Below are 72,089 nucleotides of genomic sequence, written 5' to 3'. Positions count from 1 at the left end.
GCATTATGGTAACAATATTTTCTATCAATGACGAGATAGAGAATGCTATTTACTGAATAATGGCGATATCATATATTTTATCAATGGCAAATTAGAAAATGATACTCTACTTGTTCTTATTTGTTTCTCCACAGACATTCATAAATCATGGGAGCGTCAATGAATGTATTCGGGGAAATTTCTAGTACGATCGCATTGTATATTAAATCTACGCTTGCGTAGTCAGTTAGCGACAAGTAATTAATTAATTACTTTCTACTCAAGCAAGATCCGACGCAATAATACTTTACTTGTTCTGGAGTGCTTACTCACCCGTGGAAAATGATATGTTGAAACCACGTCTCACATCGCTTCCGTCAGTGTGAAATACAATCAACAGCGTTTCAGAAGCAATTTCGATTGGCGATGGATCTGGATAGTTGAACTATTTACCAGTGTTTCGTCGCAAAACACTACCCATTCCGATTTTCACATAGTCGAAAAACAATTCGAGATCATAGTAGTTGAATGTTAAGGTAATACTTAGGACCCCCTTTATGCTGATGAAATACAAGCAATCTTCATAGTTGTCGTAATTGTTTGGATAATTCGGTGATGTAATGCGACCTATCAGATCGTCTTCGAACCGATGTCCGCATGTGAAGTGTTCAGGGGGAGGGATATTAAACGATAGGATTTATCGGTCCTAGAGAAGTTATGTAAAAAGACCAGATATGACGTAGGTTGAAGGAGGGCTGAAATGAGAAACGTGAATTGGGACCACAAGGGAAACATTTTGTCATGGTCAATAAGCACATTGGAACAGAGAGCTAAGAGCAAAAGCCATGCAAACTTGCGCATGGGGAGATATAATATGCGTGCAGAAGAAAGATAGAATGACTGATAGACAGAAAGATAAATGAAAAATTCACTAAACGTTTGCAAATCTGCATAATACGAAACGTGTAATCTGTGAACAACCGCAGCAATAGTATACTTTTATAATACGAAAAAATGTACAGGTTAAAATATTATCAAGCTACAGTATAAAAATGTAACAAATTATGAAATGTCCGTTGAATCGCAACCTCAATTCGTTTTTCAATTCAATATTACTTTTTGTTTGTGTTTTTAGGGCGGACAAGAATACAGTAAAATGTATGCAAACTTGAATACTTTTTCACACTATAATTATTTTACATTTTACTTTGCCGAAATTGTATAAGAGCTGTATCATAGCAACCACGAATTCCACAATTGTGTTGTGCAACAAATCTCGACTTGCAAGAGATCAATGGAGACAACAACAAAGTGGACCAACTGGTATCATGTGTTGCAAGTGTGGTGTGGTCACGGAAGAGTGTTGCCACACCTTTGTGCAAAACGTGCCGGCAAATCGGTAAAAAGGCCACAACCAGAAGTGTTGGTGAAACAAAAGAGCTCAAAAATTTGGAAGGCTTATTAGATTTCTAACCGTGATCTGAATTTGTAATGTGCAGAGCGTTATTATTGCTAGCATGTTATTCATGTTACCGATATCAGTATAGCTATATACAAGGGGTGATATCAAATAGAATACTGGTTGTTTCCAAATGTTGTATATTTCATTGAATTGTTCAAGATATATACCCATAACAAAGGAAACAAGCGACCTAACAATCGATATAGCTCCGCTGTGTTTATGTAGAGAATAACTATTTTTAACACATGTTGATGAAGAAGGTGGAAATCTTTGATAGCTCATTTCAGTGGCCAGAAAAAGTGGCTAAAATAGCTGCAAACATACACAATTGAACATTTCATCATAATTTGAATATGTCACATTGGATCATCCCTAAGAACATGTAAACCAAAACTATCTGATGAGTAGTTTTTTAAGAGTGAAACTGTCTGACCAAAATGGCAAAAATTGCCCCTAAAAATAAAAATTGCAGATTTCGCCATAATTTCAATATATCATACATTATATAACTACATGAACTGGCCCGAATCGCTACCTGTGTGACGTAGAACAGGACGGATACGAAATCCAAATTACCCCTGTTGTAAGTCATCAACCGGACCTTTTTTTCCTGCATTGAAAGCTTACCGTTCATACATGCAGGCGTCGCGACACAGACAGATTTGTTGTGATCGATGCCGTGCTAGCTTTCACGACATTTTTACCGAAAGGTGACCCGATAAATCCAGACATGGAAACATAAAAAGCACATTTGTCCAACGAAATTTCGAGAAGCTGAAAGTATAGCTTCTCTCGATAATCGAATGGAGATACTGTCGATCGTTTTATTTTAATGACTCACGAGTCGTGGACGTCGTACCTGACGATCCCGGTTGGCGATAGATAGAACCCTACACCTCAACGTAAGTTCAAAATGAATAAAGAGTACAGTAAAATCTTAGGGAAAGCAACTTAGGAGGCACAAGCGTATAAGTCATTCGACTAACAACGATTAACTTCCTTCATCGCACAAAAATTCCGTTAATTCTCGCTCGGAATCAAACATGCAGCGCGGCGTAAGGCTGTAGCGAATATATAAGCTGTCGAGCTGTGTGCAGCGCTGTCGAGTCTGATGTACATGGGATTATATATAAATACTCACTTGGAACCTGTATAGCAAATATCAAAGCTATCGACTTGCAGTTTTTGAGATTTCAACATAATTCCCATATATCATATCAAGATAGCCCCTTAGAACTTGCATACCAAGTTTGAAAGTTTTCAGACAAGCAGTTTTAGGGGAAGAAATTTTTTGACTACAAATGGCAAGATTGCCCCAAAAATACAAAATTACAGATTTTATCATAATTTCAAAATATCACATTTATTTATCTGCAGGAACCTGAATATCGAATTTCAAAGCTATCAGACCAGTACATTTTAAGAAATACTTTTTTGACCAAAAACGGCAAAAATTGCCCAAAAAATACAAAGTTGCAGATTTCATAATTATGTCAATAAATATCATTAAGATCATCTGTAGGAACCTGTATACCAAATTCCAGAGCTATCCGATGAGTACTTTTGGAAATACACATTTTTTGACCAAAACTGGCAAAAATTGCTCGAAAAATACAAAATTACAGATATCATCAGAAACTCAATATATATTACTAAGTTCATCTGTAGAAACCTGTATACCAAATTTCAAAGCTATCAGACCAGTACTTTTTGAGAAACACATTTTTTGACCAAAAATGGCAAAAATTGCCCGAAAAATTCAAAATTACAGATTTCATCATTATTTCAACAAATATGATTTAGTTTATCTATAGGAACCTGTATACAAAATGTCAAAGCTATCAGATGGCTAGTTTTGGAAATACACATTTTTTGACCAAAAATGGCAAAAAATTGTCCCAAAATTACATAATTACAGATTTCATCAGAAATTCAATATATATTACTTGTTCATCTATAGAAACATTCATAGCAAATTTAAAAGCTATCAGAACAGCACTTTTTGAGAAACAAATTTTTCGACCAAAAAAGGCAAAAATTGCAATAAAAATGCAAATTCGCATATTTCTGCACAATTTGAACAAATCTGAAGTAGATCATCCCTGGGGACCTATGTACCAAATATCAAAGCTATCTGACTGGTAGTTTTGTAGAAGAAGATTTTTAAAGATTTTTTATCAAAAACGACAAAAATAGCCTTAAAAATACAAATATGCAAATTTCACAACGATTTGAATAAATCTAACTGAAGTCACCCTAAATAAACTGCATATAAAATTTAAAAGCATTCGGACAAGTAGTTTCAGAGAAGAAGATTTTTTACCAAAACCAGCAAAAATTGCCCCAAAAAAAGAAATATGCAAATTTCACCACGATATGAACAAACTTAAGTGAGGTCACCCCAAAGTGAACTGAATATAAAATTTCAAAGCAATCGGAAGTGCGATTTTAGAGGAGAAGGCAATTGTTGGCAGACGACGGACGGCGGACGACGGACGACGACGGAAAATCAACCTATTCTATAAGCTCCGCGTCGCTGACTGCGGAGCTGACAAAACAAGTTGTATTTATCATTGGGATGAACGGATCAAGGAAATGGCCGATGAAACCTGGTTGAGAAGTTAAACAAAACTAATGAAAAATATTTGTAAAACTTCTTATCATTTTGTTATCTTTTTATATTGTACAGGAAGCAGAAACCCTAAAGCTTTATAACATTCAGATAAAGTGTAAGTTGGAACATTTCAGCGCTTGAATTTTCAAAACAACATTATTGGCAATCGTAAATAGAAGTAGAAACCTTAAGAGGACACAAATACGCATTAATTAGACTAATGTTGAATTTTTCCTCTTGCCCGAGAAGGCACACTTTTCCAAGATAACAGTTGCGCGATTGCTGCTTTAATAAATTATTGATAGATTGTACATAGTTCGCTGTCACTGTAGTTTTCAGAAGATATGTATTGTCTTTGCCCACTGGGCTTACAAACATTTGGAAGGCTTACCTGCGAAAAAGGTTATGTTGAAACCATGATGAGCTACACTGCCATCAGTATGGAATCGCAGCCAAATAAAGTCAGAAGCTACTTCTAACGGTGATGGAACGGGATCGTATGACGTCTTAAATTTCGCGATAGAGTTGCTTTCCAATACTGGGCCGATGCCGACCTCAACGTAGTCAAATCTATTCTCAAGGTCGTAAGTATTAAATGTTAGCTTGATACTTAGTGCTCCTGGGATGCTGATGAAATAGTGGCAGTTGTGATTGTTGTAGTAGTTGTTTGGAAAATTAGGAGAGACAATGTGACCATGTCGAACATTGAAGAAGTTCATTCCACAGTTTGCACCTGTAATTTGAATTGTAACAGAATAAGTCTAACAGTGATATTCAAATGTATTTCCGGGACATCACTTTCACGATGGTACTATTGATGATATAAACATTTCAGCACGCAAATCTTTGCATTTTTTTGATATTTTTGTTGTTTGTTTGTTTTCCTTTAGTTCTGAATCTGTAGAATAAAGACAGGTTAAGTTTCCTTCTTTGTAAAGTTCCATTCTCCACACCTTTATAAAGCGTTCATTTCTGAGTGGTGACTTTTCTATTTTTTCGGGATTGATTGTGATCAAAGTCAAACAGACAAACAAACAGTCATATGTGACAATAACCTATAATGTTCGAATTATTTTTTTCAGATATACTGCTTTCAGTCTATAGGAGAAAGTATCAAATAGCTAAGTATATAAATGTAAAAATCTATAGAACATCAATTGAGAATGTTAATGTCGCTTTAGAGGAGTTAAATTGTTTTGTTGTCATCGTGACCGGTGATGCTTACGAAGACAATCTTTCAATATGTCTATCGCCATACCTGTTGAGGTTGCACAGACATCATCCATATATCCATGGGCGCAATGACACCTGAAACCCACATCTAGGAGAACACATGTGCCTCCGTTTAAACATCTTGATGAAACACAACCTGAAAATGCAACACGTACATTATCGTGAAACTATAGTTTCTGTGACCAAATTAATGCATGACCTGTTATACATAATAATCAGAGAGAGAGAGAGAGAGAGAGAGAGAGAGAGAGAGAGAGAGAGAGAGAGAGAGAGAGAGAGAGAGAGAGAGAGAGAGAGAGAGAGAGAGAGAGAGAGGGGGAGTGAGGGGAGGGAGAGAGGGAGAGACAGACAGATAGATAGACTGACTGATACACCGACACGGACCTGGAGTCATAGAAGCGACGGTGCTTTTGTACAACACGTGACAGGATCCTTGGAACTCGATTACAGTCATAGCGACCGAATTCTATATTGTAGTCGCTGAATATCGATAAAACGACTCTGTACTGGCGGAGATACTGACGAAGTAACGGCAATCGATGCCATTGATGTATATGCCAGTGTCATTAGGTGAAATGAAATGGTCATGCAAGTCGCCACCGCCATATATTCCCATGTTCGGACGAATATCATGCATGATCTGATTAAATAACCTTTGAAATGTATATTGCATCTGTTATTTTGTCTCAAAAGTACTTTTAACCATTTTTCATAAATAAAGAATAAAATCAACGGTCACCTGGCAATTGTCTTTAATATTCCAACAAAGTGCCATCATCCCGATGTCAAAGGGCAGTGGTTGTCGGAATGGCGCTCAAGGTTCGCTAAGGGCCCCTACGGCCGATTTAAACACTGTATCCAAGTTACTTTGGCGATTGATGAAAGTTAAAACATGTTTGTCTTAATGTACGTCGTAAAATTTAAATGTTGCAGCTATTTTGACATGATGCATCTATACATAGTGCATGAAATACATTGTTTGTAAAGTTGCACAAGTGCAGTTCCGACGACCGCTTCCCTTCCACTCCAACGCGATAAATAAAAAAACTGTCTATTTTATAAACACTAAAGAAGGTAGATTTTTAATATGATCTTTAAAACAAGCTCCAACGAGTGATAGATAACAAAAAACGGTATAACATTGATTTGAGAGGCCGACTAAGTGTCACCATATGGCACATGGGTTAGTCATCCAATATACGTCGTTGGCAGCGTGAATGTGATGATGTATGATGAATCAGCACCTACCTCGTCATGTTAATACCAGCGGTTTTTTTAACTGTATGTAGTATTTTAACTCATGTTTTAAATGAATTCTCATATCTCTATTTTTTAGTAACCATGGCTTAACGTCAGATTAAAGGGACGGACTCTTATTCTAAATTAAGGAATATTTATGATCATTGTCTAATTTTCGGATACTTGTAAAATGTAAGAGTGTTCATCGTTTTGAGGTTGTAAACAGATAACACAGAATCGCGTGGGCCAATTACTTTTTTAATGTTGAACTGGATTGCTTCGAAGCGATTTACTATTAACTTCTTCATTTTTCATCATGAATTCTTTAACGATGTAACGTAGGTAGTAACGTATTACATCAAGCATTGATGCACATCCGATAACATGATATAGGTAACGGATGCCTTATTTAATTGAATGACACGTGTCGGCGTACGCCTTGTGTGGGTATTCACTCTACTCCCATGGCTTGGCGGCCACAACCTACACATCGCAACAATCGGCAAACAATCAACTAAATTTGCTGATTCGACTAGCCACTGAGTTCTGCGAAACGTATGTGGAAATTGTTCTCACGTTTCATCAATCTCGCCATCCTGTTTTACAAAAACACAAAAGCATGCCTCAATACGACATTCTGAATCCCAATCTACTGCCAGCCCTTACAACTATTGTCAGTGTGATTAAACAAAACAAAAAACTCAACACTTCTCAAAGGTTATCTTATAAAATGAAGTCAATCCGATAAATGGTACCTCGCTATCACACTACCTTGGAGTTGAGAAAAAGAAAAGCAAACGTTTCCTTATCTCCGGGCTTCGTTTAACAATACAAACATTGTCTTCATTTCAACTTTGATTATAAAGCCATAGATGATATTAAAACTTAATTTTAAATTCATAAATTTGGGACTATAACCCTGCACTGTGAATTAAATATGGGTGCAAAATACTCGTACTAGTCATTTTCCCTGCAACGCTTACGATGTATGATAATATCCCCCAACTAAATGCCTTTGAATGGACACTGAAGTAAAACGCTGGCATAAAACATGATTTGATGTCTTATACTTACTTGTCAGTAGCGACGACGCAGTGGTTCCTAAACCTATCACGAAAAGGGTAAAAAGAATGATAGTCATTTCAGAAGAATACTGTGCGAACTCTGTACATGTCATTGTGATGCACTGTTGATTTGTACGATATTTGCGAGGGATCATGGGTAATGTATAGTGCCCCCAAATCAGTCAGGCCACGCGAAGAGTTAATCTTGATATCGCTCTTTTATGCACTGTTAAATTTCGGAAGCTTTTGAATAAAAAGTGCAATCTGGCAAAGTGATATCACTCAGCTTGAATTGTTGCATTATGACTCAAAATGTGTGAAAAGGAACACCGATCCTGTAATAATAATATTCCAAAGGTATGTCTATGGGGTCATTTGTGTATGGAGATACAGTTTCATTAATTAGAATCACTGCTCATGCTGTGGAAAGTTGGAGACAAAGGTTAAGTCACCTGGCTACCTACACCTAAATTTTGATTTGGGAAATTGTAATAAGGTATGAAATATGAATGTTAAACACTGTGTTTTATGGACTGAATGAGTGCGGCGTACTTTGACGTCGATTTTTTTTCATATTTGTCATCTGATTACTTCACAAGGAAATCAAACCATTTCACATCTCTGAACAACATTTCTTATCTCACTTTCACACTTGTTATGAAAGATATAACCCCTGGCAGTTTGCCTAGCAAGCGACTCGAATTATCAGTTACTTGCATGCTATGTATCTAAATATACAAATTTTCACATACGCCATTGGCACATAACGGAAAGTCAGGTAAATGATTTCCATGTGATAATTTGGTCATGGAACATACGGAAATAGCCAATGCGAGAGGAGGAAATACTACCTAGGTGTGGCCAGAGTGAGTTCTGAGGAAAACAATTATAACAGCAAGACTTGTTCGATGAACAAGACTTGCATACCGCGCTTAGAACATGACCAGTGAATGGAGTAACGAGTAGCTTGACAGACTGCCATTTCGATCGAAGTGAGTTTCTTGCACTAGTAAAGTGCAAAAGGGATGAAGCTTGGTAACGACTGACTAAAAGTGCGACAACTTACTAAATATAAAGAAACCAAAGAATAAGGAAATTCACTTTCATATCTCAGGAAACAGAAATGGATTAATTTACAAGAGTGGTTATATTGAAATTCCCGGTGAGCAACTTCTTTATCGTATCGGTGTAGGGTTGTACTCTGACAAGGAAATTACGTTTACTTTATAATTAGACAGATCCTTTCCGGGAAGTAGCAGTGTCAATTTAATGTGATACTGTTGAATTGGCAGCTTATTATTTGCCAGTAGAGTGATATTATTGTATTGGGACCTGTAGAATCTCCACTAAACGTTGAAAAAACAAAAAAGCAAATCTGGGAATGAGTTGACCATGGCCGCCTATAAATATTTCCATCGAAACTTATTTTGATCGAAGGCGTAAAGAGTTATTAGATTATTAAAGCATATCAAGAGCGTCCCGTAAAGTTCAGATTTCATAACATTGTGAGGGTATTTCTTTGAATTTATATTGCCGTTTCATATTGCGTTAAAGTAACCCGTTATGGTGCACTGGACTGAAGAACAAGTGACTTTGAGAACCGCAGAGTCGCTGCGGTAAAGTGCATCCATGATGTTGGCCTACATCAAAACTAAATGACTTCAAGGTGCGTGAAGTATCAATTCAAATAGGAATGAATCACTATGAAGTTAAACCTGTGTGTTGATACAAAACAAACAAATAAACAAACTCTAGAGCATCCGGAAACGACTGACGCATAATTTAATTTCATACATCGAACAATACAGCAAAATATGTGAGCCTCCCTTGTGCTTCTCGGATTATGTAATAATAAAGTAATGTGAGTTGAGCTTGTAGCTTTGTTGAAATTAGATTCTACAAATACTCTCAGATGGAACAGTGTCTGTGTGTAAGTTAGGCTAAAAAGTGAACATTCGTACTTTGAAACACTTAACACAGCTCTCTCTCTCTCTCTCTCTCTCTCTCTCTCTCTCTCTCTCTCTCTCTCTCTCTCTCTCATCTAAATGAGCTTGGAATAATCTAGTCGATGAAACTCAATGTTTAAATGTTTTTGGGGTTTTTTTTTTGCAAATCGTTTTCATAAGTTTGAGTTAAAAACAAGACAGGTAAACTTTTATGTCTTCCGAAAACTTAATGCGGGAATATGTCACCACTAAACAGCGACTGATTACATTTCGAATAAGCGACTAGCTCTCAAAAAGTAGAATGCGGGAAATAAATCGTACCAGTTTGATCACAGTATTTTGTTCTCGTTGGGAAATGTACTATTCCATGAGAACGTACGTCTACCAATGCGTACACTGATTAAAACTTGAATAGGCTGTAGACATATTCTTGTGACAAGAGACTAACTGACAAGTTGACGTCGTTGAGCAACGAAATTGAAGATAAAGTCGAAGATGAAAACAAAAAATGCAGACACTGATATGCAATCATGTAAAAAGTATCTTGATGACTTTAACCACACTGCGTAGTATATGTATTATAATAAAAAGTAGGAATATTTCTGTATGCTGAAAAGTATAACATCCAAAAGTTTAACAGTGTACTCTACATTATATTGCTAAATGGAACGTATGAACACAGACTATATACATCTTACAGATTCTTTTAAGTACAGTTTTGGCAAGAAAGGCTAAAATGAAATCGACGCTAATACATGGCATGTTTTTGCTTTAGCGGAAATCATCTTGATACAGGTCATTTAAACTTCAACGAAAAGTCCCTGTGATAAATACAACTTTGTCCACTTTGAAATAAAGAAATCGTGAGGTCATCTGTGTGAATGAGAGATACTGCGCAGGTAAGTGATTTTTGCTTCTTGCATTGCACTACATGGTAGATTTGTCATCACAAATAGGGACTTGAACACCAACACTTCTTCAGACGTTTTCTGAGAGGCTCACGACCGATCTTCTGTCAAGCGTTCGTCTCTCGCGTTTTGCTTCTCTGTGGTCTTGTTGCACTTCTGCCTCGAAATCTTCCAGTGAGATGAAATCCTGGCAAAATTTGGACACGCACGTTAGTGGATACCTTTCAGGTTTTACTGCCCGGGGTCGCAACATTATCGAGCAATTAGGGAGCCCTGTCTACTAAAATGTCAATAAAAAGTTATCTCTAGTATAAACTATGACTCAGAAATTTCAAAATGTTCGTCGTGCAATTGCGGTGTTGCATTGAAATTTACAGTAGTACGCGCCTCGAAAGTGAAATACTTAAACTTTTGCTCTAATTGTCCTGAATGAAACTTTCAAAGATAATCATACCAAATCAAGGATGAAAAATCGGGGGGTCACCGTGCAAATTGAGGCATTAGAGAAACAAATTACTTGACATTTACGGAATGGGGTATTTCAAGCTCAAAATGATCACCATCCTCACTTTTACTCAAGGGGGAAAATTTAAAAAATCGATTTTTGATAAAATGAGAAGGTCAAAGTTTTTCTTTTAATCAGATGGCTTTTCGATGAACCCTGACAAATTTGTAGATAAGAAAATAATTGTGAAAATTTGGAAGTCCGAATGTCTTTGCTCGAGGCGCATTCTACATTAAAATCACTCTCGGGAATTCCACGCCCCTCTCCGGCCGTCAAAACTGAACTGTCCCGTACAAGGATATTTTCGATGACATATCGCTAGTGTGAATACGGCATTTGCGCCCTCACATGCGCATGAAAACATCACTTTAAGTTATCGCCACCAGAACACCGGCGTGTCTCTTTTACTTGTATTGTTTGCCTTCTTACACATTTTAAAACACATTTTCTGCATTGACGTGATCATTTGGCTCCGAGGCAAGTTTCTGTGCGACAAAACTTCGTTACAAATAGAATGTTATCTTACCTTTTCCGCTGTTGCCATTTCTTCAAGCTCTTCACTGATATCTTCGAACGTTGGTCTTTGCGTCGGTGAATCTTTCCAACAATTTGTCATGATGTCATAACTGAAAGATTAAACATTTCGGGAAACTTGACGTACGTTTTTTTTCAAGTATATTCTACAGGCTACATTCAGAAATATATTCAGGAAAAATATGTTCAAATTTGCTTTCCAAGTGCATTGTTTTCGGTCGTCCCGACTTCGTTTTCTTGTAACGTTGCATGCCCATTTTCTTGCACATTTCAAGCAATATTGTAATTAATTACAAAGGCCAGTGTTGCAAGTTTCATTTTGTGAATTGCAAATTCTTGTTCTACACACAGAAGCTTTTTGAAACCTCGAATATGTAGCACGTCGACTCGGCGCCTGTACGTGTAACATGCACTGTCATTGCTTCTATTTGAACTCTGGTCTGCACTAGATATTTGCTGTCAATAATACCAATGCAGTCTACACTTGCATAGGTTGTACTGACAAGCTGAATATTGTGTCTCAACATACCTAGGGGTGTAGACGAAGAAGAGGCTATTTTTGACATTAGAAAACGAATACTAATAATCATTCAAAATTACAGCGTTTTTAATAGATAATAAAAAATCATAATGGTATCGTATTTTCACTATACAGTCATATAAAAACAACTTAACTTTGCTTCTGTATTTCATGGAATGCACGACTTACATTTGCTGTTCGCAGTGTGTAGGCTTAGGCATTCTGTAACCTACAGGTACCTTGTCGACGATATCAAGGGATGACATTCTCTGATACGGTGTTGACCCTAGGTAAATGACAAACAGGTTGATATGAGAATTTATTCAATTAGAGATAGCGAAATCAGATTAGAACGCCATTATAGAAATGGCAATAAAATAGTAAAGTGAATATTGAACGTCACATGATTGTTTTAAATTACATGTTTGGTTTGGTTTTGTTTTGTTATTGATTTTTTCGTACTTTAAACAGGACTCTTTTTCTTCAAAGCTGTAATTCAAGCCAGGCGAAACGTCGATACACAAGTACATAAATAATCTCCACCTGCGTGATATGTATTTAGGTGCGCCCTCAACGTTGTCCAAGGAGAATTCTTTTTAGTTGATGTACTTTGACCCGAACCTACCTAATGTTACTATCTCCCACAGTAAGATGCCATATGACCAAACATCACTTTCAGTGGAATACACGTCGTACAGAAGGCTTTCAGGAGCCATCCACCGGATTGGAAGTAAACCCTATGAAAGCAGAAGCGAAAAAAGGAAGGAAGGACTTTTGATAAATGCAAAATGCACAAACAACTTTGATAACCTCGGCGATATTTTACATGTCCGCGTACAACGGATCTAAATATTATTGATGCAAACATAACTCAAATAGTATTATATCTATTTGTAGCATTTAAATGTCGTATTGCGATGCCGAACATTTCATTTTAACATAATGTTGAATGTTTTGGTAGCATAATGCGAAATCTTTCTGAGGCTTGTTTTTCTTCAAAAGTTTGATATTCAAGGCCGACGCGTACGGAATATTACATGGCAGATGTCAAACATATGTCAATGTTGGTCCTACAAATCTCGAAAGTACTTCTGTATTCTTCAACCGGTGAGTGCTTTGCATGGCACCAGAGAGTAGCAACGCTTTATGGCGTTTGTCATACTGATGTGAACTCCTGACAAAATAACAAAATCTGATATCACATGTCAACTTTTTTATATTATTTAAACTGACATTATCTTTGAGTAACAATTTTAAACGTTGTACTGTCATGCTAGGGGTTGATCGCGGAGAAATTACTGGAAAACGATGGTTTCAGTAGTTGACCTTTCGGACTTTGTCGTTTCCTGAGAGTTTTCGACTACAAGAGTGTACTGTCTTTCAGAAATACACAGTCGTTTCTAGGGTGTCACAAAATCTTGGGAACTAATCATAGGATCGATTCGGCGATAAGCTTATTACGGGGAAAAGAGTAAGTTGTTATATCGGGCTTACTTAAGTCTACTGCTTGATGGTGCAAACTGTAATATTGTATGAGTGCTGAACGCATTTCCTAAATCGGGTAATATAAAACTACCCACACCTGAAGCCGCACTTGGAATTCATTACGCAAAGTGATACTTGCCTCTGTTTTCTTTTCGAGTTCGTCTGTATCTAACACTCCCCTTGAGAAGCCAAAATCAGAAATCTTGCACGTCTTATGTTCCCCGATCAGAATGTTCCTAGCTGCAAGATCCCTGTGTACACACTATGCAAAGTGACAAACAAAAGCAGAACGGATTAAGTGTTGGGACAAGTACAACTAAGTAAAAAACAATAATGACAGCAATTTCCTGTACACAAAGAGGCTGAATGTGTTTTAATTGTGTTAATTGTGTAGATCTTGTCACAGAACAGCTGTGGGATCAACGCATTGCGCATGGGCAAGTTTACTTTTGGCAAAGACAAGTTGAGTTACTGAATAGTAAAAAAGACGTTCAAAAAGACGTAATCGTTTGATCATTTATAAACTTCATTATATATGACACACGTATTGTTAAAAGTGGCAGAATCAGTTGATACAGTTTGAAAGAAGTGCAGTCCGCATTCAATCATAATAATCAAGTTCATTCCGAGAAATCTTACCTCCCTTTCAGAGAGAAAGGCCATCCCCTGGGCAATTTGCCAGGCGAAGGAAATCAGATCACGTGGTGTCAGATATTTGCTCTTAGGGTATAGGTTTTTGTAGTTTGATAGAGTGTTTGTCTTGCTCTTCCTTAGGTAATCATGGAGATTCCCACGAGACACGTATTCCATAATCAGGTAGATAGGGTCTTGGCAAGGAAAAAAAAACATGTGATTGAATGATGTAGAAGCAAAAACGTTATCCGTGGAATAAAAGTATATAAGACAGCGTAGCAAACGACAATACATGCATTAATAAGATGCAGAAAAGTAGACAAACAGACACAGAAAAGAATGCAGGCCTACAGAAGGACAGGCGCATTGATTGAAAGGAACGAGTCAAGATTTGCACTAGGGTGATATGCTGCCTTACCTTCATCTGTGCAGCACCCGAGGAGCGAAACAACATTAGGATGTGGTGGTAACTTCATCATTAACTTAATTTCTCTCATAAGCTCTTCCTTTTCATTACTTTTGGCGTCGTCTGGTACAGTTAGAAGAGAAGTCACATGAGGTATGATTTTTTAACATTCATAGTAGTATATTCCCATATTAGTTTAAAACTTTCAAAATATGATATGGTTGTGGTAAGTTTAGAGCAAAATCTTTACTATACTTGCTTGTTATCTGAGCTCTTTATCTTCAGTAATGCTACATTGAATTGTACGTGACAGACGTTGTTTATAGAATATTACATTGCACAAACGTGAAAGACTTCCTCACTGAAGTAGATTGGCAGTTTGGTTCAGCATGACATCGAAGAGAACCGCTGTTATTCTGTTACCTTTCAATATTTTCACAGCCACTGTAGTCCACTGGTCATTCTCGTAGACTCCAAACGCTGCGGCCTTCATAACTTTCCCGAATTCACCACTTCCAATCGTGTCTTGAATGATAATATTATCTCGAGGATATTCCCAGGATTTTTGGGTTTGAATTTCATAGTCGTTTTCCTTTCTTCTCTTCGTGGACTGATATAGGATAAGATTTCACATGCATAAAAACAGTCATTCAATAAAGAGAAACAGACATGACGTAAGCAACTTACACTGTTTACATACTTTCCTGATTCCACATTTAGCGACTTATATATTATAATATTGTAAAGGTCAAATGAGCGCGAAATGATAGATTTTATGATGGATGATGTATCTGTCTGTTCTCCTTCAGCTTCTTGGACCTGTCTCTAATCAACTCTTACATCACTTTTTAAATTGCCCACGGGGTCTTTCACAAATCATTAAACATTCATTTTCCCTAACTCCCCCTTCACATATCCATATACAATTAAGCGACCAACAAAACACAAGCAATCATCTGACCAACAGCATAATAGTCAACCATTGGATCCAATCAGTCAATTTGGTAGTCCATTCATTCATTCATTCATTCATTCATTCATTCATTCATTCATTCATTCATTCATTCATTCATTCATTCATTCATTCATTCATTCATTCATTCATTCATCCAGTTTGCCATAAACACATTCATCAGGAAGTCATACCTGATACGCTGACCTGGTCTGTTTTGCTGCAAAATTAAAAATGTAAGAAAATGTGAAGATTGGGAATAAAAGTAGGTTAATGTAGTTACAAAAATGGACATATGCGGGTAACGGCAGAAACGGACAGCGAATGCAGAGAGAAAGACAGATCAGGAGATTTTTCAATATGCATACTGTAGAAACGCTGAGACATGGAAAAAATAACCTTAATTTGTAAAACACTTAGGAACACACACTAAAATCTGATAAGAAAACTTAATTTCATTGTCTTTAAATGTAAAAGTATTGAAATTGTGATGTATTTGGGGTGCTTTGAATATCTATACCATTTCTGTTTCTTACCACGATCAGTTTTCACGTCTACGAGTCCCATGTACACGTCTCGAGGTCTTTGGGAATCGGAGCGGTCTAACTTAGTATAGTCAATGCCTTCGGGCTCCTCCCTGTGGGATTGAACAAAGGATTATGTGATATCTTTTCTAATCATTCGGGCTCCTCCCTGTGGGATTGAACAAAGGATTATGTGATATCTTTTCTAATCATTCGGGCTCCTCCCTGTGGGATCGAACAACGGATTACGTGATGTTTTCTAATAGGGAAATCTCTTAAAATTTAACTTGACTTTCAAGTCAAATCAGAGATAAGTACGATAATTCATATTTCTTACAGATATTACATTTTCTCAATCCGAAATCCTCAAATATTCATCACTTGATAAAGCGTTATCATCTCCATTTAAGATACAACGAGAGACTATATCGTATATATCAGTCTCACATGGTGCAGACACATTAAATGTAGTTACCTCTCTTCCAGGTTGGGACCCTCTTCTTCCTCTGATTTCAGATTTAAAATAAAAATGTTATTTGAACCAACTCCATAAGAAAAAAATACTTTAATCAGAAGGAAAAAAGTATAACTCATTAAAAGATAAAAAACCACCTGTATATCATAATAATATTGTAACTGTTTCGCCATTAAAATCACATTTCCTACTTCTCAACTAGCGTATTTTTAAATATTCAATATAAGCCTTTGGTGGTTTTGCACAATATCCGTTTTTTTATTGACATTTGAGTTCTATTGAGTCAATTTTAAGATGCCAGTAATAATATACGAAATGGTTACATACATACTCGTTTGTTTTGATTTGTTGACGCAAAAACTATCAGTTTATATAATTTTGAAGGAAAAAAATTTAATCCAGAGAACAAAACTGCTAGAAAGTAAAATAAATGCTCTTACCTTTATTTGTGTCGGATTGTCGTCTGCACCACCAAACTATGAAGACTATAATCAAAGTGATTATTAAGACTCCGCCGATTGCGATGAACACGATTGCTATAGTTGGAAGAGCGTATCCGTTGACAGGTTCCTCGGGGGCATCTGATGCTTTGCCTATCGGGAGTGAGTATTTTTGTAACTTTCAAATTTCTTAATCCAATAATATTTTAACAACATACAGAACAATACATACACACACACACACACACACACACACACACACACACATATATATATATATAATATATATATATAATATATATATATATATACATACATACATACATACATACATACATACATACATACATACATACATACATACATACATACATACATACATACATACATACATACATACATACATACATACATACATACATACATACATACATACATACATACATACATACATACATACATACATACATACATACATACATACATACATACATACATACATACATACATACATACATACATATCTGTGTGGAGGGGTGTGTGTGTGTGTGTGTGTGTGTGTGTGTGTGTGTGGTGTGTGTGTGTGTGTGTGTGTGTGTGTGTACGAACACCATTTCTAGTTTTCAATTGCTTGCTTGCTGATTGAATATTATTGATCTTTATAGCCCCTACCTCTTGGAAGATACCAATCTTGATCGTATCGTTTTTTGGGATATTTTATATCCGCACTAGTGGTGTACGCTGATGGCATCTGAGAGAGAGAGAGAGAGAGAGAGAGAGAGAGAGAGAGAGAGAGAGAGAGAGAGAGAGAGAGAGAGAGAGAGGAGAGAGAGAGAGAGAGAGAGAGAGAGAGATAGTAAGTCTCAGGTAACGACATAGCCTTGCCTTGGACCGGGTGGCTATTTAAACTTGCCAAATCCGTTTGCTATAAATTCAACATATCTAATTACGTTGCCTTACTATATATTGTCTCAGCCAGCCAAGTGCACTCAATATAGCGAACGTGGTGGTGAATTTAACAATAGTTAACTCGCCTGTATGTCAAATATTACAGTATATAGGTATTGCATTGTACATATAAGAGTGTCAGCGCGTTTGCTGGCAAACTTACTCCAGTAAAACACTGCAATTTATTATTTACAAACCCAGTTAGTGAAGGGCAAAGGTCACACAATGCAGCCGTCGTCAGTATTCAATACAAAATGGAGAAGTCTGTTGATCTTGACAGGTCTTTCAAACGATACGGAATTGAATTATACAACATGCTGTACAATTAGTACTCCCATATATAGTAAATATGACTTCGCAGTCTCAATTTTGAAGTTAAATTGACTACTCAAACGGTATTTTCTGCAATCATCTAGATTGAAGGCAGTAATAATTCATGTCATAACAGCCAGTCGTAGTACACTCATATGTTTTAACGGTGTTAAGTTTATGGCAACAGTTTTGGTATGATCGTTTATACAAGCAAAAATATTAGCTCTCGAAATTGACAACTTACTTCAGTAAAGTTATGGGTAAATAATCTCCTCCTGGGTGGCGATTTGTTTTGTTGCTTTTCGTGATGTTTCACATCACACCGGGCTAGGTATTTGCTGCTCTCGTACTCAGTGTTGTCGCCATTAAACAGGTGCTCTTCTAAAACTGGCAAATAATTAACGAAGTATACCAAGCAGACACTGTCAATGTTTAATATGCTATCGGCATACGCATGTACGTGATTTCACGTGTTCTACCCAGTCATTGCTTAATTTGGGCTCTACAGCTGTAAGGACAGGTCATCAAAGTCCAGAGACATTGTCTTAATTCATCGGTTGCAAGCGATGCATGTTATCTCGGTGCCCGCATGTTGATTATATTCTTACCTGTCATCCATTACAGTCCATAAATCGTCATTTTTGCAAAAATCTAAATTAAATCCTGTTTTCCAAGAATCGATCTTCTACAAAAGTGAAATATTTATTTATTTAGGCTTGCAGATCTGTTTATAGCCAATGTCATCAATCCAAGATAAAGACAAAAATCTGCGCCAGTTAGTATCATAGGTAATATATGTTCACAACGCGTACCCTAGTATACTGAGACAAAAAAGGGTTGGTTTGAACTCCTTGCTGCTAAGAAAATGAATATGAGTATTTATTGTGTAAAGGCGTCTTATTCTTTCGAAACAGCATTCTGTTTATGTCTGTTTAGATATGTGAACTTGCGCACATGACTGCATTAATACTAATAAAAAAGAATAAAATTCAACGGAAACGAAAGTATGAATTTTCAGTTATAGTCTGGCCAATCTTAAATATGAAATTTACAGATAAAAATAGACACCCATCGTCATGTTATCACGTGAGGGAATATGTCCGACAATAAAAAATGTGCGCTGAAGGTCTGTAAGTCCCCTTGATATATAATCTGAAAATAAACTGTGTGTTTTTATACGCTTTTTTAATATTTTGTATAAACACTTAACATAAAGTTAAGAGCACAACATGTTATCATATATAATCAAATAGGTTAAACATTAAATGAAAATAGTGATTTGTACTCTAAAAGATTCATCTTTAATTCCTGAAATCTGATTTTCGCGACTGGTCGATCATGAAAGTACACCTGAACAAACTACGAACACTCTTTGACCTGAATTTGCATGGAGAAAACGTACAATTACAGTGCGAACTATACGGATTAGTTGCATTTGAAAAATCACAACAGCGCAACAGATGCGACAGGAGAGTCAGAACGATTCCTTATCTATGCAGATATGTGCAAGTATGTCATCATACAAACTACACTACCCAAGAAGGAATAGGTACCTATAAACTGAATTAGGCTTCGACCTGCTTTATTACACGATCAAACAATCTGCATTTGGATGAGACTTGTTATCGCCTGAGTGCGATGAATATCACGTGAAACATTTTCAGCAAGTTCAAGTGACACGGTTCAGTATGGTCATTACCTCACACTGGTCGCACATCGGTTTGCAGCAGAGTTAGAATTAAGATAAATATTTTGTCGCATCTTCTGTCTTCCTTGCAGAGTTTTACTTATATTTTTTTTAAGTGAGTTACGCCTTGGGGCCTGATATTCCGATTTTTAAATGTTTTATCGTAACGATACTCTTCTGTTTACCACTGAAGACTATAGGTGAGCAAACGCTAATAGAAACCAAACTAACTAACAATCGCCAAACTTTATTTCGATAGGTTTAGGTAGACCTACCATATCGGAAAAAAACTCATATATCTTAACATCGTGTTCAATTTCATGCCGCCGAACAAAAGAGGTCAGTTACCCCACAGTCCCTGTACATGTACTGTCATTGACATTCATAAGCGTGAACGAAGAATGGACGCTTTTGATATCTACTTGACCATTGTCACGGTGATAAGCAATGGCACTGTCCCTACACAGAGAAGGACCGTGACTGTGGGAAGGTATCTCTGCATGGTTGCTTAAGCTTTTCATTGGTTTTGATGCACACCGCTGACCGCTGGTTGAAGGTAATTCACTCCAAGCTGCTTTTACATCTGGTGAAGAGACTTGCTTCTGCAAGTATTTAGGTAACATGTTACTTTCCTGTTGTCTTTAAGTAAATTTGATACTACGTTATCTGGTAGCTCGTAAAACTAATATAAAGAGCACATTCTCCATAAAAAACAAACAAACGAACGAACGTACAATATTTAACTTCTCTTGAAATCATTGATATTTATCATTTTAGCCACTAATTGTAATTGGATAGGTTTGATTTTACCATATTCACTAAGTGTGAGACTCTAGCGTGCTCCTAGTTTTGGCGAACACCGTTGTGTCTTCTAACGTAGGGGTGAGATGCGATTCTCTAATCCATTACTAACCCATTACCTTAAATTACACCTTCATGTGATAGATTAATTAAAATGATCAATATTTCCCCAAAGGTCATTATTAAGCGAGCTAAAACACTTTTGAATTCGGTGTACACGGGTTTTAAACTGTTGATATACCACCTTGGAATCCAAGTCTTTTTATTTTGTTTTAATTCAAAGAAATAAATCCAAAACACATTGGTGAGACGCATTGCAAACCGATTTGATTTTTTTGTTAATGTTCTGTAAAATTTAACATAAACTAGGCGATATAAAGTAGTACAACAGGCTGACTGATGAAAGTGTTCATAATGTAGAAAGATGAATGCCATAGAGGGCGCACTTTAAGGAATCGGAAATTGCAATTCCCGTTGACAGTATTTTACTGGATTATCTGTGAAAGCACAATTTACCTGTGTGGGGTTGTTTATGAAGCAGGATATTTTGAGTTCAAGTGATGGAGACAGAGGCGGTGGCTCTATTTCTTCAAACTTTATTACTACAGCTACGATGAACAACTGATACAATAACATAATGTATCAGAGGGTGGGTAAGTGACGACCAGATCCAGTGGTGAGCGATGCGCTCACAGTATACGCATAAACAGACACTATACTGTACGTAAACATATACTAAAGTAAAGTGGTTGATTCAGGCTGTGATATAGCCGGTTTTGGCGGGAAAGTAAGAAGTGTCTTTGACTGGTCGATTAGAAATGAGTCACACGTCAGAAAGAATTAAAACTATGTGTAAACACAGGATATTGGAAGGAACTGAAGAGATGACAATCTGTTTACCTTGTCAAGGAATTAAGAAATAGCTATCTTTGTATAACGTTTCTCAACATCACCTTCGTTTTAAAATTAAAATGTCTAGAGTCAATGTCTAGTACAGATATTTCTCGCTAGTAGTTGAATCAATTCACCCTAAAAATAGTATGCATCTTTCCCGATAGGTTTTAATGACTGTTAAACGAGACTGTACTAAAAAACGAGCCTTACTAAGGCCAAGAAAAATTAAAAGTTTGTTTCTCATCCTCGTGCGCGTCAATTCTGACCTGCCTTGTAAATCTTTTCTTCTGCTTTAAGGGAATAAAACGGAAAAACCTGCAAAAATATGCGATGATAGTGCATAACACAGTGCAATAAAACAGAACTGTAAACAAAATAACTGACACTAACCCTCCATTCAGATCTGTACATATGTCACTGTTAAGCAGTCAAAGCTGTGCATTGCTGCACTAAAAGTCAAACCACAGAACTGTTGCTTTACAAAAAAACAAAAAAAAACAAAAAAAACCCGCAACATTACCGTGCATTTATCTTTGCGTACATTCCTATGTTCTTGTTCATATTTTCATGTTGTTTCATTTTCTTGTTGGTTTAAGAAGAAAAAATGAGAAAAAAAACCTTTCACCGCATCATTTTTGCAAATATGTCTAGGATGAGAAACAAAAATGTAATTTTTCTTGGCCTAATATTGTCGACGTGGTCGATATTTCGAAAGGAGATATAGTCTGTATTGCTATAGGTATTGATTAAACTATACACCAGCTTAACTTTACATACTGACAGTGGCACAGATGATTTGATAAAGAAGATTAAGGCTGTGCCCGTTTGTGTATATTTTTCATACTCAAGGACAGGGTGAGGAAAGACATAACGAAAACATACTTTGGTTAAATTCAGAACATGTGGTTTATTACAATACACTGTTTAAAATATCTATGTAGAATGCACATTACTCGAGAATATTTAAAAGCTTCATTTAGGAAAACCATTATCATTTAAAGTAAGAAATTATGACCTTACTAACGTTCGGGGAAGGCATACATATATAATCGTGTTACCTATGGTAATGTCCCATTACGAAACACAATATGCTCATAATAGTATTTTAAAATTACGAATAGTTTTCTTCATTGAGAAGAAAAGAACAGAAGATGGTTTACACTCTATTTCAAGGACATGCAACTTCTTCAATTTCCTTTTAATGCTTTGAAAACTTCGCATTTTAAAAAGTTTCGACAAAACATATTAGAGTTGAAAAATCATGTAACAAATCGACTTAAATTCTTGAGATATGACTGGATATTTTGAGTATTCCAAAATAAGGTGTTTCGAGTGGAGCAAGATATAAGTATAATGTCCAAGGTATACAACTTATTAATATGCAAAATTTTGTTTAATGCTAAACATGTAATATTTGTTACTAAACATCAGTTAACAACGTATGATTCTTAATTTTTCAAAAAATAATTTGACCGAGTGTTCATAGACGTTCGTTACAGATATTATAAGTTAGGAGTCAAAAAAATGGCAGTATACTATATGTCTTGTATTATTTCACAATGCGGTGCACTGTAGACACTTGTAGCGAAATAGTGTGATTCTTTGCATAATTCAGGCTTCAAAGTCTCCGGTGAATGCATGTAGGTGACTCAATGAGGACTCTCAAATCGTTACACAACTCGTATGGCCTATTATTTATGTGGGACCCCTGTGAAGCTTATGGAGTAAATAAAGTTAACACCGGCATAGCTTTGTAAAAATCTGGAATTACGTACAGATTAAACCGGCAGGTGTGGCGGTTATTTTTCTACTTTCAAACAACGATGAATGCTGGGCAATTTAATGCTTTAGTACCAAAATGTAAAAAGTAATCCTATTCTTGACTTTGATGTTAGAAAGTTTGTTTGAGGAAAGTTTGAGCTAAGGTCTTGTCTTTCTTTTTTAGGTGCGTGAACTATGTTGAGATGATGCATAACACGATAGTGTTTTTTACGATCTAAATGGTGAACGCCCCTCAAATGATCGTTAACCGTTATAAAAAGACACCAGAAAGCTATCGGAAGAAGAACGGATAAAGCTTTGTATTGAAATACACTCCATAATAATAATGCGATGTCTATCGATAGAGAGATACATCACCATAGTCTGCTTACAGCACCATTCTCTGCTATTTTTTCCATTACAGTTAGCATCACATGAAAACAGTAACTTATAAGCCTACAGACGATTAATAAAATTTTGCGTTTTTCTCTCCGTAAAAGCTAGGTTTTTACTGCCACTGTTAATCATCAGATCCATTTGTCTTAATACATCTTCAAATACGTCTCCTCTGCTGGAGTGTAGGACTTTGGTTGGTCTGTGTGGAAATAGGCAAGTTGAACAAATGCATGATTCATTTATTCTTTCGTCCAGCCATCTATTCATCCATCTATCCATTCATTCATCAATCAATCAATCCATCTATCAGCCTATGCATCCATCAAACCATCCATAAATTTATTCAACTAAGTCCTGTTCATTCATTTATTCATTCATTCGTTCTACTGTCCGATCATTCATTCTTTCATCAACTCGTAAACCCAGCCTTCCATCAATCCTTGTTTTCAACAATCTGTTGATTCGATCGTTCTTCGTTCATCATTCGATTGATTATTGATCGATCGATCGATCGATCGATTGATTGATTGATTGATTGATTGATTGATTGATTGATTGATTGATTGATTGATTGATTGATTGATTGATTGATTGATTGATTGATTGATTGATTGATTGATTGATTGATTGATTCTTTCACTCATTCGCAGATACATTGATTTTTTCACCTATTCACTCATTTATATACACAATAAACCTAATGTACATCCCTAATGTATTGACTTTTGGATTTCTTTTTTTTCACTTTGTTTCGGTACACTTCCTTTCACATACTCGTATATCTTCATTACATGCAATTCATTCACTAATTTAAGAATGCCTATCGTTATAAGAAGTCTTATCCTTTCGACCATAGTCTTAATTGAGTTGAAAGGCGGCGCAATTATTTTCAGATACGTAGGATACTTGCCAGGTTTCTCATATTCACCGAGTGATTTCATGGGAATATCAATTTCACTGTATATAAATTCTTCAGGCTCAAGATAGCAGTTTTCATCCCTTTAAAAACATAAAACATGCATGAATTAATATTAATCCCTGACATAACTAAAGCGTAGTTAATTCTTAAGCTACGGCTAAGTAATTATCAACGTTTCTGAGACCGCGTCGTCCGCTTGCAGCATATGCTTGATGCCTAATCAATTCGCTAGAAAGTTCTGTAGTTTGCTGAAAAGATTACGTTTGGAATTACTGACTGTTTATGCAAATGATGTAACCAAACCTTGACGTATTTAGACTTTTGAGTGAATATCAAACACAGAAAGTAAGCACAATGATTGCTGACAACTCAATGATTATTGTCATTCACCATGGCAGTGGTGAAATAATTGAGAATGTGTAACAAGAACTAATGCAAATTTTTAGTTTCCATGAAGTTGTGGAAGTCTTAGACTATAAATGTCACTGTACTTTGACCTCTTTGACTGGACCAAACTAGCAAGTTAATTCTATCCAACCTCGGAGAATGGTAATTTCTGCGTAATAGTTGAAACAAAGAAGGCCTAACTATTCAAACGGCATTTTCTAAGGCACTGCTATCATACAGACCAGACGTGTATATAGCCGCATAAAGATATATTTCTGCTGTAAGTCCGTGATATCATTTCCGTAAATCCATTTAAGGCGTGTACATGAAGATGCTATTTTTCCTGTTTCTGTTGTACCAATTTACCGTCAAGTGTTTTAACAATCCTCGTAGTTCCATTACGCGATGCAGAATTTCATTAAAAGGGTCAGTGTTGCTTCTTCAGCGTTTCATATTCAGTGAATATCTATTACAATAAGAACTTGCATGACGTAATTGTAATACTATAGCTTTATGCACGGAACCCTTGTCCATTCATGACAGTGTATTTGGTAATAGCTGTGTAAACTTACCCGATATTCTTCGTCTTGTCTGTAGAAATGGAAGGGTAATGAGATAAAATCAGTTGATGTCTATGCCATTATTGTATCCAATCATACCACACAGCAAATGTCACATTTGTGGAACTGATAGTTGTTAATTTAAATCAAAATCAAAGTTTATCATTTCAAATGTCAAAGTTTTCTCAACTGTTATTCGGTACGAAAAGATAAAAACACACATTGTATAAAAAATCAAGCACCTTTTGCTCCAGGGCTCGATACCGAAGTCACCCTGAGAAGCTGAAAAACAGCTACTTGCTACATAATTAATTCAATAGGTTTACTAAATGAAACTTTGAATAAACGAAACACAAATATCTTCCTTCAATTACTTTGAAATTTCACTTCATATCCCTGAAATTTCCAATTAACCATGAAAGGGTAATTACCTGTTTTTCCTTCATTACCAGTTGTTGCTTCCTTTCGACGTTTTCGTCGACATTTGCAGATGCATAGTACAATGATTACAGTCGCGATGAGACACAAAGCAGTCGGTACGGCGATATAAATAATGACCCATGGAAATGTATGATCTGTTTTGTGAATTAAAACAAAAACTTGGTATGTAATATTGATAAAAGAAACTCATCGTCACTACTGTATGCGCATTTAGTCAATCGACTTGCAAATAAACACGTCTCATCTTAACCCGTGATTTGGTTCAATGAAACCTCGAATACATACTGATGTTTCTTAATTGAGGATCAGCCATTCAACGTCGTCAAATAGTCCTCTGTCTCGATTGTCACAAAGTTTTGAACATAAAATTAGTTCTTACCGCTTTGACAGTACTTATTGGCGAACTTAGACAAATGATATAAAACACACATATCTATTACACTAACTATCATGGTTATTGTTCAGCGTCTCTACAATAACTTATACATACCTTATATCTTTATCATTTGATATCACACTAGTGAACACTGCACAAATTACTGTAATACATATTCAGGAGGTAGGGAACTATTATTGGTAAACTGCTAAAAGGTCATATTTTTACCATTATATAAAAGTTTTAGTTAAAAATTTAAGGTTGTTGTCGAACAAGGAACAAATTTTAATATTTGTATTTACGTAATCAGAGTTAAACCTTTGATAAAACCTTTCTTCACGCAAATTATACATACAATTTACCTTGTGACTCAAAAACACGGTAGGTGTAAATTGTAAAATACAGTGTTAAAGATAATTTCAATGGGTTAGGAGCCAGTATACAAAAAATAACTAACACACAAGCGCAAACGGCGCACTGCGAAATATGTGTAGATTAAAACAGTCTGTTTATTATCTAATCATAAAGTAAGGAAAACAATCTAAAGTAGAACGTTCAAAACACGGAATAGCTACAAACTGAAGGAATTGACAAAATGATGTTGGAGAGAGAGAGAGAGAGAGAGAGAGAGAGAGAGAGAGAGAGAGAGAGAGAGAGAGAGAGAGAGAGAGAGAGAGAGAGAGAGAGAGAGAGATGCTAGTTTTGTAACATTATAACTTGTCAAGGGCTCATGTTTACATACGTAACACGTCAACGTATATGGATGACATGGTGGCGTTTTCTTCATTTGTAGCAGTACACGAATACTCTCCAGAGTCATCAACAGATGCAGCAGCAATGGTGTATTCATTTTTATTGAAATTCAAATATTCTCCGTTGTAATACCATCTATAGTCGGGAGGTGGGATTCCAGTCGAATGACAAGTCAGGGTTACTCTATCGCCCTCTGTGACCGGTTCGTTGTCAATGGTTATCTTAGGAACACTTGGAGGCATTGGGTCTGTGGACGAGTAAAGCGTACAACAAGGAAATGAAAATAAAGAACCGTTGACTTCATAATGTTAAACAAATTATGCTGATGTATTCTTTTCGTTTTTCATCATTTGGACAACAAACTTGCGATTCCATGGGTAGATCAATATAGACATTCCAGTTGACCACATGTAGCTATGTAAAAGTGATTCAAAACATGGCAATTCCAGAAAAAGTACATAAGTTGAAATTTTAAAAAACTCATAGATATGACCTACCTGCTGAATAAGTGATGTTAAATCCTTGACTCGATTCAATTTGGTCAGTGTAAATCTTTACCCACACTTTGTCAGCCTTTGCTTCAATAAAGTCAGGAATATTAGAACTGGTGATGAATCTGTACAAACGACTATCAGGATCACTAATGAGCGAGCTGGTACCAATTTCGATATAATGTTGATCATGCATAAGATCAAAGAAGTTGAAAATCAAAAAGATATGTCGAACACCTGGGATCGATATGTAGAATAAACACCTCAAACCGTTGCTGTAGGCACTATGCAAAGTCGATGACCCGATATGTCCTGAACGTTGATTAATAAATCTTCTTCCGCAGTTATGTTCTGTTAAGATAAGAGTATTAGAAATATGATGAGTGTTTTAATTTTGCCTTTCAAGTGCAATCATGAAACAATGGATACATGTTTATCATGACACTGTATTGCTAAAGGTATCGTCGAAGGGTTGTTCCTTCCACATAATGACGTATTAATATGTGGTGAGTATGCTTTATCATATACCCGGATTCACTATAAAGAGAGAGAGAGAGAGAGAGAGAGAGAGAGAGAGAGAGAGAGAGAGAGAGAGAGAGAGAGAGAGAGAGAGAGAGAGAGAGAGAGAGAGAGAGAGAGATGGAAATGGCATATAACTTTTGTCGTATTTGAATTTATGGATGTCTCCCATTTGAAAACTGCATATTTGCAAGGCCTATGAACGATAGAGTTCTCACCGACAGAAAAACTGATGACCAGGCGTTCCGGTGGCGGTCGGTCTATCAGTAATATCATGTTACAGGCTACTTCTATGGATTTTTGATCGTTGTAATGCTTTATTAAATTTCCATGCCTCGCTGAACCGCAGCTAATCTCGGCATGACGAGATAATCCAAAATTGAAATCAAGAGAGATACTGAGAGCATCTGGAATGCTGATGAAGTACACGCAATACGCCTCGTCGTCATCGACATAATGAGCAGTCTTTCCCTTTTGTCGAAGTTTGCCGGTAGCGTGATTTGAGGATCTGCCCCCACATGGAGCACCTGTTGAAAGACGATAAAAATATGGAATCTGAGAAATCAAACGACTGTAAGAGAGGACTAAAATCACAAAAATATCATTTTGCAAGCAAACTAAAGACGGAAATATGGAATAAATATAAAAAAAGGTTCAAATAGTTCATTTGTATATGATTTAACCATTTGAATAATATATTTGATTAGTAGATGAGATTTAAGGGAAACACCCATTATAATTGCCACGTAGTTCTATATGTCAGTGACCACGACTATCACTCGCAGTAACCCAACACGGAATCTCTGTTTCATGCCGACAATATAGGATACGATCATGCAAAAAATAAATAACGCAACACTTTTCATTCATTATTATTAAACGAAATTGTGATCCTTATTTATTTGCAGGAATACCCGAAAGACTGGCGCGAATTGTGACTAAATGACCATTGGCGACGTAAAACTTTGACTTACTGACTTCGGCGAGAAGCCAAGCAAATTTGACATTGGATTACTACGTCATAGTCGACAACCAATCTTCTTCTAGTATAATGTCACCATGTATTGTCGTGATTAAGTTTCGCAGAATAATCGAGCACTTCTTGCTTACATCTTTGTGATTAATGCACGAGTAAACTGGGTTAGCGACGACTTTCAAGAGCAATATACGTAGCTAACCACAATAAAACCTCTAATCCGCCACGTGAAAATGCATAACATTAACGGTCCCTTGAATTATAATCAATTCGAAATGAATTGTTACGTCTTTGCTAGGGCTTTGTAACAACACAACTGAACGCCGAAATAGTCCGCGAACTCTTTAAATATAAAAAGGCTGCCTGGTCAAAGTAAAATATTTTGTCAGGTTAATAATGTTATGCTCCTAGGTTCAGTTTCTTCAGTATGTAGTTGGTCTTTGTGATTCAGGTGCTGCCACTGTGTCGATTATAAATCTTGCACAACAAAACAACAGGCTTGCTAATAATCGTGAAGTTATGGCATTGTTAGATCTTATTTCCTGCCCTTTGAATCACGTTGGATTTTATACAATTCGCAGTTCTAGCCTTTAAGAAGAGTTTAAGTAGCGGTAAGGCGTGGTAAATTCCACAGGTTGAGTTTGGTTTTGTGACAAGTGCAGACGGACCCATACAGTTCCAGTGATATGCAACGGTTGAGAGGAATTTGGCCACACATTCCATACATCCAACTGTCTTATTTTACAGGCTCCGTTAAATTCCTCTCTGCAGCTCTGCAACACTGGCGGTGACTAGAACGTGATGTGCGTCCGACACACTCTCCAAAACAGATTTTCAAACATTTTTCAACATTCAAACAGCGTAGGAACTTGAACAGCTCATCGACGGAAAAGATTAAACTGCAACTAAGGATGTCGCTAGGTATGCTTAGAATATTTTTTTTGAAATAAAGTGGTACCGCGAACAACTGAAACCGCTGTGAAAACATCGTCAAGTAAACTTGTCATAATGGATTGTTGCGGTGCAAAATATCGAAACACATAACAATATAAGATGAGCATATTTTTTACTTTTACTTGTGTCTTACCAGAAACACATCGCTATACCCCTCGGCCTACGGCCTCGGGGAATAGCGATGTGTTTGTGGTAACACATGGCCCCTCGGGGTAATGGATGGGCGCTATAGCCCTCATGACCAGGCAATAGGTAAATTAGCTGGGCAGACTCATATTACTATAGTGTAGCAGACTCTGACAAGGGTATCACCATCAGTGACACGATTTTTCAGCTTTCGTAATTGTTTGATGCAAGCATTCAAGTCACTTCATTAGTTAGAGCACAGTACATTCAAGGTAAGGGGTATTACCTTCTGACGGCAATAACGATAAACTTACGACATCTATCTCAGTCTCACCTGTGGAAAATGACACGTTGAATCTGCTTACGAAGCCGGTAGTACGTTCAGTGTAGAATGTAATCCAAACCGCATCCGTCGCAACTTCCAATGGTTGTTGTAAAGGTGGGGATGAACTGTTGTATTTGAACAGAACTTTATCATGAATAATAAGTCCTGTACCAACTTCGATGTAGTCACGGTGGCTTCTCATGTCGAACTCCATGAAGATCAGTTTGATACTGAACGCTTCCCGTATATGTATTATGTTATTACATGGTACATTGTTGCACTCGTAACTGGAACAATCTCCTGATGAAACATATCCCTCCTTAATATCGTGATACCGCTTTCCGCAATACGAACCTGTCGAGTTAACAATTTAATGAGTTATACATGCCCTGTGCTCGCATGGGCGATTGAAAAAATGTGAAACGTCGTTTAATTTATGTGGTACCATAAACCCGACGTTGAGGGCAGGGGTTTTCGAGACACAATATTGCTCAGACGTCCAATTGACATTAAAGTATCAAAACGTTGCTCATAAAGTCGACAAGAATTGTATACATTCATCTAAACTCAGCTGCTTTCAGCGGTTAGTGCTATTGAAATGAAAATATGCAACTCTTTTGAAGACCCTACGATGTCACTTATGTATCATAAAACCGACAGAATCTAGATTACCATTGTCAATTACAGTTATAATCGGGAGCTGCATATACCAAAGTGTATGTAGAAACTTGGGATTTGAAAATTACATTTTTTTCTGACACCTTTTAATCAACGTACAGGCAAATGCGCACACTACATGCAATGAAACACTGGACGTATTTAGATACAATCTTCATTTTCGATCGGGCATTAATATATACAACGGAATCTCAATAATTCCTTACCTTCAGAAAAGGCAATCTTAAATCTACTCTTGACGTCAATACCACTATTATTGTGGAAAGTCACCCAAACTGTTTCTGATGCAATCGCCAAGGGTTGATTTGAAGGAACGGATAACTTGTCGTATCTGAAGAGGATGTTTTCGTGCAAAAGTAGCCCAGTACCGATTTCAACATAGTTATGGAGTCCAATGTCAAATTCAATGAACATCAATTCGATGGTTAGCGCCCCTTGTATTGTTATCACATTATTACAATGTCCTTTGTGACAGTTGTTACTGGAACAATGCGACGATGAAACGTATCCGTCTTGGATGTCATAAAATCTTTTCCCACAATTTGATTCTGTCAAATGAATAGGCCATTGTGTTCATATAATATTGGTGTGCTTCAAAACGCATTACATTACCATGCCCTGTCATTATAACGGTCGATTGGAACAACACGACTGACCACAAATACACGGTAATGATTTGTTTACATGCCTGAGAATATCAATAACGATATCAACATCGTAATTGTACTTTGTACAAAGATAATAATCAATCACAACACAAAATGATGTACTTGTCGGCCAAGTTTGGACAATGTCTTCTGAAAAAAACTCCGGATTTGCAAATTTTTTACAGCGGCGTTACAGTGCGTCGCTAGCTGTGATATCGCAGTGGTGCTAGTGTTGTCTATCGAAAGCGCTCGGGTCAAGAGTCATAGCCACAGTACATATCGTGGTACTGTGACGGTGACCCTTGACCCGAGCACGTTCGATGGACGCCACTAGCATAGCAGCGGCGATATCATTGCACAAGTTCCTTGGCCCCGTTGTCTATCGCGTGGAAAATTTTCGTAAATTTTGATAGTGACGGTTTTCTTGGGTTCCTTGATAATTTAATAGAATAACACTCTGCCCTGACCATTAACGTTTATTTATGGGATAGGGCGAGAGGAAAGCCAAAATGTACGGCCTCGTCAAGCTTCGCCTTCGCCCGTAAATAAACTTTAATTGTCAGGGCGTCGCCATTTATTTTTATATCGAAAACAAAGTTAGATGGTTTAATGGCCTGCGTTTATAGCCAACCTTTACAAACGACCTAATGTTGAGGAAGAATTTCAAAACAGCATTTCTTATAAGAAATAATAGGACGGGAGAGAAAAGTGCAAGAGATACAAACTCTGTACTTGGTTAAAACGTTAATTAAGTACGACAAACGAGGAGGCTCAACGAATCATTGTATAAAAAGTTACTCATCAACATGATCATAAAATTGCATATTTTTGACTTTCATTTCTATTTCAATATTTACTTGCATTTTTTTACTTCATAAAGTGGCTTTTGATAGCGTTTGTTTTCATTACGTTTTGAGTTTACTTTGACATGATATGCTGTAGCGATTTAGCTCGAGGCTTCCCCTAAATAGTAATTTGGGAGCTTACTGTTTATAGCATACCAGACTATATTAGCATAACACAACTCTGACTTCATGCACCTGAATTGAAGTTGACATGCAACTACATGTAAAAATGACAGCCAAAAAATTGTCAATTTTAAAATGTTGAGTAAAAAATTCAGAAAATGATTTCGTAAGTCTGCTTAGGTACCATACTCTTGGTATTATGGAGTGGCAACCTATATTTTTCTTACAGAATTCAAACTCAATCAGCCCATAGGACCCAAAAATATCAACCGAGCAAAAATAAGTAAATAAATAAAAATTAGGAGAAAGATGACTAAAATTTACTACTACTGTAAAGTTAACGGACAATAAACTGCGCGGGAGCGTTCAAGTACAAAACGTTTTAAAACAAGGTATATTAATTTGTACAGGGACGATCACATCTATACATGTACATTAATCAATTATCCTTACCCGCAGAATATGTTATGTTGAACCCACGTTGCTCGACAGCTCCATCGGATTTGAAAACAATCCATATAAAATCTGACGCAATTTCGAGTGGAGGTGGCAGGAAAGCGTAATGTTTCTTGTACTTTGAGAGGAAATTTTCGTGCAAAACTTGCCCGGTACCAATACCGATGTAACCCAATCCGTCCCTAATGTCATAATCATTAAATTTCAATGCTATACTTGAGACATCAGGGATACTTATCTGGTAAAAACAGAGGTGGTCACTGCCATCGTAGTATGGAGAACTCGGAGATACAATGTTACCAGTTGAGGTATTGTGGAAATTATTGCCACATTTCGTTTCTGTAGGTTAACAAATCAAATCAATTAACCGGTCAGTCGGTCAATCAGTCTGTCAATCAATCAATCAAACAATATGAACTAATTGATAAAGAATGTATTTTCTGAGTGAACGGAAGAAGTCGGTAACTCTACATTCTCGAAAGCAATTCCTTAACCCTTTGAGCGCCAAAGTCAATTTTTGTCGTCCTTAAAAAATATACCTAAGTTAAGTTTTGTCAGATATTTGCCAAAATATTGACACAAAACTGTGGCCAATGTAATGTTGTGTTCATTTGGTCCAGAATTATAAAAAAATGTACAGAAAAGTTCATAAAATGTTGCACTAAAATTTTGGCGGGAAAAAATGAAGCACTCAAAGGGTTAATATGCGTCAGAAAGAGGTTATACTCAGTTGCCTTTTTATGTGGATCGCTAAACTAGCAAAGAACGGCTGCAGAGTTATGTTCTCGATGTTTTAAAATCTCCTTTCACTGGAAAAGAGAACTTATATATCAAAGATTGCTAAGATTCAAAGAGTCTATCGGTGGAAGAGACGTGTGACAAGGTACACAATTATAAAAGCGTTACATTCAGTCTTTCTTACCTGAAGAAAATGCTATATGGAAACCTCGTCCACCTCCACTGTAATCTGAGCTAAAAATCAGCCAAACGGAGTCTGACGCAACTTCTAATGGAAGCGGCACAGGGATATAGTCTGATGTGTAATTAATTAGCGAGTTTTCGTGCAAAATTGCTCCCCTGCCAACTTGAACGAAATCAAAGGACTTCTCTACATCATAGTCGAGGAAGGCAAGTATGATACGTTGCGCTCCTGGGATGCTTATGATGTAATGGCATATCAGATCGTTGCTGTAGTCATTTGGATAATTCGGAGATGTAAAACTGCCAACGGTTTCACCGTAGAAGCTCTTGCCACAATTTTGTCCTGCAGAATAAATGGACAGATCGTGAGATAGATCATAAATGACTAAATTAGAGGTAACGGAAATGAGAATCATCCCCTTCTTATACAAACTCCAGACAAACCATCATATCACGAGATGATTAACCAGTGTATATAAACATATATTAATGATTTTTTTGTCTTTTTGTTACAGGCATACAGTACTCATTCTAATAAAAATAGACGCATAAACGTGTATGTGCCTCCGAGGCATTCTTACATAGTCATGCTTAAACATAGAATCGCAAGAAATCATTGCACATATATCAATCATTGTTTTAATCATTTTATCATACAAAAACGTTGTCGCTATGATTATATATTATTGCCTGAATACATGGGTTTATGTGCCCGTGAGCAGTTGACAATTTGCCCTACGCCAGGAGGGCAAATTGTCTCCTGCTGAGAGGGCACATAAACCCATGTATTCAGGCAATAATATTTTTAGTACATGCATCTTCACAGTTAATGCTGATACGATATTTAGTTACATGCAGGGCATTTTTCAAACAATTTTTCCATTATCGACTAGAATCAAACCGATTTTAGCGAAAGTCAAAATAGTGTTCACATGAATATTTTACATCTAGCGTTAAGCATCTACTTTGACGTCAAAAACGTCGAAGGGCTTCACTGGACCGGGTAACTATGGAAACTGGTCAGTACATAGATCACCGGCCCGCTAACTCCCCGGATGTTCCTACTCAAATCAAAGCATTGATTTGCACGCACATCGAGGTATGTAATAAAGCTCCTTCATTTGCATATCATGTTGACATTTCTTATTTGAACCTTTGCCAAAAGTATGTACGACACGAAAGCATAGCAGGTTGACGTAGCCTATAAAAAGACGAAAAGTGCTAATGAAAGACGAGACATGTTATTAAGAATCTATATCATTTTACTTTGCGATGTTTTATTTTGTGTTGTGGCTAGTCGATGGACGTATTCGTGTCTTGAAGAATGGTATATGCAACACAATGCAGAATGGTCCCGAGGGCAGCAATTTTTATTTCAACAAATACATAACTCTCAAAGCTCAATAAGCTGTATCTTTTTCAGAACTTTTGTTTTGTGGTTTCCCTACACTTTCTGCATTGAATACCCAAACTGTAATTTAATGCCAGGTATTTAGCATATCAACACAAGTCCGGACTAGAATTCATTTGTAAACAATAAGCAATGATCACTACACACTTACAGCTGTGTTGACTAAAAAATACTCGAAATTTCAGCATAACAAACGGATTAGGGTCAGACACGGTAGTTAATATACAAAAGCAGAATACTGAAAAACTTGCCACAAGCTACAGCGTATGTCCCAATAATTGATTATTTGTGTTCTGTTGCCATTTTAATTCTAGTGTTTTATTGTTACAGTCATTGTAATTCGTCTTACCTGAAGAAAAGGCTATTCGGAAACCTCGTCCCCCGACGCTAAAATCGGAGCTGAAAATCAGCCAAACGAAGTCTGATGCAACGTCCAATGGAGGCGGCACAGGGAAGTAGTCTTCTCTGTAACTAATAAGGGAGTTTTCGTCCGAAATTGGTCCCTTGCCGACTTGAACGAAATCAAGAAATGTCTCTACGTCATATTCGATGAATTCAAGTCTGATACTTTCCACTCCCGGAATGTTTATAATGTAATGGCATTTTAGATTTTCACCATAATAATTTGGATAATTTGGAGATGTAAAATGACCAGCGCTAGTAGCGTAAAACGTCTCATCACAATTTGACTCTGCAAAAAAAGAAGAAGAAGACATTATAAGATCTTTCATTAATGTCCAAATGAGAGGCTACTTGAAGTATAAATTACCACTTCCTTACAAAGAACAAGATTCAGAACAACGACTCCCAAACACGGGAATTTAACAATTTGCCAGAAACACAGCATAATTTTGAGTTGGACACTGTTGTTATTAAGAAGCTCAAGTTTGTAATTTACTACGTTATATATATTATACCAGAGGTGAGTGATTTGGTCTTCTTGCAATATTTATGTTAGTTTTATTGTAAGACCAGGTGCAGACACTGTTGCTGTGCCAATCTTCATCTACGTACCCTCCGCTGCATCTAGTAGCTGCTTGCGAAAGGATAAAATACGGTAATACATTGCGTGCAGTGGCTTATTCTTCGAATGACAGTGCTTTAATATTCGCAACTTCATGTTTGAGGTGCTTGATTTCAAACAGATTGTAATTTACATTATTAATTATATAAAAGACACTCTAAAAGTATCATGCTATGGCAGGTGAAATACAAAGTAGGTAATGCACAGATATTCGTTATTTCCATTAATTAGTTGAATACAATAAACTTGATGTCGCTCTAACAACTTCATTTGCTCTAAGGTAGAACGCACCTCGGGACAGACATTCGGACTCTCAAACTTTTACAGCTCTCTTCTGATATACCACATGTGGGGGTTCATTTTAAAGCTCTTGGAGAAAGAAAACTTTTCACCGGCTTAGTTTTTCGAAATTTGAAAATTTTTATTTTTCTCCATAGAGTTAACACAGGGATGGCGGCCATTTTGAATTTCTAATATCGGTAAATCTTGGGTAATTTGTTTCTCTAGTACCAAAATTTGCACGGTGACCCCCTATTTTTATTCTTGATTTTGAAAGAGAATGATTGAAAGATTCCTTGAGGAAAGTTAGAGCAAAAGTTTAAGTCTTTCACTTTCGAGGTGCATATTACCTTAAGTACCTTGTTAAGGTTTCTTTTTTCCTTCTATTCGTAACTATACCTTCAACATGACAAGCAATACTACTAGAATACTGACAGTCTTTGTACTAACAAGTAGTGCATGAGAAAGGAAGAGCAGTTACGTAGTCTGTAGAAATAGCATAAGTTTCTTAGAAAAGCCGAACGATACAAGTCTAGATCTACACTGCTTTTACTTTATGTACTCATTAAGGCTGTGGCTTGTCTAAATGATTGCCAGCGTGGGCAATCATTTATTTTTAGCTTATTATATAACTCTGAAGTAATTATATTTTTTATATTTTAATTGTCGTAGCATCTCTTTAATTTGTCTTACCTGCAGAAAAGGTTAAATAGAATCCACGTCTCCCGGTACTTGAATCCGATTTGAAAATCAGCCAAACGAAGTCTGATGCAACATCCAAAGGAGGCGGCGCATGGATGTAGTTGGTTGTGTAATTAATTAGGGAATTTTCGTGCGTAATTTGTCCTTTGCCGACTTGAATAAAATCGTACGACGTCTCTACGTCATAGTCGAGGAAAGTAACTATTATACTGTGCGCTTCTGGGATGCTTATAATGTAATAGCATGTTAGATTGTTACCATAGTTACTAGGGTAATTCGGAGATGTAAAATGACCAGAGTTAATACCGTAGAAATTCTCACCACAGTGAGGCCCTGGAAAATAAAAAGAGATGGTAAGGCAATTAATGACTTCATTATAGGTCATTAAATGTACAAATCATTCCTTATTCGATAGGCAAGATGCAGAAAAACAATCTTATAAAAGCGAGAATTGATTAAAATACGGTATACAATTGTTACGACATTCATACAATTATGATTGAGCAACCTTGGCATTTACTACTAAATGTTAGATATGGCTATTTTATCATATGTACGACTTTATCATATATACGACTGATGCCGTATGTTGTGGGTTCGAATCCGATTGAAAAATATCCGTATTTTCTACCCTGGGTTGGTAACACTGCTGGTGGACACAATTGTCCCCGCGGTTATCGTTCGCCCAGTTTAAGCGATGAAATTCATTTCTTCGCTTCGATAAAGTGTGTATATGCGATGTATGATAGTGAGCATGCGTGCGTGAGTGCTTCACGAACTCTACAACGTGTTGAGCGGTCTCAGTCAGAAAATGTAACAACTTAGCCGGCTATTGAACCACTCTTTTTTTGGAGTGGAGATTTAGCTGAGTGGTTCTGTCTGTGGCCTCTCAGCTAGGCGACTGATGCCGTATGTTGTGGGTTCGAATCCGATTGAAACTATCCGTATACCCACGCCCATATTGCTACATCCGAGTGACGTTCAACGTAAAATATCAGCCGTGATATGAACGTCATCAGTTTTAGAGTTTTCCCGAACTACATTAGCAGTTTGTTGGTAAACAACGTAAACAACAAAATGGCTGCCGCTCCCCACCTACGAATTGATGTCGCCGAAAAACTTAAAGGGCTTCGAGGAACACGGGTATTTCTGGTTGCAAAATATGGAAATATCACGTTGAGTCTTGAAATGTTTTCCCATGGTATTTTTTTGGTCAAGTTCTAGCAAACATTCTGCCGTTCGCACGGCGCCGGCACTGTGCACGGTCTCCACCGAACAGGTAGTGAGCGCGTGGCGTGACAGCGATGTCGCGCGCGCGACGAATGTTGACATGGCAACTCTAAAGGTAAACTAACAAATGGCGTCCCCTCTCCGCGCGAGTCCGTGCAGTACGCCGATCGAAATCAGGATAGATTTAAAGCTGAGCAGTTTTTGATCGGTTACAGTTGTAATAGCATATTGCACCTTAAAATGTTCCTTCTGTATAACGTTTTTGTATCCTGGTGTCTTTCTTCTTGGGTTTCATTGAGATATGGACGACTTGCAGCGATGTCGCGCGTGATGTTGACATCTTCGTCGTATACTTTATGAATGAAGCCTGTTCACATAAACATTCTGATATTTATGTGGAAGACGTAATAAAGTAAAGCCTCAAAATCAAAGGTTTTTTCGTTCTATTCGTAAAATTCCCTAAGATTATGGGCATGGGTATATGATAAATCGGTAAAAATTACCCAATATCGCCTGTTCCTTGTATCGTATCAGCATTCGTGTCATTTGCGCTGCGTCAGACACTCGACTTCGAATCGTATCTGATGCAGCACAAATGACACTCATGCTGATACGACACAGGAACAGGCGATATTGGGTAATAACCTCTAATTATCTTCTAGGAACAGATGTAATCATCAGAGTAGCAAACTCATGAATGCATTTGTGTAAAATTGATTTATTATTAGTGGTACAACAATCCCCATTAAAGGTATAATGTCACCTGTTCCAGTTTTGCCACAGTTACCATGGAAAGAGAAAATCTAACCAATCACCGATTTTAAGAGGGTGGCCGCCTTTTAAAAACAGCACCCTCACATGGGCATTTTGAATACCGAGGAACGCCCCTTTGACCATTTATGGGCATTTTTAGATTACAGGTGACCGTATACCTTTAACGTATACTCATCGGATAGTTTCATTCACTTGGATGGAATAGTACAAGTAGTCTCGCTGACAACCGCATGTGAAATAATTTTCTGATATACAACTTTGCGAAGCTCTCAAAGTATGAACTATTTTCCGCTCACTCTAAAACTTCATGTACGAGCTTAAAATGACCTGCAACTTTATGTTCGGGGTCCATAATTACAGAAGCATTGAAATTTAAATGATAAAGTATACATAAAGCAGAGTAAGTTTAGACCAATCATTTGTATAGTTATCACATGGGCGAGCCAACTTTGTCATCTGTGATCAGAAGATAAAGGAAACTATACTGGGGTCGTTCTACGTAACGATTACGCACTTCTATGTCATCCTATGTAAATGACAAACATGGCGCCCATATTTCTCAGGCTATCGAAATTTGTTTGATAAAAATGGTGAAAATCTGCCGTAATTTTTACTAGAGTCTGACAACAACATCTGCTTAGCAAATTTTGAGTCGCGTTTTGTTTTTTGTCGCCAAATCCAATATGGGGATCTGTATCAGTATAGGCCATAATGGCACCTCAACTTTCTTTCTAAACCTTCAAGTTTCATGCTTGGACATACAGCTTCCATCGCGACTCGGGAGTTAAGGGCCCATCCAGGCCATGCGCTGATCTTCAAAAAAAGAAAGTAATATTTTCATCTACGACAATACTAATCAGAACTACAAAAACACAATAGTGTGACAATTTATATCGCTGATGAATTTCGTGATATTTTTCGGAAAAAAACGAACTCCGATTTTCGACCAAGGTCGGCCATGACTCAGCAGACTCAGTCGATTTAACTTTGTCTGGGTAAAATATTTTGGCCATGGCCATATTTGAAAATCGTGTACAACTTCGCGGAAGGTCCTTGATGTGTGAGATCATCTGGCATTTGCTCCATCCTTGCTCGTTTGGCAACTCCAAAAGTAGTTCTTAACTTGAAAAGCAACATCGTTGAGGAAAAAAACCTTTTCGCAATCCGAAAAAATGATAAACTCTGGGCTTGAGTATATTATTCCCTAATTTATTTGTTCGCTCAGCTCGAAAAATACTTGTGACGTAATGACAGTATTACCACGAGTCTCATGGTGACACAGGCATTACGTTAGTCGTATATTGTTACGCCGGAAGGAGAAAAACATCAGGCAATATTATCTAGGTACTAAATTTCTCATTTCAATACCAATGAACGATTCTCTCATGTACTGAGCGATAGTGATGAACACTTGTCTGCAAGTACCCTACCAGATTGTAGAAGCAATATGTAGCGTATAATAGCTACAAAAAATTCCGATGAAATCGAAAGCTCATATGTTAAGTTTAATTTTCTTTTTGTCGAAGAGATGCATTATTTTTGGCGGTGACTAGACCATTGATATTCAAATATTACTTAAGTCCAAAATGACGAATGCAAAGCAGTGCAGAATGTTCCCTCGCATATAATTTATCTTTTTACTTTTAGATAGTACTAAAGTGATTATTTTGCGTGGTCAAGGCATTTTTAAAATCATCTTACCTGGGTAAAATGCTACATCAAAACCACGTCCCCCGTTACTTGAATCTGAGGTGAAAGTCAGCCAAATCAAATCCGAAGCAATTTTCGTTGAAGGCCTGTCAGAGAAGTTTTCAGCTGTGTAATTAACTAAGACGTTTTCTGGCAAAATATCTCCAGTACCAATTTGAACGAAATCATAGGACGCCTCTACGTCATAGTCGATGAATGCAAGTACGATATGTTGCACTCCTGGAATGCTTATAATGTAATGGCATCTTAGATTGTCGCCATAGTAGTCGGGATAATTCGGTGTTGTAAAATGACCAAAGTCAATATTGTAAAAGTTCTCACCACATTTTGACCCTGCAGAATGAACGAAGAGAATATAAGATATCGCACTTATGACTAAATGTGGTGACTGGAGAGAGAGAGAGAGAGAGAGAGAGAGAGAGAGAGAGAGAGAGAGAGAGAGAGAGAGAGAGAGAGAGAGAGAGAGAGAGAGAGAGAGAGAGAGAGAGAGAGAGAGAGAGAGAGAGACTTTTTCTTACTTTAAACAGGTTGTATTAATCACCAAATGGTCATTACCAGAGTTTTTTCTCCTTCAAGCAGACTCACATATAAATGTAGAGTCATAAAAGGCATCATTGTAACTGCTTTTAATCGGAATTATACATCTCTTTCTTTACGAATCCCCGTCACTGTAATCGCACTGTGTTATATGTACTCTGCACCGATTTCAGAAGCGCCCGTTCGTACAGGCATAAAAAATAACAGCCTGACAGCTATGTAATTGACAGGCGGGTCTTATTCGGTCGAATGCATCATTAATTAACACGGCTATAGGTTTAAGAGGATATTTAGGCCTTAATTACCTTTGACCCAATAACTGACACAACCGCCGAGTCATAGCTGGGCATAATTTATTCAGTCACTCTAAGTGATCGATCATGATAGATTTTAAAAAGTATGGTGACACCTGGCTTTAAAATTTGATAAATACTTTGTGCACAGTCAAAGTTCTATAGATTTTTTGAGTATTAGAGATTTGGATGTTGAAAGATATGAGTACTATACAAACTGGGGGTCCTGGCTCAAAATCCCTCTCTAAGCCTCCATTTCACTCAGAAGGCTCAGAACACGCAACAACGTAACTTGCCAAAAATACGCAACTCTCTTCAAAACTTGGTGTTCTGGGGCTGTGGTGAGAACGCCCTCCTTCTTTAAGCCATGTCACCCAGAAGGGCTCCAGCACCATTTTGATACTGGATCAAACTATTTGCAAAAATACAATTTATATAGGTACCCCCACAATGTAAGATGGCAGATACCAAGAAGGCGAGGTAGACTGGCAGAAGCAGGGTATAGGGGTGTTATGCAGCGCTGCCGAAAAGATTGCTTACATCATTAGCAAGGAGTTATGAGTGTGGGGCTTTGCAAACAACCACACAAGTTGGGAGTGTCAGGCATTCATGTCGTGCTGCACCTCCTCCCGCCACAGGAGCCAGGCAACACAGTCGTACGCTGCTATAGGGCGACAAAAGGCTTCGCTAAAATCCTGGAGGACCCATACTGGGCCTTCCAGCAAGAAGCCCGCTAAGAGTCGCTACCTCTACTGGCTGCCAGATGCGCCTCGAGATTTGCAAGAGGGGGCCTTCCGCAAAAGAGAAGGGAAAGAGGTCCACTGGAAGCCCGCTCGTACCCTTAGAAACCTCACCCTCTCCGTGTCTGGAAACCCTTTGCATTGCGAGGCCCTGCACATAGGTTTAAAGTGTATTGAGCCGCACCTGACTAAGCCTCCAAGCTATAAATCTAGTCGAGAGCGGGTACCATTCCTTTTATTTTAATCAGGAGCAAATATGTTACTAGACCGCTAAAACTCCAACCAGAATTTAACCCTTGGGGTCCTGATCCTTCTTTCACATCACAGTCCCGAGGGTCTCTTTAATGTCTCGGTCACTCTTGCAACACTGGCTTGGTCTCTTCAAGAAAAGGCAAAGCAGTATTATTATCATCAGCACCCCTAACAACAACAACAACAACAACAACAACAACAACAACAACAACAACAACGACAACAGCGACAGAAGATACTGTAGTTGCAGCTCGTCTTGACCATATTTGATGTCGGAGAGAAAACTTCAGTGGTGTCTCCATGCCGGTTTCTATGTATGGAAACAGAAAACTTTCAATTTGTTAGGTCAACCACAGCAACCACTGACACAACAGAGTGGTGATATTGCTTTTATTCAGAAACCTGTCACAAGACCAAATCCCCTATAAGAATTTCTTGGCTGCATAGGCACATACCTTCAGTGCAAGAGTTCACCGGACATACTTCCCAAGAAGCCATATTTCTAAGCTTGTATCTATTCGTAGGGAACTTACGTCAGTGTAGAAAACAGGATAGACGTCATACTTTTGCTATCCAGAGAGAATCAATCCTAATAAATAGCCCATGAGCCTTTATTGTCATGTCTTCTGGTACAAGGACATCCTGGTCTTCTATGCCTGCGCAAGGCTTCAAAGGCACCACTGGCCTCAAGGCCACCATACCCCCAAAGTTGCCTTGATAGACAAGGTTGAAGGTTTCCGATGCTTCTATTTTTCTTTGCTCTGTCCATGCCTTTGAGGTTCTTTGATATCTGAGAGAGCGAAAATCTGTGGATCCGCAGAAGGTGTCTCCAATCTGGTGCCTATCTTTATGGAGACAGAACATCTGTGGCTTAATAATCCTTCAGACTTTATTAGAAGTATTAAATGTCCAGGAAGACAATTCGCTTGAGGTGAATTGTCTCGATATTTACCCTCAATCTGCTCTATTCGTGGTCATTTCCTGTTGTAAAGTGCTCATTGTCATCACCAAAGAAGTCTAAACGAAATTCATCATCAATATATCTGATGGCAACTCAAATTCGGTGTTTCTTCACTGCTTTGAGGGAAAAATCCTCCAGTAATAGATCAAACTCGTTATTTGCGGCCAGCTTGATGCGATCGAAGAGAAGAGTCCCACTACTGAGGACAGCCAGCTTGTCTGTCATTTCTTGTTTAGCTGTCTGCGGGTGGAGTTGCATAATTTGCCTTGCATAAGTTGGCGTGTTGCGAGGTGGCGGGTTGTTAGCCTCCTGAGTGAAATGGAGGCTTAGAGAGGGGGTGTGTACCAGAAACTCCAGTTTGTATACTACTGAAAAGGGGTTGTAAGAATAAAACCTTTGCTTCTCTATCATACCGAAACTGGCTACTATATCATTTTTACGCAACATAGTTGTCAGTGACATCTCTTAAAAAGAGCAATTTATTTATAACATAAAATTAAGTCACTAAATAATGTCAGCACTTTGTAATTTTAATATCAACAATATGTTGAGATTGACACTTATTCATAGCTACAAGGGAGTCCTATTCAAATCCATTTTCATGGAAAGGGATATGGAAATCCTACTTTCATTTTTTTTTTAATGCTACTATATAGAGGAATGTATTTTCAAAAGTTCATGGAGATGAAGTGATTTTAAATTTTAGTGTGAATTTGTCGTACTACACATAAATTCCAAAGGCTTAAATCGACTACTTTCGTTCACCCCGTGTCTTTCTGTCGTGTCTGTATCTGCCTGTCTCTCCCTCCCTCCCTCCCAACAGACGTACAGTTGTATACGGATGTGTGTGTGTCTGTGCTTGTCTAAAGGTTTCTTTATGTGTATCAAGCTTTCACACAGTACAATTTGTATTAGTCGATTATACTGAGCAACATCACATGTCACTCCTCTGCATGTCTATACCAACAACGGCATCGAAACCCATTATCAATGGGAACTTGCATGCTACCATTCAGACACTAGATTAAAGTGTACTTTGAAAAACAAAATCGGAAGTCACGTCAACTTGATAATCATCATCTATTTTCCTGTCCAAGCAGCAAAATGTTTCTATGTGAAAGGAGTAACAATGGTCCGTAACCTGTATGCCTGTCACCTCGGTCAACACTGCATAGCAGAGATAAGATTCTAGTTTCGATCAAAACTATTGCACTTAGTAAATTCTACACTCATATGCACCCGAGTGGCATATCTAAAAATTAAAAAAATCCAACTTTTATGTTTAAAAACAAGGCTGTGATACTACATTTTCAAAACATTGCAGCCAATATCGTATGCACGAATTTCTGATTTAAATATTAATGACACTCATGCACAATAAATATATTTCTGCTCTTCAAACGGTTAACAGCTTTTCAAACGTAATGCCGGGGCTTAAATAATCTTTGACTTTGTATTCGTGGTCACTTATTGCAGAATTAGTGTCATTTGAATCACTGAATACAGATATGATGTCCTCATCGAATCATGCGCAAAACAAGCTAATTGTTATAAATAATTAAAGGGTCATTTTATCTCTGTAATACCTTCACGTCTATTTAATAGCAACATTGTCCAATGAAACCGAAATTATGGTTTGAAAAAGTCTTTATCGTTGTTTATTTGTGATGCCTTAGTTTGAATGTTAGCCAGCAAAATGGCAATACAAGTATTTGTTATCCTCTAAGTAATTGAAAAGGTCCACGTCGAAGTTCAGACCTTACGAAATGACAGAGGTTGAAGATTGAGTCAAACGTTGGTGTTTAATTTAGGGTACATCTTTCCTCAGAAACTTTCTCGATTGTGCTATTAGAAAGACATTTTATGCTGTGTGCTACTACAAAATGCTCCGACAGTAGCAAGTTCCTGCTCTCTGTTTCAATGGAACTTGTTCATGTTTACGTATCACTGAATGACGTTACATCCATATCACCAATGACTGAAATACTTATCTGAGTCATTAAAGCTAAAATATAGACGAATTCATAATTGCATTTTTCTCTCAGAAATATCGATTTTCCTTGCACTACATTATGTGCATAATATCGGACTATATTTTACACATAATATCGGGTATAATTGCTCATTGATAGTTGCGTATGCACATTTAAACGTACTCAATTTCACTTTCTGGTGTAATATGTAGTACTTATGTTTTTGTCAAGCTCTCGGGGTTAGCACAGTTAATCTTATCTGGTGATCTCGATTCTACAACAAGACCTGCACCTACAAAATATTTTTGTCGAAGTATGTGGAAAGCTTCTTTCAAACACATACCTTGCATTTCATCTATCATGGCTGACTGTTTCATGAAAAGTTTGTCCGAATTTCTGAGCGAAAATTATTGCCTTTATCAGAAAATGGTATTATACTTACTCGGTTGTTGTGATATCACATACGTCTTCGAGGCGATCAAGAAAAACAACAGAATGATTTTGTCCATCGCCAACAACGGGCTTTTTTCCTTGGAGAACCACAAAGTTATGGTATTTCAACTGACTGACATTTCAAAGGGAAGTTACAATTTGAACATTCACGCAGCTTAAATACGTGCGTATCATGAATATTAATTGCTTTAGACGGGCTAATCTAGGGACATGCGTCTGTAAGTAACACTGAATGTTTGCGTGTACTTTACTTTACACAACATGTTGTTCAAAGCGTGGGTTGTAATTAAAATTTATTACACATTGCGAAATGTCATCGTTGGTAACCAGGTGAAAGTTATCAAGAGCCAAGTGAAAAGAAATGTGCACTCTTTGTTAATGAAAAACACATGTCTACACTAGGGGCGATAACAAAAGATGATTAATTAGATATTATTCCCTAATATTTTTCTTGGTTCGGCGAAGGAAACTACGGTTGACGTATGAGTCGAAGACGAGAAGTGACACAGTCATTACGTCGCTCATATTTTCCGAGTCAAACGAAGAAAAATATTAGGGAATAATACACTAATCGCTATGCACAAGGCAAGAATCCATTTGTGCAAAATGAAAGTGGTTTTCCACGGCAATTCCGAGTTTAAACTTCTAAACTACGAGGCGCGTTGTTAATCGTTTCTAGTCGTTAGTCGCGTGAGCGAGGAACACGGCGCTTACGTATGTGTACGGAGCAAATGCAAAATGACGTCACACGACAATTACCTTCAAGGAAGTTACAAAAATCGACTGAATCTCAACGGCACCGATACTGTGTAACGTCGCACGTCGTAATGTAGCATATGTACTCAATATTGGTAACAAAACTAAAACAGAACGACCCAAAATATGCTAAGTAGATCGATTTCGTTAAACTCGAAAAATTATGACTGAATTTTACAAAGTTTCACTTTTTAATTTTGATCTCGGGAGAAATATGGGCCGCAATTTTGTTTGCTGACATTGACAAGCACATCCGACGCAAAAACAGTTCTGAAAAAATTATGAAATAGACGCGGGTTGTCGTGACGTAGAACGACAAGAGTATAAATCCTGGTGTTTTTGTTCAGAGACGACAAACTTGGCCTGTGCACATGATAAACAGTATTAATAGTTCTCTGTCGAAGGAAATGTATATGATAAAGTTAAGTCACCAGAATCTGAATTTTCATTATGAACCTGCGCTATTATGAACCGTCGACGTCGCTGAAACATTAAGTATACAACATAAAATATAAAATATGATCGAAACCTAAATTATATGTAGAAAGTCATAACTTATATTGAGAACTTTAATGCGATTACTCTCGCAATAAATCTAACAAGTTTCATGTTAATAAACAAAAATTAAACAAAAATAAACAAAATAAACTAAAACGATCCTCACACAGAAACAAAGACCGAGACGTAAGGAACTTTAATGTCGTCATCACCGGACATAGAATGACGTCATGTTTGTAAGAACAATCCAGTCTTGTTTTAAGGGTAAAATGTCAACGCCTGACGTCATTTAGAGGATAATCAATATTATTTAGTTGTCACTGTGTCTTTTACACAAACATAAATTCAACTAATGGATCGTCAGTTTGAGAAAACTTGCAAGATGCAAATTATGCCATAAATTAAGTATAAAATTACTAATGAAAATATATTTAATTGTTCGCTGACACGGGACTCATAAATTTTGGCTTTAGCGCATGAGTAGGGTAGATTCTCGTCATATCTTCTTGACCAACAGCTGGACACTTTTGTTAGTTCCATCATAATCAAGGTATAATGCTGTGCTTCAATCATTTTATATATTTATGAATATTAACTTGTGTCTTAAATAAAAAAACATGATCAAAATCTTAAAGTTTATAGGAAACATTTTATACTTGGGACAAATTTCCAGTATATTACCTGAAAGGATTCCATGATGTCTTTAGAAACTCGACGACCAATCACAATCGGGTTGTAATGTAGCTTCATTTGAAATACGCCCCCAACGAGTCATTCCCCACACGTAGTAAAACTGGTTCCAAGCGTCAGAGGTCAGACGATCACCACTGAAATACGCTACGTCATCGTTATATTAAGGCCGGGCCATGCCATGGACTTTTAATGAAATACAAAACTTTTCATTCCAATATACACATAGTTTAGACTTTATTGAAAATAACTGCGTTTTTAATAGCGGATGTGAATGTGATTTGCACTTGTAATGCCAGACTGTATAGGAACGCGGAAACTAATATACGAGCTCCCGGTCATAATAGTACAAAAGGCCATATACGTCACTTAGCTACAGATTGTTGTTACTTTGAACGGACTGTGAATGGGGTTGTTTGACTTCTGCTTGCAAACAAATGGTGGTTGAGAGACGTCCGCACACAATAGACCAGAATAAGTCATGACGTTGTAAAGCTGACCCGGGATAATGTATTGGATTAACAAAGTTGTGGACGGATCTAATTCCACATCAGACTTTGGATTTTTTGCAGCTAACCTTCAACTGAGTGTTTGTTATAGTATCTTACAAATGAGTTAAATTTCATGTTTCATCAAATTTATACTTGCTCTTCCCACCCAGGTAAAACATTTACTTGAATAAGTGACTAACTCCATTTTCTCAAAGTCCTAACCTTTTTCAAAGGCCATAGTTAATATCCCCTCACGTTGACCTGAAACTTAGGACTTATTTACTTCCCGCTCATATTATTTAAACTACTGCATTATATTCGAGAAGTGTCGATGTTTATTTTGTGGGTGTCTAGCCCTTTGTAACATATGTACACCCACACAAATACCACGCTCCTTGCTAAGATTAATACTGTTCAATTGAACTCTGTCCGGTGGGACAAACGCAACAGCAATTTTCAAAAGCCAGAGAAAAAAAATCGATCCGTCCGTAAGCTTTAGGAGTCAAAGACAAATATAGTTGTAGTTCCTATATATTCCAGTCTGACAACTCAGCCTTGTCAGATTTATTATAATATAATAATACAGATATTTTAAATGCTTTTCTCCCACCTCCATGGCTGTGGCCCACCCTATTGCGATCCCCTTTAGCTATCAGTCGAGTCATAGGTTTAAGTCATGTGTTTGGGTGAGGGATATTCTGCAGATACTTCAAACTAGCAGAAAATTCAGTCGATTTGAAACAAACTGCAAAGAAACGTTATTGCTGTATCAACGGTTTTTAATGTCTGTAAATAATTCAATATTAGCCATAAGGAAATGTTTATTTAAAACATGTTAGTGTAAAGATACAATATTTCAATTAAATATGCCGTTTGCTGGAATTACACCCGTTTACTGGCTATATAAGTTTGTGCTGTATGATATGACTTGCGCAAGTAGACAATGAGTTAAGTGTCTTTGTCGTAGAGGAAATAAAATGTTTCAGACATAATCAATATGTACACCCACACAGATAGCCCCTCATTTCTAAGATTTCTCCTTTCCTAGTTTTCACAGGACAGAAATTTGTCATAAAACCAATGTCCGCTTTATACAACAGTAACTACCAGGGAAATAGACATAATGACTCCAATCACTGTGAAAACACTAACAGGGATGAGACAGACATTAATACCTGTCAAAATGTGACCTAAATAATGTAAATCATCTCAATCTGAACAATGTCCTTCTCGCCTTGTCACGCAACACTATTATAATTAAATATACTGTTTTCTGGGAAAGGGGACTGAATAATATTTCTCTGTGTAGTAATTCATGTGGCACCCAACATCGTCATATTAGCAATAGTGTAGTGCGCCTGTGCAAATGAACAGTTTCATATATTACCAACAATAAATCAGTGTAGTCGCCACAATGTGTACCTCCAACACAAACATGTTTTTGCGTAATAGAAATTCATGTCATCTTTATTAATTGGTTGATTCGGTAAACGAAATATACAAAAAAAAATGCACAATTCTCTGATTCAAATTTGGGAAGCGAAAACGACGATACGTTTCACTTCTTGTACATATGTTATTTGCTTTGGTACGCGGAAAATTAATTTCAGAGACTAATAAAAACTGTTTCCTGCTGAATGTGGTGATATGCAGTTGAAAATGTCTACATATACAGAAGTAATAAAATCATTTGATTGATTATCAAGTTTAAATAATATGAAATTATGAAACCGGTAATATTTTACTAGAAATAATCGGATTCGGTAAAAATCACAGCACTGCCATGTCTTTTACGCTTAACAAAATAAGACAACCAGAGCCTAGCAGAATACAGGGGCTAAAGGTCAGGGGTCGCTTTACGTGAACGATGTGATATAGGTGTTTACTTGTTGAGGTTCTGCATAATTCAGTGTGTTAGCAACAGTGGCGTTAGTTGTCACTAGTTGGATAATTAAGAAGGCCGCCTGTAATCGACACCCTGTAGCTGACATCAGCTCGATTTCTGAACTTCCAGAACATTTGGTGCCGGAATCGGGAAAAAGCCTAGCCACTATATCAATTTAAATAATTGAGCACAATTTTGCGTTCGGGTTAAGATCGCATTTGACACTCTAGTGATGGCTGTTTTGAATCGCCGTATGACCGGGAACATCCTGTTATTTTCAATGCGATTTTCAAACCACAATTTTCGTATTTAAAAAATACTTCAATTCTCACCGCTGGGTGTTAGCACTAGACAGTTTTGAGAAGAGATTTGTCTGTATTGTGTCCACGTATGTTTCATACGACTAGTTTTGCCTATTTGATAAAACAGTCACACGCGTCGCTTGTTGCCACTCGAGTCGTACCCTGTCGCAACTAAAACGCAATACGAATAGCCGTTCAGCTCAGTGACCTTTTAGCCAACCCCTAGGCTTTAGAAGATAAGAAAGAAAAGGCCATGCTCATATAAATAGAACACGTACAAACAGAGTTATTTACTACTTTGGATTAGTACAGCAATCGCTATTTTGAACTCTTGACCTTTCTTTCGACAAATTGAACACAAAGCTTGCAGAAGGCTTGTTGTCTACGTGCCGTTAACAAACTTCCCGTGTGGAACAGAGCGGCAACGACGTAAATTCGCATGCGTCACAGTAAGAGGAAAAGAAGAACACTTATCTCTGTAAAATGAATTCACATTAAATTACAACACATTACTACAATCTTGTCTGTTTTCTTTAGTGCCTTTCTCTCCAACCGACTTGGTTTTCAACTGCTTGTCTATGTCGATTTTTTGTCTGTCCCTGCAGGACGCGGAAAGGCGAATTTTCCACCATTCGTCAAAGGAGGAAATTCAAGCGAACTACATTATGTATCTTGCAAAATACAAAGAAGTCATAACTGTGGTTGTTTTCCCCATCGTTTAGGCCCTTTTGAAATTTGCGATATACGGGAAGTGAGACCGTTTCCTAGGTGTCATGACTTATTCAGTTACCGTGAAACTACTGATCGCTTCCGATTCTTATTTGCTTAAGGCCAGCTTTTTTTACCGGATTATTTCTCTTTACATTTCGCTTCAAATTAAAATATATTCTAAAATATGATGTGATTTGATATAAGAAAATGTACATTTCAAAGCAAGAAATACAAAATTGCACTAATCAATAGAATGGAATTTCTAGTTGACTTTTAATTCACCTTAACTTCAAGGCATGTTTACATGCATTTTTTATTTATTTATTTATTTATTTATTTATTTATTTATTTACTGGCTGGAACAACGGGCTTTCGCCCAATTACAGTTCCAGCAAAAGAAAAAGAAACTAACAAAGAGCACAACAATGAAACAAAGACAGTAACAACACAGTTAAAAAAAAAAAAAAAAAAAAAAAAAAGATTGTGTGAGATATTGCACCGAATAATAGGGATTTCGAACAAACAGGAGTGTGTGGTTAAGTGAGTATTCGAGCGTTTCCCATATCTTGACACTGAGGCTGTTTCCGGGTTCATAGCCCTCTTCCCCTTTCAACTTTAGTAAGTGGTACATTAGCGGTGTTTCACGCCTGTCGAGAAATGAAAAAGAAATAATTATGTTGCTTGTATTCTTTATAATCCGACCGGTCAATTTTATGAACAGACATAACCTAGGTCAGACGTAAGGACATTACGACAACACCAGACTCAAGGTCAACAGCAGTATTTATCTACAAATTATTGCGCAATCGTCATGATTAAATTCATAACATCTGCCAACGCTGACAGCACTGTCATGTAACCCTGAAAGAGTCGTTTATACTGATTTCCTTTCTCACCAGTGATGTGTTACAGCAGTAAAGATATAACGGAGACAAATACCTTTGTTCAAAGGAAATCCCGATCAATAAAACTGACCAGTTCTTCAAATGTTGGTCGACTTGATGGGTCATCTTGCCAACACTCGTTCATTAGGCTGTACCTGTATCAATAGACAACATGAATATAAATTTAAGCATGTACAAATGTGTATGTATGTATGTATGTATGTATGTATGTATGTATGTATGTATGTATGTATGTATGTATGTATGTATGTATGTATGTATGTATGTATGTATGTATGTATGTATGTATGTATAATCGAAGACAATTTATTCTTGTACATTAAAACACTCACATCATTTCATCTGCATGTTTCGGTGCAGGCAACCTGTAACCGTGCCGAAGTTCCCGGATAACTTCTTTGATAGTCATGTCTGGATACGGCTTATTACCTGAATCGAGGGGAATTGGAAATTTTAATAATTAAATGCGGTATACCTACTTCATCCCCAGTTTTATGTTCACCATTTACATATATATGCACTTCCGTCTACCATGGTCCCTTCACAAGGGACGTTAGTGCGACTACTGTCCCCCACTTACTCAGCAGTGAGGAAACCACCTGATATTATCTTACAGATGTCTAAAGAAGCTTCATAATCCGGCGGACCAATTACAGCATGTTGCACAGATGGCGCTGGCATAATACAAAGTGTGCAAATGCGACCTAGGTGCGAGAGATCGATGAGCTTATCGTCTTCGAGGCTCTTGCCGATGTATGTTGTTTACTGGGAAACACGACGTAATACGGCATAGCGCTAGCTAGTGCACTGAACAAGAGAACTTGGCAAGCGAAGACGTTCACGTTACTTTGCATTTGAAACCTTAGGTAGATAGAAGGATATTTGGAACCATGGCGTATGCGTGTCGTAGTGGTCGATGTACAATCACACCAATATACAGAGAAAATGTTACAATAGCACACGGTGTCTAATTATCATTTTTCTAGATTGTAAGTTAATCGATACGATATGTACAACTTATAACTGTTTTTGGATACCATGACACAACGCTGTATAAATAATATAACTGACTTAGAATGTCTTAAATTTCCTTACCAAAACTAAATATTTCCCATAACACAATCCCGTATGACCATACGTCAGTCTTGGTCGTATACACACATTCAAGTATCGATTCTAAGGCCATCCAACGAATAGGAATGCGACCCTAAAAGATCAATGGCATACTATTGTTTACAGAGCTTAGTAATTCCACAAATAAAATTTTGTGTAGACGATGACAAAATAGTTCTGTTGAAATGGACCCTAGCAAACATCACGAAAATGTAACTTCTACTAGTGAGGTTTCGTCTGTTACTATGATTTAGCTTATGTAGAAATGATAAATAATGCATCAATCCATCTATCTTCTAAACGTTATCTTACCTTTGTCAGTTTCTCATACGTGTTCACATCCATGACTTTGCTGGAGAAACCAAATTCAGCTATTTTACAGACCTTTCCGTTTCCTACGCGAACACTCTTTGCAGCAAGCGCTCGATGAACGCACTGGAAATGATCGTAGAGATAAACGGAGAAATAAGAAGACTGTCCAAAATATACTAAGTTTCCTGATAATACATGCTTTTTGATTCAATAACAAAAAATATAAACTTACCCCTATCTTTTCAAGAAAGTCCATTCCAGTGGCAATTTGTGAAGCAAACTGAAGAAGCTGATTAGTTGTACTCTCTTCAAGTTCATCTTCGTCCACCCTTCTGACCTCTCTATGGAGGTCAAGTAAGAAATCCTTCAGGTTTCCATGGGGACAATATTCAAACACAATACACAACGGCGCTGTTGGTATTTAAAGATATGAAGATGTAACGATTTAATTAGATTCGTTATACGGGAAATAAAATGAGAGCACAATAAAAATGCCATTGTCAAAATTGTTCTATTTCTGTATATCGAGACAATAGTGCCTAAATGTCAATAAATTAAAGGTCAGTAACAAACTCTGGGCTCCATGGCATCAATACTCACACTTTTCGGCACTGTTCTCATCTATAAGCGTCAAGGACAATTTCTCCAATATATAAAATAGAGAAATAGATCTCAGTATGTTCTGAGAATGTGTAGTTCGTTTGTAAAATTGTACTTTAATCTACTTTATGTTTGTTTCATGTTATACAATATTTTACTGGTATTATTTAAAACAAATGCTTTTTTGCTTATAGAGGATGACCCACCTTTCGCTGTAATGTATCCCAGCATACTGATAATATTTTCATGGATAGCAAGTGCCTTGAAGAACCGTATTTCGCTAAGAAAACACTTTTCCTCGTCGCTACCGGATCTATCTGCCCATGGAAAACAAATAACTTATTATCTAAGGATAACACAAGTGCCAGTCTAGGTAGCTATAATTACAAAATATACTTGTTCATCACAGACTGTTACAATCTGTAGTGATATTAATTACTCTTGATCAGAACTCATCGCAGCCAGGGAATATCATGTCAATTTGTTACTCTCGCGTTGTTAAAATACAGAAAAACGGTTACGTTATTCACAAATGAAAACTAAATTCTGAATGAAAATATAACGTCGTTTTGCAATTATTTTCAATATTTAATATTTACAGTTTTTCTGTGTCACTTGATGTGTCATGTGCAGTGATTATAGTCTAGCAGTACACGATAGCGTAAGCAGGAAAATTGTTACCTTCATCTTGTACGACATGGACAATCAGAGATTGTTTTTACCTTGGAGTACTTTTACAGTCACGACCTGTTTACTTCTCTCAGATAAAACCATTTCTCCCTTGACAAGTTTGGTGAATACACCGACAGATATGTCCTGCACAAAAGTTATCGATTCGCTTGATACCTCGCTGCTTGTCCCGCCATGACCCATCTGTTCGTCTAAATGCTACAGTTACACAAATTGAAATGCAGAAAGGCGAATTATTTCTTGGCGACGATTAAAATTCATACCGCAAAATGTAAATACAAAAAGTTATGCATGTTCGGCACTAGTTTGACGACATGCTTCCAAAATTTCTAACTGCAAACCACTTTTTATTCCTATTGTGTGCCATCTTTTTAAAAACAACACAGGATTCTACAGGGCAGTGTATTATAATTGACAAATCAATTACATATTGACTTAAAGTTAGAATAAATCTTAAGTTTTTTGTAAAATGCTTACTTCCATTGCAAGATTCATCTGTCCATCGATGGGTTCGCCTTTGAACATTGAATGCAATAACAGAAGAAGATTAATTGCTCTAGTAAAGTCACCATACAGTAGTATAATTGTATTTTCTCAGATAACATAGCTTGAAGCGGTAAGTATGCTTCTGTCCTTTTTATAATTACTTCAAAAGTTATATTTATGGTGCGACATCGTGTGACCCAATTTGCTAATGTGTTATAATGTTTCAATCATAAGCTTCGTCTTCCATCTGAATTGATAAATCACAGTGTTAGTTATAACAGTAACATGCTAGCACAACCTCACTTTCCTTAAGTAAATTCTAGGCAATTACACGAATATAAATATTTTACGCTTTGATTTCCCTGATGAATATTGTTAATTCACTTTTCATATGACAAATCAATGTTATGTTTTTTACATCAAGGGGCATTATTAAAATGATCAAATCACTTTTTATCACTCACTTTGGTTGTTACGGTGTACCAGGGACATATACTGTCCGCTGTCAGGTGTATTGACATTTGCTGACCTGAATGACAGTTCTGCGTAGTCGTTTCTATATTCGAATGAAAGAGAACTTGCAATAAAATGGCTGACACACATTGCTTGGTAGTAAATTGTCGCAATGAAAAACATAAAACTTGAATGGCTTTTTATGCATTGCATTATATTTATAGCATCAATCATCTACGAATGTAAAGAAAAATTACAGTGGGTAAGTGCTCCGATCATATGTCAAGCTTAGTAAATAAGTAGCCAGTATAAAACTACGTTAACTGTGCAAATACGGAAAGTCATTGGGCCATATAAACCACAGTTTACCGCAACAGGTGTAAAAGAATAAAACTGGTGTCGCAGTGACAAAAGAATGCCAAAGATGAGACAAATAAATGGTCTTTTGACATTTTCCACCTTCGCACTAGTAGTTGAAATAACAAGATCTTGAAATATGACCTCACACTTAAAGGGTTTAATCTTAGAAACTACCCTAGAACAAAATCCGAAAACCTTTGTCATAATGTAGATCTTATTATGTTTTAGATGTTTAAGTCTTTTTTAACTTAGCATTTAGAATGCATTAGAGTCCGTAAACAAGAGACTTTCACAAACGCATATTCAACAACTTCTTCTTTTAGATTTGTACAATTATTCTGAGTCTCATTGCTACCTGCATGGTTCATGCGAATGTGAGGTGTATCAAAATGGTAAATATACATTACCCTTCTCTATCGTCTTTGTCTTGAAGACAGAAACATAAAAAGAGAAACACAAAGACATATAATGTTAATTTGTATAGCACCGTGTTTAACGTTGGTTTTGTTGTAGTAAACTAACAACTGATAAAATTACTAAATGGGTAAATAATTCTGATACAAGTGAAACACAATTTCATCGAGGATAGTATAGTTACTAAATAATTTTCTACTCAACCAACCTCTAATAATCGCCCATCGTTTTAGAGGCTAAGCTTGCCTCTAATGTTAGTTGTCAATTGTGTGTTCACTAGCTTTTGTTGGCCGTAACCTCAAAATCAACATTCACATTGAAGAAAAAGTGTCACTGCGTGATTATTAGTTCATCGTTAAATATATACAAGAATCGCTCACCTTTTGTTGTCACATGACCTCTTAGCTTTTTACGGACACACACGATCGCCAACACAAATAATATTAAAAGCAGAGCGGAAGACACTGCTGCCGAGATAGGAAGAATCAAATTTGTTTTTCCTAGAGGACAAAGAATCATTATGTAATTATCGTGGAAGATACAAGTGAAGAACTGTTATAATGTCACTTTTCCTACAATTTGAACATACAGCAACTTAACGGTGAAAAATACCATTGACAAATTCACAAGAGCAGTAGCAGCAGAAATAACACCAAGAACAAGCATTATAACAATAATAATAGTATCCATTGTCTTCTACAGTAAACAAAAATGCCATTTTACAGGCCCTTCACACACCCTGACACAACCTGCGGTACAGGTTTGTGTCAACAAAGAAGTCCCATTGCTACTACAGGGTCTACAGTACAAGTCTGTGGCGAGCGCTGTAATCACATGGCTATATACAGTGCTGTAGACGCAGTGATGTGACAGGGCCTGAAATTTCTTCCTGTCCCGTCACTGTATGTAAAGGACTGTATACAGCAATGTAAATGCAGACTTGTAGCGGGGTCAATAGTTTTAATTTGCACGCAAATATGCATGTATTTAATTCTGCCATCAAAATTGGCCTGCTTTTCTGAAAATATAAATCACTGAAATTTGATTTAACACTAACACACTACTGCTGTACACCAGTATTTCAGTCATGTGGTCGCAACACTGGACACATTCAGATACATTACTGTATATTTCCCTTTAATATCAGGCCTGATATAGACCTGTTCACACACCCACGATAATTGACCAATTTTACAAGTCCTATAACAAAGGTTATTCTTTAGTGACTGTTACAGGTGCTAGTCAGACCCTGTTACAGGCATGTACTGAAATCTGCCTATAGTTTTCTTGATGTGTCATCATCATTAACATAGTCGTCGTCGTCATCATCATCATCATCATCATCATCATCATCATCATCATCATCATCACTTACCGACCACATCTAGATGTATTTCAATTTCTTTTATTCCTACTTTGTTACTGGCTTTGCAGATGTACCGGCCACTTGCGTCCTTGTTGATATTATAAATTGTCAGATAGCTGTGACTTAAGGTACCAAACCATACTTCATATACATAATGGTTTTTATTATCATTGGTGATAACATTGTCTGCATTGTCAATCCATGTGATATTGGCACGCGGGTTGCTGCTGACGTTACAAGTAAGAACAGCGGTCTCCCCAGCATTTACGGTGGTAGAAATAGCGTTACCATAGGTTGCAGAATGAGGCGTATCTGTAATGAAACGACAATATTGGCACGGTACGTTTCATAACAGGTTCTTTTCTTGCTTCTTTTGTTCGATTAAAAATGATGAAGCTATAGAGATGTCAGAGGCTTTTAATATAAAATTTGACCACGACGAAGTAGCAAGCCATATCAAAAGATGAAATATACAAAGAATTAATGTTATTGTATCATGTCACACATGGAAAGAGTTACTTACAATAAACATTCAACTTCAAAACTTGTGAGGGATAATCTTCATCTGGAAAGTAGGTTTTACTCGATACGACACATCTGAATTCAGTTCCATGGTCAGTAGAGATAACATTTTCTCTGAGCCTTACGGTCGATATGTGGCCATTATAATGTCCCCCTGTAACCTCTCTTTCACTGATGCCTGATGTCAAAAGCAGGTCATCTCTGAACCACACAATATCGGCGACTGGATTTGCACTGCACGACATACAGCTAAGTTCAAGAAGTTCACCCTCCACAACGTAACCTGAATAACCGGTGATACTTGTATTGCATGGTTTAGGTTGGTCTGGTGGAACTAAAAAATGAAAATGTAAATATATTATGCATGCATGCTTTCAAGTATACTTGCATTTATGCATACATACATACATACATACATACATACATACATACATACATACATACATACATACATACATACATACATACATACATACATACATACATACATACATACATACATACATACATACATACATACATACATACATACATACATACATACATACATACATACATACATACATACATACATACATACATACATACATACATACATACATACATACATACATACATACATACATACATACATACATACATACAAGCATCCATGCCTAGGCGTGTCTTAGTAGATACGGATTTGTTTTCACAAATGTCTATGAAAATAGATAAAATATACAAAAAATCAATATAATCAAAATAGAATTGATTGTTTCTTAGGTTATATACGAAAATTAGTGCTTACAATAAACATTTAATTTTAAAATTTCGGATGGATAATCTTCATCTGGGAAATTCTCTTTACTTGATGCTACACAGCGATATTCAGTTTCATGGTTGGCAGGTGTTATATTTTCTTTTGCATGTAGCGTTGATATGTAACCATTATTATGTCCCGCAGTTATCTGAATTTCACCGATGCCTGATGCCATACGAACACCGTTTCGAAACCATTCAATGTCTACAGCAGGGTTGGCACTGCATGAAATACAGCTTAGTTCAAGAACGTCACCCTCCGTATAGTAATCTGAATATCCTGTGATACCTGTGCGGCATGGTTTGGGATGTTGCGGTGGAACTTGAAAACAATAATAGAAACAGTGTTTTGCATCCTTTCATTTATGAATACATTTGATAAGGCATAGATAGAAAAATGGGTAGATAGGAGGGTAGATATGAGGGTTAGCACTACACGAGATGGATAGATATACGGATAGATAGATAGATAGATCGATAGATCGATAGATAGATAGATAGATAGATAGATAGATAGATAGACAAACAGATAGACTGACTTACAATACACATTTATGACTTCAATCGTTGAATTCGCTGATATTTCGTCACTCCCCAAAGATGTTCCACAATGGTAACGCATGTGATTGTACTCTGGTGAGAGATCGACTGTAAGATTTTGCAAAGTCGCAAATCCATGAAAGCTACTGTAGTTGATCGTCTCGTCTCCTGTTCTTTCGGGATCATTGCTTCCGATTTCCGTATTATTTCTGAACCACGTTATTTTTGAAGCTGGATTGCTGCTTGCGGTTTCACATGTTAGAACCATTCGATCCCCACTTATCATTGGGCCATCATTGCCGATCAGTGTAATATTCCTAGGTTTAACTGGAAAGATTTATGGTAGGACGATTTATTCTATTTTAGCGTTTAGAAGTAACTCACGTGACAAATTATTCCCGGTCAACTTATTTGTAATTATCTTGCGTTCATGTTAAGCAGAGTCGTTTGTCGATCACTAATATTAAAAGGTGTATCGTTGTCCTGTGACCTTTCACACTATTGGCCAGCTTTTTCGACACATCATGAGCTCGAATGATTCATGACTCTCATAAAATGCGATACGTTTATAGCTAAGTCATACACAGAAAAAGGTAAAGAAACACTTATGGACATTGGTCACATAATAAAACTGGCATGTGCCAACACAAAACTCACAGTAAACCTGAAAATTGTCGGTTGAACAATAAAGTGGATCTCCTTGGACTACGTTGGTGGCTTCACAGCGAAACGTTTCTCCGTTACCACTTCTTGAAACCGTCCACGAATACTCGTTAACGGCTGTACCGCCTGTATATGGAGGTGTTGTTTCTCTTAAAACATCGCTCTTTGAGTTAAACCAACGAAGGGTAGCATGAGGATTGCCATCTGCAGATCCACACACTATGGTGACGTTGTCCCCTTCATAAGGGGTTTTAGGATTGAAATAACTGCAGTTTGGTTGGTCAGGTCTGTCTGCAAGGTATCAAGGGAAAGTTATCAATAATTAATTATAATGTTGATAAATCATTGATAAACTTATTATCAATCTGCATCGTGCATGGTCTAAAACGTAGTAAATTACCAGCTAATTTTTATCTGTGTAATAGGTATTGTAGGTTCCGTACAAAAATAACATGCTTTACTTTGCCTTGGCCTGTTGCAAACACGAATTAGTTATGATAAGTCCATTAAGAGAATCATAGTTGTATTTCTTCACAATATATGTTGTTTTTGTTTGTGTCGCAATTAGCCATTCATGATATAAAATTATCTCAAGGGATATTTTGAAAGGTGGACGATAATAAAAAAATAATCGTGGTGTTTACAAATACGCTTTTTGTAAAAATATTGCTCCAACAAGAAATGTGCACGAGCTTTCATGAGTATTATATGAAGACATAACTATGGTTTCATTGCAAAGCCACGATTCTGACTTAAATGTTAACAGTAGATCTTGCCCCTTCTTGATTTGAACAAAAATCTTGGGTAAAATGTATCGTCGGAAGATTATACGGAAAGCTTTCGACGAAGAGCCGCCGAACGAACATGCAAATTAATATCGTTTATCATAAAATTTAAGTATGACTGGAATGAAAAATATTAAATCGAATCAGTAATTTGTTAAGACCATATGTATTTTTCAAGCGTCAAACAACAGCAATAACATGCCACTTTAAAGAAAATGCAGTTAAAGATACCCATTTGCAAATATAGGAAAAAGTTTCTCACTAATGGGATTACACCTTTTACGATTAGTTTTCATTTTTTCCTGTAATGGATAACAAAACACACATAATATTTCATTCACAGAGGCAAAATAAGAAGTTACTTACAATAGACATCTAACACAACTGTCATCGTTGCAGTCCCTGCAATGTTACTTGCTATACATGTTACAATTCCTGAGTCGGATCTGTGTACGTCGATTATAATAAATCGACTTATATCTTCCTCTAACCTGTACCATTGTGATTTATTGATCAATGAGTCTTCACGTGTCCAATTGAATACAATATTGGTTCCACCTGCTATGCAAGTTATAGTCACGTCTTGACCCTCAATAATCGGTAATTCATCAATGGAAATATCGGTTACAGTGGGTGGAATTATTTCTATGTAAAAGACATCAACACATATTCATAAGTTATCGATATTAATGTAACGACGCTTTCCTTTTAGAAGAAAACTTTTGGCATTCCTTTATTTACAGATGTCTCATTCTAAAGAAAGGATACATATGCACACAGAGTGTGATGAAGTGATTGGGGGTAGGCGCGGAGTAGCTTCTGAAAGCATAAGCATAGAGAAAGATTGGAAAAGATCTGAGAATGAAATCGTGAACAAAGTACATATAACAATGAGCAATATCGGCGCCGGCGTTCATATGGCGTTTAAAAACAGAGAGGGGAACGCCAACTCTTGCTCTTCAAACACATCGTTAGATTATCTACGTAAGTTGAAAGGAGCTTCAACTGATAAGGAGGAGACGAATCGAGAAAAAGACTAATATAACGTATTTAAGAGATCATTTTAGAACATCAATCATACAGGAAATGCCATTATTGTAAACACACCTTCGACATTAAGTTCTACAGATTTAATATCGCCACCATCATGCGAGAAGACTTCACATTCGTAAATAGCTTTGTCTTCGATCGTTATATTTTCTATTTGTAGATCTGCCTCTCCAACCAAGGAAAACCGCTCTTCAAACGGGTCCAAGGTGATAGTGCGGTCATCATCAAATTTTACGAGAAATAGTTCCCCATCTTTAGACCACTGCAGGTGACGAAAACTAGGGCAATGTGTATACGAACAGTACAATGTTGATGTATACCCTATATAGCCAACTATTACAGGGTAGTCTACCATTACTTCGCACATCTGACATAAACCTGCGAGCGAGAAAATTTAGAAAAGTACGATTTTTGTCGTGATATGCATAATTTTCCAATCAAGTAATCAAAACAGGAAGGTATACACTTACCTACAGAAAATAGGTATACGCAAAGCAATGCGACAAGTTTCCAAGCCATTTTTGTTATTTCCTGTTTTGTTTCCTAAGACAGACTTCACCCAGGCTGGCAACGGTCTATACAATCAGAAGGCGTCAAGCGTTCCTAGATAACCACTTATGTAGTTTCAGCAAAATCATCTAGGGGAATGCTACGGAAAACAGACTAGATGACCACCTAATTCATCGACACTGTGTCGGTTTAGTAAAGAGGTCATCGGTATGCCAACTTCCGTCATACGGCATAGGGGGCGCCAATCTTATATATTAAAGTTTCTGAGAGAGAGAGAGAGAGAGAGAGAGAGAGAGAGAGAGAGAGAGAGAGAGAGAGAGAGAGAGAGAGAGAGAGAGAGAGAGAGAGAGAGAGAGGCGACTACATGTTGTTTCTTTAGCTTTTACGTTTAAGCCTTCAGAAATATTATGTTGTATGTGTGTGTTGTTCGACAGATGCTTTGCCTCTAATATGGCTTGACATAATGAACCAATTTGACCACCAAGAACAAGCAAACAAACGATAAACTTGCACAAGGTATCGTTGTGACAGAATGACTTAGCATTATTCGCTGACATTTTCCTCAACAGAAAAAGCAATGAAAAACACTGCTTCACGTAACGTCTTCGACTAGCGAAGACACGGTCGTGTCATTTTTTTCTTTGAACATTGAACATTAAAACTTTTGAAAGAGTTTTATTGTCAGACAAGATCGTCCAGGTAACCGATCGATCTCTAGTCACTGACCATGAAGGTACATGTATACGATTTTAAAAAGCACATGTTATTCCTCGGAATCTCCGTTAAACAAATTTTGGCGTTTCCGTCTGATTATTTCAGCCGGGTGTGACCTACAGTCCAACGTCGAAGCTGAGTTTCATTGCTAAGCTTTCGGGAACCAAATGATGCACCTCGACAAGTTGCGAGTCGCTTCCTAAAATTATGCTCATACAGTTTTTTGAGGAATATGCCGTAGTTATAAATTAAGTTTCTGTCAAAATTAAAAATTAAAGACCCACAAAATACTGATGTCACGATGACTCTTGTGATTCAACCTACGTATACGGTACAAACGCAGTACCATTGCAGTGGCTACTGCACTTTCAATAGCGGAGTACTCTCCTACGTCATAATATTGTGAGCGTCTCTCATATAGCTGTAGACTAAATTAGGCTGAAGCTTTCTTGAAAGAAACATTTATCTCAACCTCTCCTGGAGTCATCGCGCAATATGTGGAATTAAAAACTGACTATTTGAAATTCACCAATACTTGAAAGTCAAAGTGAACCCCATTAACGCACAACCGTACTAGACTGCACAAGAGTTTTCACGAAATGTTCCTATAAATGTCCACTTTTGGAAAAAATACAGTCCTCGTTTTTTTTGATTGACACGCACAGCAAAGATTCCTAACATAGACACTTATTGTACGAGGAGGAACGACGAAAGAATAAAAGGCGAATCTGTCGTCTTTGTACCGAAGATGATAAACTTTTCCAGTACATGTCATCTTACAAGCTGATGACAAGGTACGTTTCCTTGCGGGGCATTATCAAAAATAATTCATATAAATGATAATTGTTACGTTACAAGTATAAACTTAACAAACGAGTTATTTTTTGGTACAGCAAGACGGACACAAATCAAATTGCTGCACGGACTTATATCGATCATTTTGAAGTGCGGCTTGTATGGATCACTTAATTCCTTGGCTTCAACCTAGCAATTCACACGGCATGACCCGTATACGACAGATTTTTACAGTCCATGGTTCACTTTCTGCACATTAAGCAAGGGTGAGACGGATCTCCACACAAATTAACTTTGTCGTTTCATCTACATCAACAAATCATCGTTAAGGTTTCTATATGCATGATGTGGTGACCTTCAATGTGTGTGTTTTCGAATACTACATGGAGCGGCCTAGTTTATCATAGTGAGGACTGAATATAAATTACGGCTGGGCGGTGCTATTCAAAATAACGGTGCGCGAAAAAGTGACCATTCAAAAATGACCCTAAAAATTTCCTTGTGCAAATAGTAGTGTCCCTCCTACTGCGTATCACTATTCACATCAATAATATCTTCGTTGATAAGTCCACATTTTACTCATTGCTGCGCAACACGTCAAAATACGGACACGTCACTCGAATACGTCACGGTATCGCCCAAACTTCATGTAATTACCCCTTTATCAAACATGCATGCTGTAGTTATGACTGTTTTCCTAAAGACATTCTGAAATCAGAGACGAAATCAACTAAAATCGACCTTGCTTGCTCCTCGCTGTGCTCATAAAAAGGTGGTTGCTAAGGAGTGACTACAACCGCATCGCTTTTTGATATTTGTCCGCTGTTTGGCCATTGCACTTTAAGGGAGGGTTTACACTTTTAAAGCGAACAATTTAAATATTAGGATGTCGACACAGGTTTTCAAAATTTAAAGCAGATTTATCGTGGGCTTAAAATGGCGGTGGAAGTAGAACATAAGCTAGAGTATACATGAGTGTGTTTTCGCGATTTGAAACAAGAATTTCATCCTTTGCCGAAAGGTATGAGGCCCACCAAAATCGGATCAAAATAATTGCTCCGCGCCAGCGTTCGATTTCAAACTCGATCGAGTATGAGCAGCTGCGAACATAGAGTTAGAGCAAGCAGCTTTGCGAGATTCATGAATGCACAATGGATTTAATAGCCGTACAAATCAGTTTATCTTCAAGAATTATAAACATGTCCTCAGACATCAAATATGCTGCATTTGCCATCTTAGAAAGGAATTTGAGCGGATTAAGAAAACGTGAAGTGAGTACACTTTAAGCTGTAGCATTTTGACTAGTTCGTGATTTTGTTGCTGTACGAATATTTAAGTACGTGCTTAAAAACTAATTTTTTTTAACAACTGAAACGAAAGTTCGACCTAACCTAATATCTTACAGTATATCTTAAACCCGCACCGGACTCGATCATGCCATGTGAAACTCACTGACAGTTACAAATCAGAAATGTTGACCATAAGCACAATGACGTTTCGGAGTGTCACAAGTCTTATTCGCTCAGCTGTTTTACATGTATATGAACATACTAGTGAAGGTCACGCGTAGCTGTAAGTAGATCGGTTACAGTGAAAATATAATTCGTATTTTAACATGTTAAAATACGGGTTCATATTTGCACCGTCTAAACAACAAAAGAATGGCGATACAGGCATAACATGTATGACACGAGTACGTATTCGAAAAATCACTGCACTGAATTTTTTACACAGATCAGTTCCTAAACCCAATACGTGAGATTAATAGAATCCCACACCCCAATGGTTGGGATGGAATGTCTCATACGAGTTGGGGAATTCTGTCTCACACGAGCCGAAGGCGAGTGTGAGACAGAATTCCCCAACAAGTGTGAGACATTCCATCCCAACCCATTGGGTGTGGGATTATTTTTCTCACGTCCCTCCAATATCTTTAGAAAATTGCATTTTATTGTGGTAGGTTTATACTATCAAACACCAGCACACGATTGCACTTGTTTCATTTGTATCATTCCGCAAAGAAAAATGAAGTCCCGTTCATTGATGAGCATATCAAACACGTTAACATGTACATTACCGATATGGCAATTTTGTTTTGTTGGTCAGCCACAAAATTCTCCAGGTCATCTGAGGAAAATGTTGCGAAACAGCTCTGGTGGCCATATGTTGATGACATTGCGTGGAAGCTGTCGTCTGCTACAGCCTCGTGTGCAAATGGCTCACTCATCGAAGTCTTTCGCTATTAAACTGTATCGCTGTCAAGTCAGTTCCTCTCCAGAAAATATGTCGACGAGCGTAAATAGCCGATAGGTTTGTAATGGCCTGAATTCTCCCGTTACAACATAAAAGCGGTCATCCTCCGTGTATTTGTTGCCGACGCCGCGCTGACCGTACTCAAATCTGGAATAACCTGTTCACTCTGCGATTCAGTCGTCTGTCCCCTATAGTGCCAGTTGTACATTACGCGATGTTCTATTCGTCAACTAAATCGTACAGAGAACTAGGCGCTGAGCAGAATTGACCAATCAACATACGTTTCACATACGAGGTGTTCGGTCGCGCAACAATACAGAGTGTGAGAACAAATTGTTCTCACACTGTGTTCTCACACTCCAAGCGCACTGGGGACGTGAGATACTCAATTCCACAATTGAAAACCTACGCATATCATATTTTGGAAGATAATACCGTACGAACGCAGAAGATTATACCTTTTGTCGCGTTCTAACTTCTTACGTAGCTGGATTATCTTTATAACATTACTTGTATAACTAGAACCAAGTAAAAAAATTCGATTCGTGTGGTGTTGGCAATACTGCTGATTAATGCATGCATTTTTCGCCATACCGCTCTGTGAAAAACAAATTAATCTAAATTATGGCGCTTTAGACTCATTTATTTACAAGGTCTCTTTTTCTGTATTAAATTATTATATGATTTTGGAAAACACGTTAGTAATGTAGGTGTCAGCAGTAACCTTGTAGCTGCTATTTCCGGTCCAAGAAAACAATGGCGCATCTCCTATTTGACGTAGGTGTCGCTATACTCAGTTAAGCATAGAGAAACATAGATAGAGTGGCAATGGGTATTGTTTAAGGCGTGAAGCGGTTACGTAACCCATCCATGTTCGCCTCGCCTCAGGTTGCTCTCGCCTCTCTTTTCCGAAGAGTGCCGACCATGAATCCTTCGGTAATTTTCGGATTTTCGCCAATTGTTAAGCGAAAGTATGTTCGGCAAAGTTTGTGTTGTTGTTGTCGTGTGGTGCAGAGCAGAATTGACGTGCTGGCGAAAACGGAGTGTTTTGAGCTTCAGAAAGTGAGTTTTACCTTTTTAAAAATTCCTCTCATATTTTATGAATATATAATGAGTGTGTTTGAACCAAATTTGAAAGTCTTTTATCGATACTGTCTGGTTTTACTCAATGGTTTGCGGTCAGTCATACTGTCTTTTACACGTGCGTCAAGGAAGGACATGTTTATGAAACTGCTGGCGTGTTATGTTTTGATTGGCGTGAAGCAGTGTTTCTGGCCTGAGAGCTCACAAAGTAACTATGGTTGCTACGCGACTAGCAGTACGATGCCATCTCGTCGTATTTTTCGCATAATCTCGTGTAATTATCAACCACAATACAAACAAAGCCTCCAAAAAGTTTAACACCTTTGAAGCTCATTTTAATATAAAAAGCCAATAGTCTACCGAGACGACCATGGAACAAAAGGCATGCAAGTGTTGCCACTCTGTCCATGTTTCTCTGTGGTTTAAGCAATCGATTGTTTTCAGATATATTCCAGTTAATCCAGTTAATTCCAGTTAATAATGTTGCGAAGATTACTCTGTCGTATTGATGTCAGGAGGGATGCTACATAATTCTGAAAACTGTTAAATACTGTTGATGGAATAATATTCACTGTAATTCAATATATTACCGTATTGATGACCTCCAGCAAACAGGTATCGCCTTATTCTAAAATAATAAAAACGTTCTACTTTGTATACAAACACTACAGTTCGATTTAAATTAGTTTGATGATTCAATTTGAAATGAGAGCAAAATATTAATCTAGATGCAAATAGTAATATACAATTCACTAATTATCTGTTTGAATAAAGTAATTACTCAATATTTTTGTTCATGCTCAGTAGCATGAAGAATAGATGAATTCACCAAATATGTCAGCATTGAGATGCAATATTTCTCGTGTATGTTCTTGTTAAGTTTTATGATTAAATTACATAATCCGACGTCCCCTTCTGTCTGAAGAGTATGGTCGTCATATTATTCAAAGAGATAACATACTTACAATTGGCTTTCTCAAAGAGAAGAGTTCCATGTAAAGCACAGTATTCGTCTACTTTCTTTGTGGGATGTCCTAAAATCTCTGCTGACGCAACTGTTCTGATCAATCGTGGATCATTAGATCTTATCACTTGTTCTGTTGATTAGTAGTAAATGTTCATATCTTAATGACGCATCATGACACGACACATTGAGAGCAGCAATAATTTCGTGTCAATTGAAAGGGTAAATAACAGTTCGCAGACCAAAATATAAACAATTGTGCTCTACATCCTTACATTCAAGTGAAATATTGTCAATTAACATAGTATACCTTCATGAGAATTAAGAGGTATGCGATCTTCCGTCTGTACAGAAGGTTTGCGGGGATGTGTTGTTCGATATACAAGAATGCTAGCATGTTACAGGAGCAAGAGCATCTCTACTGTCTGGCCTATCAAGCACGATTGCCTTCAAATATTCTGCCAAATCAACGTTTAGGATTTTATGTATGATTGCCAGTATGGAAGTGTAAGAACTCCGTTTTCAAGCTTTGAAATGGATCGGTGCGCGGCGCTGTTGGACAACAATTGCAGGCTATTTCAGTTCAGACTTTTTTTAAAGCAGTAGCAAAATAATACAATTTTTGGCCCAAAATGCTACCATTAAGGTTTACTACATTCCAACTGAAATATAACTGAAATCTCGTTACCTGGATATTTAAACTGCATAATACAGTAAATTCGAAAAAATGCTCACACTATCTTCAGACCTAGAAGCAAATCACGCGTGATTTTGCGTTCTTAGTTGTGCACAAAATATGCCCAGATGAAGTCAGGCCATACATCTGCACAGACTTGTAATAATATACAATCTATGGACCCTTTCCAGTTGTTGCCGCTCCTGTTCTGACGCTCTGGTTCATGTTAAAGCATTGTCATTAAAGCACACTGAGCGTACTCATAACACCTCACATACACTTTCCAAATACAATAAAACAGGTGACAAGGCTGTGCGAACACAAGAGAGCATTGTACCGCTGTATTTTATTTTTCTGCGCAGTCGGCTTCACTGTACTGCAAAGGATTTGTTTATACGTTACATCGCAAAGCTTCATTCTAAAAATATAACCACAACTCAACATATCGAAGAGTAGAGCACGGCGTCCAAAAAAATAAAAAATAAAATAAAATCTGAAAAGTGTTTTCAAAGAACTGTCATGTATATAATTAGACCATGCACACACAAACTTCGTTTTTTGACTTTGACCTAGGGTGACATATTGACTGATACCTATCAAACCTATCTTTACATTCGGCTGAATACGGTTGGAAATAACTCTTCATCATCACGAAGTAACTAAATAATACTGGCTAGTGGCCTGCCGTGGAATAGGAACCTGTTTTCAGCAATCAGGAATGCTATAAATCAAATGTAATTGCCGTTGCTATGTTATTTTCAAGGCAGGAAAAGACTATTGTTTTTCATAATGAACCATATCGTATACTTTGACCTTCTCTGCACTCCTGATTGTACTGTTGTCTTCCGCGTTAAACACTAAATGATAATTATCCTTCTTGTCCAGACATGTGCAGTCAATTTCAGGTTAACTGTTCATTATGGGTTGATGAAAGTAAACCTGATTTACTTTGATTACTTTGGAACACCAGAGTCATGTACTATCCTTTGTCAACTTTTTTTTCTATTTTCTGATCCAAACTGAAGCCCAGCATATGCATTTCTGCGGCCAAGATGAAATAGCATAAACTTCCCAATGAGAACATAATAAGAGAATAGGCGATGCCCTTTATACTTCATCTGAGTTTAAAATAAATAAGAGTTTTAAATATGTAACATAAGAATAAATTACCTCTCATCTGATATTTCTGTTGAAAAAAAAGAAAGAAAGAAAGAAAGAAATATCTTTGTTGTCGAAGAATAGGTGAAGACTCTGTCATCAACGTTAAAGTCGTCATCAAAACCCATGCAGGGACGCTTATACGACTTTGCTTGATAAGTTGACAAACACACGAAACAACCAAATAAAAACTAAATAAATGTGCTACACACTTATCTGTACTTTTCTGTTTACCTCGACGTCTTTTGCAAAACACAACAATTACCACAACTAACAGAATAGCAACTAGAGTCACCGGAAGAGAGGTAACGAGGGCGATTTGGTACCTTTCTGAAAACTTGAAAGAAAAACATATATTATGAATGAACTACCGTATTTAACATGTACATTTAGCATGTATTTTGGCCTTGTCATTTTAATAGCAGATTGCTAAGAGTTTCCATAACAGGGTAGAATGTGCCTCAGGGACACTCTAACGTTAATTACTACACGTTTTCAAAATTGGTTTATCAATTCTAGTCTAAGGACTTATTTTGAAGCTCCGGAATGGCGGCAAGGTAGTTTCAAATGTTTAAAAAATTGGATAAATTTGTTTCCCCACTGACTAATTATGCACAATAACGTCTGATTTTAACGTTTACTTGATGTTGAATTGGATATATTTATGTTTCTTTACAGACAGATTTAGTAACAGTTTAAGTATCTCAAATTCCAGGCGCGCACTTACTAACTTAAACTTTTGAAACTGTGATAATAACTATAGTTACCTACTATTACTTCGACACACATTATAAACTCTGTGCCGCCGACCGAATTATTTGCCTGGCATGTGTAGATGCCAGTGACGTCAATATTTACGTCAATGATTGTCAGATTACGTTAGCATTGTTGTATCTTGCCACTCTTCATGAACCATATGCTTTGCAGTGTGGCTGGTAATTATATTGTCATTCTTGTCCTACCAGGTAGTGGATTACTGCTGAAGTTAAACC

The 72,089-nt window shown here is 37.1% G+C and overlaps 5 protein-coding genes across 5 annotated transcripts in view; all 5 read right to left on the bottom strand.

The window, feature by feature from the left end:
- The window catches only part of LOC139125162 (peroxidasin homolog), a 15,153-nt gene extending 7,432 nt beyond the window's left edge, over positions 1-7,721 (bottom strand). Inside the window, exons 1-3 of the mRNA XM_070691266.1 lie at positions 7,602-7,721; positions 5,314-5,424; positions 4,447-4,788 (exon numbers count right to left, since the gene is read on the bottom strand). Coding sequence (XP_070547367.1) covers positions 4,447-4,788; positions 5,314-5,424; positions 7,602-7,704 — 556 coding nt within the window. The 5' untranslated portion in view covers positions 7,705-7,721. The remainder of the gene's footprint in view (positions 1-4,446; positions 4,789-5,313; positions 5,425-7,601) is intronic.
- A 1,689-nt stretch (positions 7,722-9,410) lies between these two features.
- On the bottom strand, positions 9,411-12,786 carry LOC139125670 (tyrosine-protein kinase receptor Tie-1-like). Its single transcript, XM_070691771.1, has 4 exons — positions 12,630-12,786; positions 12,194-12,290; positions 11,477-11,576; positions 9,411-10,632 (listed from the first exon to the last, which is right to left on the bottom strand). The coding sequence occupies exons 1-4, from the start codon at positions 12,718-12,720 to the stop codon at positions 10,516-10,518; spliced, it is 405 nt and encodes a 134-aa protein (XP_070547872.1). The 5' UTR covers positions 12,721-12,786; the 3' UTR covers positions 9,411-10,515.
- A 737-nt stretch (positions 12,787-13,523) lies between these two features.
- Positions 13,524-18,618, bottom strand: LOC139125669 (tyrosine kinase receptor Cad96Ca-like). Its single transcript, XM_070691770.1, has 10 exons — positions 18,424-18,618; positions 17,592-17,670; positions 16,920-17,072; positions 16,480-16,510; positions 16,017-16,117; positions 15,675-15,700; positions 14,952-15,138; positions 14,541-14,651; positions 14,129-14,316; positions 13,524-13,751 (listed from the first exon to the last, which is right to left on the bottom strand). Exons 2-10 carry the CDS (start codon positions 17,668-17,670, stop codon positions 13,557-13,559), a joined length of 1,071 nt encoding a protein of 356 aa, XP_070547871.1. The 5' UTR covers positions 18,424-18,618; the 3' UTR covers positions 13,524-13,556.
- A 5,164-nt stretch (positions 18,619-23,782) lies between these two features.
- LOC139125161 (cubilin-like) lies at positions 23,783-43,665 on the bottom strand. The gene is made up of 15 exons (XM_070691265.1): positions 43,623-43,665; positions 41,337-41,678; positions 37,623-37,964; positions 35,976-36,317; positions 34,217-34,558; positions 33,292-33,633; positions 31,430-31,771; positions 30,555-30,899; positions 28,383-28,691; positions 27,652-27,996; positions 27,144-27,401; positions 26,016-26,159; positions 25,597-25,615; positions 24,629-24,717; positions 23,783-23,917 (listed from the first exon to the last, which is right to left on the bottom strand). Exons 1-15 carry the CDS (start codon positions 43,663-43,665, stop codon positions 23,865-23,867), a joined length of 3,657 nt encoding a protein of 1,218 aa, XP_070547366.1. The 3' UTR covers positions 23,783-23,864.
- Positions 43,666-52,826: 9,161 nt separating this feature from the next.
- On the bottom strand, positions 52,827-63,649 carry LOC139125316 (fibroblast growth factor receptor 3-like). Its single transcript, XM_070691418.1, has 19 exons — positions 63,415-63,649; positions 63,002-63,322; positions 62,261-62,539; positions 61,104-61,400; positions 60,450-60,773; positions 59,896-60,228; positions 59,110-59,442; positions 58,596-58,898; positions 57,601-57,720; positions 57,214-57,232; positions 56,458-56,549; positions 55,985-56,022; positions 55,540-55,705; positions 55,024-55,134; positions 54,450-54,628; positions 54,218-54,340; positions 53,888-53,999; positions 53,125-53,221; positions 52,827-52,926 (listed from the first exon to the last, which is right to left on the bottom strand). The coding sequence occupies exons 1-19, from the start codon at positions 63,461-63,463 to the stop codon at positions 52,833-52,835; spliced, it is 3,390 nt and encodes a 1,129-aa protein (XP_070547519.1). The 5' UTR covers positions 63,464-63,649; the 3' UTR covers positions 52,827-52,832.
- Positions 63,650-72,089: the final 8,440 nt, after the last annotated feature.

This window comes from Ptychodera flava, assembly GCF_041260155.1.
Source record: "Ptychodera flava strain L36383 chromosome 3 unlocalized genomic scaffold, AS_Pfla_20210202 Scaffold_25__1_contigs__length_14229661_pilon, whole genome shotgun sequence".
In the NCBI taxonomy this organism is placed as follows: Eukaryota; Metazoa; Hemichordata; class Enteropneusta; family Ptychoderidae; genus Ptychodera; species Ptychodera flava.
This window is presented reverse-complemented; position numbering and strand designations above follow the sequence as displayed.

What these genes read in the sequence shown, in the direction of transcription:
- LOC139125669 (XM_070691770.1), bottom strand. Translation starts at nt 17,670, where the DNA reads ATGCCATCAGCGTACACCACTAGTGCGGATATAAAATATCCCAAAAAA. An exon ending in AGACGTGAAAACTGATCGTG is followed by an intron (nt 15,701 to 16,016) that starts GTAAGAAACAGA and finishes TTAATTTTGCAG; the next exon opens with CAAAACAGACCAGGTCAGCG. An exon ending in AGACCAGGTCAGCGTATCAG is followed by an intron (nt 15,139 to 15,674) that starts GTATGACTTCCT and finishes ATCCTATATCAG; the next exon opens with TCCACGAAGAGAAGAAAGGA.
- LOC139125670 (XM_070691771.1), bottom strand. Translation starts at nt 12,720, where the DNA reads ATGGCTCCTGAAAGCCTTCTGTACGACGTGTATTCCACTGAAAGTGAT. An exon ending in GTGGGAGATAGTAACATTAG is followed by an intron (nt 12,291 to 12,629) that starts GTAGGTTCGGGT and finishes TCATTTACCTAG; the next exon opens with GGTCAACACCGTATCAGAGA. An exon ending in AAATGGCAACAGCGGAAAAG is followed by an intron (nt 10,633 to 11,476) that starts GTAAGATAACAT and finishes AAATTTTGCCAG; the next exon opens with GATTTCATCTCACTGGAAGA.
- LOC139125161 (XM_070691265.1), bottom strand. Translation starts at nt 43,665, where the DNA reads ATGGCTTCTTGGGAAGTATGTCCGGTGAACTCTTGCACTGAAG. An exon ending in CAACATAACATATTCTGCGG is followed by an intron (nt 31,772 to 33,291) that starts GTAAGGATAATT and finishes TTCATTTGACAG; the next exon opens with AATCAAATTGTGGGAAAAGA. An exon ending in TAACATCACTTATTCAGCAG is followed by an intron (nt 27,402 to 27,651) that starts GTAGGTCATATC and finishes ACTCGTCCACAG; the next exon opens with ACCCAATGCCTCCAAGTGTT.
- LOC139125316 (XM_070691418.1), bottom strand. Translation starts at nt 63,463, where the DNA reads ATGGCTTGGAAACTTGTCGCATTGCTTTGCGTATACCTATTTTCTGTA. An exon ending in AGATGAATCTTGCAATGGAA is followed by an intron (nt 55,706 to 55,984) that starts GTAAGCATTTTA and finishes GTGTAACTGTAG; the next exon opens with CATTTAGACGAACAGATGGG. An exon ending in GACTGTAAAAGTACTCCAAG is followed by an intron (nt 55,135 to 55,539) that starts GTAAAAACAATC and finishes TTCCATGGGCAG; the next exon opens with ATAGATCCGGTAGCGACGAG.